The sequence below is a fragment of the Schistocerca piceifrons genome, chromosome 3 (genome assembly GCF_021461385.2).
Source record: "Schistocerca piceifrons isolate TAMUIC-IGC-003096 chromosome 3, iqSchPice1.1, whole genome shotgun sequence".
NCBI classification, from domain to species: domain Eukaryota; kingdom Metazoa; phylum Arthropoda; class Insecta; order Orthoptera; family Acrididae; genus Schistocerca; species Schistocerca piceifrons.
The window spans coordinates 801749085-801821173 of NC_060140.1; positions in this window are offsets into that span (position 1 = coordinate 801749085).

Here is a 72089-nt window from a genome sequence, read left to right on the forward strand (position 1 = left end):
AAAAATGCCTGCCCAAACGTCCACAGAAAATCTGTGTTGATGACGTGATTGCACAATTGCGTGCGGATTCTCTTCAGCCTACACATGTTGATTGTGAAAATTTACAATTTGATCACGTTGGAGTACATACTGACGAAACTAAAATGAGCTCTAACATGGAAATTAAGCGTTTCCGGACACATGTCCACATAACATCTCTTCTCTATTTGTGTGTGAGGAATGTTTCCTGAAAGTTTGGCCGTACCTTTTTGTAACACCATATATATATATATATATATATATATATATATATATATATATATATATATATATATATATATGTGTGTGTGTGTGTGTGAGTGGGTGTACACAATACACAAACGCAACACGAAGAAATTATCCAAATGGGACGGAAATCAGTAGGTGTATGAAAATGAAAGTGTAAAGACAAACTAATGATTAGGAGTTCAGAAAAATTGGATTGTTTATTCAAGGGAAAGAGGTTTACAAATCGAGCAAGTTAGTATCGCATTGGTCCACCTCTGGCCCATATGCAAACAGTTATTCGACTTGACATTGATTCACAAAGTAGTTGGATGTCCTCCTGTGGGATATCATACCAAAATCCCTCCAATTGGCACGTTAAATCATCAAAATCTTGAGATTGGTGCTCCAAACTAGGTCGGAGAGAGGTCCAGCGTCCTAGCTTGCCTAGGTATGGTTTGGCAAGCATGCAGATATGCAGTAGAAATTTCGTTGAAGTGTAGACCAAGAACCGAGCGAGGTGACATAGTGATTAGCACACTGGACTCGCATTCGGAAGGACGACGGCTCAAACCTCGCGTCCGGCCACATAGATTTAGGTTTTCCGTGATATCCGTTAAAAGCTTCAAGCAAATGCCAGGATGGCTCCCTGACACAGTATGAGCTTGAGCTCCGCCTCAAATGACCTGGATGTCGACAGAACGTTAAAACCAATGTTCTTTCCTTTCTTTCTTCCTTTCACGTAAGGCAAAGTCGACTTATCTTAAAGGGCAACAAAACCGCGTAGATTATCATGACATACCGCTACCCGTTAAGGGTGCCGTGTATGACAAACAAATGGCTCCACCTGTGAAAAGAAATCTCACCACAGACCGTCAATCCTGCTTGTTGGGTAGTTTGATTGACGACTTTCAGGTTGGTATCCTTTCGCTGTCCAGGGAGTTAGTTCGAAGCGGGCCTCGTCACTCAAGGCATTTCTACTCCATTCAATGAGACTCCCGGCCGAAGACGTGTCTGGAGACGCCCTGGACAGCTTGAGCACTATCCCGGTTGTCGCCTGCCATAGGAACGACAACAACGAGTGGCAATCTGGGGCGCCATTTCTTTTCATAGCTGCACATCTTTGGTTGTCATCCCGGCACCCTTACGGCAGAATGGTGCGTCGACGATATTCTACTCTCCGTTTTTGATTTTGATAAGAGCCTTGACGAAAACCCCATTTAATTTGTAGCGTCCTTTTGTAACATGGCATCCCAGACCATTAGGTACTCTCTAGGTTTCTCCACAGTCCACGATTCACTGCCATACAATGTTGTACTCCAGCAGTACATTGTCAGAGATTTCTTCCTTAATTTAAGGCCAATGTCTTATACTAGCAAAAACCTTTTAGCAAGAATGCCCTACTTATGTGTGCTTGTCAGCTTCTTATATTTGCGCTCCATCGTCTGCATGTGTTACTTTGCTACCCTCATAGCAGAAACCCGTCACTTCCTTTACCACATGGTCCCCAGTTTTGATGTTAGTTGCTAATATCATTGTTACTGCTCCTCATTACTGTTGTGTTTCTTTGGTTTCATCTCAGTTAATGGTATTTCCTCATTAGACATTTCATACCATTCAACTATTTTCTTAACACATCACATCCTATGGAAAGTTCTTGGTTTTCCGTACGTCTTGACTCCTTTCTCAAGTGCAACGTCAAAATATCCTCTCAGATACCTTTGCCTTTCCTAAAGCCAAACTGATTGTCATCTAACAGACCTTCAAATTTGATTTCTCTTATTCTGCCTATAATTCTTGTCTGCAATCAGGAGGCGGCGGCGGTGGCCGTGCGGTTCTAGGCGCTTCAGTCCAGAATCCCGCGACTGCTACGGTCGCAGGTTCGAATCCCGCCTCGGCCATGGATGTGTGTGATGTCCTTAGGCTGAGTTAGGTTTAAGTAGTTCTAAGTTCTAGGGGACTGATGACCTCAGATGTTAAGTTCCATAGTGCTCAGAGCCATTTGAACCATTGTTTTGCTATCAGGATGCATGAGCCGTTAAGCTAATTGGGCGACAATTTCTTTCTTATCTACCTCTATTACTTTGGTGATTGTTCGTATGCTATTCTTGTGAAAGTAAAGACGTATTCGAAAAGAAGGAATAGATTTCCAACATTCATTGCTGATAAACTACAAAAGACAGAAACACAATTGCAACGTTCCTGGAAAGAGAAAAGTTCAAATTTTTGTGCATTCAATGTGAGCAATGTGTTACGTGACAAATATCAGAACAGTGGCTCATATACTACCACACACTAAGCAGCTGGTCTTTCGTTATCGAATTCGCAACTTCAGAATGCGATGTCGCAGACTTTCAAGAGTGTTAGGCACAGGGGGGATAAAAACGCGGTCTTTTACATAACGCCACAGATAAAAGTCACAATGACTGTAGTCAGGAGACCTGGGAGTCCACCGGCGATGAAGTTCGTCATCTGATCCTCCTCTTCCAATCCAGCGTCCTGGAATGGTGTCATTCAAAATGGTTCAAATGGCTCTGAGCACTATGGGACTTAACATCTGTGGTCATCAGTCCCCTAGAACTTAGAACTACTTAAACCTAACTAACCTAAGGACATCACACACATCCATGCCCGAGGCAGGATTCGAACCTCCGACCGTAGCGGTCACGCGGTTCCAGACTGAAGCGCCTATAACCGCAAGGCCACACCGGCCGGCATGGTGTCATTCAGGTAACATCAGACATGTTTAGAGAATTGCTCTAAGTTTTGATATTTGTCGTGCAATACATTGTGCTCACATTGAACGCATAAGGATTTGAACTTTTCTCTTTTCATGAACGTTCGAATTGAGTTTCTGTCTTTTGTAGTTTGGAAGCAATAAATGTTTGAAATCTGTTCATTCTTTTTTAACAGCTCTGTATTATGGCATGTCTCCCGCCTCATAGATGCTACACGTTAACTTGTACAACAGATTTGTTGCCACTAACCACCATGATTTTAGAAATACTGGAGGAATGTAACTTTTATTGTTAACAGGAATCTGAAACTGATGACTGTATTTTTGCTACAATTTTTAAACATCATTTTCACCTAAAATTTCCTGTACCTATGGCGTTCGTACAACAGATGCTGTATGAAAGTGTGTGACTGAAACTGGTTGCGCATTAAAAAAAATCAAACACCAGTTTACAGTGTTACATGAAGTAATTCATACTACGTTTATTTCGTTTGAAGGGAACCAATGCCAGGCTTTTATCCGAATTCCGTAGTTCCTCAACGTTCATAATGAACGATACATTGCAATGCTTCCGTTAGTTGATGCAAGACATCGAAATCAACCAGCGAAGCCCACAGCCTATTATGCACATATTGCTACATCGCTTTGAATATACACTCCTGCAAATTGAAATAAGAACACCGTGAATTCATTGTCCCAGGAAGGGGAAACTTTATTGACAGATTCGTGGGGTCAGATACATCACATGATCACACTGACAGAACCACAGGCACATAGACACAGGCAACAGAGCATGCACAATGTCGGCACTAGTACAGTGTATATCCACCTTTCGCAGCAATGCAGGCTGCTATTCTCCCATGGAGACGATCGTAGAGATGCTGGATGTAGTCCTGTGGAACGGCTTGCCATGCCATTTCCACCTGGCGCCTCAGTTGGACCAGCGTTCGTGCTGGACGTGCAGACCGCGTGAGACGACGCTTCATCCAGTCCCAAATATGCTCAATGGGGGACAGATCCGGAGATCTTGCTGGCCAGGGTAGTTGACTTACACCTTCTAGAGCACGTTGGGTGGCACGGGATACATGCGGACGTGCATTGTCCTGTTGGAACAGCAAGTTCCCTTGCCGGTCTAGGAATGGTAGAACGATGGGTTCGATGACGGTTTGGATGTACCGTGCACTATTCAGTGTCCCCTCGACGATCACCAGTGGTGTACGGCCAGTGTAGGAGATCGCTCCACACCATGATGCCGGGTGTTGGCCCTGTGTGCCTCGGTCGTATGCAGTCCTGATTGTGGCGCTCACCTGCACGGCGCCAAACACGCATACGACCATCATTGGCACCAAGGCAGAAGCGACTCTCATCGCTGAAGACGACACGTCTCCATTCGTCCCTCCATTCACGCCTGTCACGACACCACTGGAGGCGGGCTGCACGATGTTGGGGCGTGAGCGGAAGACGGCCTAAAAGTGCGGGACCGTAGCCCAGCTTCATGGAGACGGTTGCGAATGGTCCTCGCCTATACCCCAGGAGCAACAGTGTCCCTAATTTGCTGGGAAGTGGCGGTGCGGTCCCCTACGGCACTGCGTAGGATCCTACGGTCCTGGCGTGCATCCGTGCGTCGCTGCGGTCCGGTCCCAGGTCGACGGGCACGTGCACCTTCCGCCAACAACTGGCGACAACATCGATGTACTGTGGAGACCTCACGCCCCACGTGTTGAGCAATTCGGCGGTACGTCCACCCGGCCTCCCGCATGCCCACTATACGCCCTCGCTCAAAGTCCGTCAACTGCACATACGGTTGACGTCCACGCTGTCGCGGCATGCTACCGGTGTTAAAGACTGCGATGGAGCTCCGTATGCCACGGCAAACTGGCTGACACTGACGGCGGCGGTGCACAAATGCTGCGCAGCTAGCGCCATTCGACGGCCAACACCGCGGTTCCTGGTGTGTCCGCTGTGCCGTGCGTGTGATCATTGCTTGTACAGCCCTCTCGCAGTGTCCGGAGCAAGTATGGTGGGTCTGACACACCGGTGTCAATGTGTTCTTTTTTCCATTTCCAGGAGTGTAGCTCTCGAATTTTATTCTTCTCCCCAGTAATTTCGTCATCAGCCGACGGATTGAGTTGGCGCAGTGTCTAAGACTCTGGACACGTATCCCAAAAGAGGAGGCTTCGGATCACAGTCCAGCCATGCATATTAGCATTTTTCATTTGAAACATGGCCGCTCTTGTGAGGATTTTATTTCATATTACGCGCACCCGTGCGCTACGCGTGACTCTCTTGTTTCCTCAGAGAATCTCTCTATTTGGGAGATTCGTCTGCCAGCGAGGTGTGTCTTTACAAAGAACTTCCTGGTATATTTCGGTTTTAACGCAAAGATTTGACCTGCGAAGGCCCATCAGGAGACAGGCCGCTGAAATTTCAGTTACAGGACTACGTTGTCGAGAACAAAACCTGTTCTCGCTCCTGGTTGTTCCTCGAATGCATGTAGTACAGAGACTTGTCTCGTGTATTTTGAGATGGGTGCATTTAGTCTATTCTATCACAAGATTTCATTAGGTCGCAGGTTGCTTTCTACGTTCACGTTTCATTACCATTTCTAGAATTCACATATGCTGTAAATATATGCAAAAACGAACTCAGTTTTCGCGTCGAATTTTCATACGGATTGTTGGGAGAAGTTAATGTCCTTCGCGGTCCATTCTGTTTAGCCAAAGCACCTGCAACCCACTAACAGGTTTTATTTTAGAAGTCAGCACATACGAGTGACTGATAACATTTTCTCTCGCTCATTAAATCATGATATTAAACATTTTAATATTGTTTTGAAACTCCCTTGAGTGATAAGGTAAATTTGTGATGAACATGATGGGTGCGCTGTATTGCAATAGCCCGTGATGGTGAATTCATTATTTACATAGTTCACTTCGATCATTATATCGCTCATTATTATTTTTGGCGTTAGTGATTTCATACTTTTCATTGCCTATTATTCTGTCCGCCTGTCTGTCATTTGCTAATATAGTATAGGTTTGCAGCTGCTAACAAGGGAATGATCCAGTCCGACATGTAGAAACTCTGGTGTTATCCAGAGATCGTGGTGCTTCACCAAAGTAGGCAATGCAAATCGATAACAGAGACATTATAGAGGGCTCGCTGCAATCAGCAACAGCGTATGGGAGGCGCTTTTTACGATTATGCCTCACCATCTCAGCAACAGCAGCACCGTAACGCTGGGGTCAGTATAGTGCCGAGCATGCAAGAACTCTGCCCCAGTTCGAGAACTCAGCTACGACAGTGAACATCATCGTCAGAGTTCCTGATAAAATGTACTTTCGTACAAGTTGCGTTTTGTACTGCAAGAGAACAATTTGTTAGTCTGTGCATCAAGTTAAATCAATAACAACTGTAAATTATCAAGCAATCCTATGACAAAGAACCGTGTCAAAGGTGCTAAATTCATAAGTCAACTGGCGGCTAGAGAGTTGTACCTCCCTGCCAGAGCTGTAGCGGACTGCGCGTGTGCAACATGGCCGGAACATACGCTTGGTTGCCGTCGAATCAGTAATAGGTGTAGAAGTATGAAACCGGAATTTGGATGCAATAAGTACACGACTTTGTTATAAGCTGATAAAAAATATTTTATTACAAATAATCTCCATTGCTATAAATACATTTCTCCCATATCTCCGGCGAGCAATGAAAGCCATGCCAAAAAAACAGTGCTTCTTTCGAAACGAACCAGTTAGCGAGCCATTTTCGTACATTTTCATACGAACTGAAGAGTTGTTCAGCGAGAGCGTGTCCCAGTGATCCAAACAGATGATAATCGGACTGAGGCAAGTCTGGAGAATGAGCTGCATGCCCTAGTATTTCCCAATTGAACGCCTCGATCGTTTCTCTGACTCGTTTTGCTGTCTGTGATGGGGAGTTATCATGGAGCAGTACGACTGTGTTGCATTTTTCCATTCCCCGTAATGCTCGATTTAAATTGATCATTTGCTGTTAGTAGCGATCAGCATTAACGGTTTCACCAGGTTTTAGCAGCTCATAATAGATGACACCCTTCTGAACCCAACAAACACAGAGCACTGTCTTCTTTCCAAAGCGATTTAGTCTTGCAGTGGATGTCGATGGTTTGCCTGAATTCATCCATGATCTACAATGCTTAGGATTATGAAAATACATACATTTTTCATCAACTGTTGCTATTTAATTTAGAAACGAATTTCTTTTTTATCTGGCGAGCAGCATTTTACAAGCGATCTTCCGATTTGCTTGCTGTCTTTCATTCAGTTCATGCGGAACCCAATTTCCCACTTTCTGCACCTTTCCCACAGTTTTCGACCGAAAAGGAACGACTTTCTGCGTCACATTCAATTGTTCCGCGAGTTCCTGTCGAGTTTGAGTATCACTTTCATCCAATAAAACCTGCAGTTCGTTGTCTTCCAACTTCGCTCATCGTTTCTCACGTCAAAACCACCACTTTCAAATCTTTTGAACCACTCGAAACCCTGTGTTCTCCCAAGAGAATGTTCGCCGAAAGCTTCGACAAGCATTCGATGCGATTCTGTAACAGTTTTCTTCAAACAACAACAGAAAACAAATGCTGTAGTTCATACGCACAGAACTTGACATGTTTATGGGTTTGAAACAGATACCGAAGTATAGAACTTGGGTTACTGTGTGTTGAAATTGGTCGTTAGTCGTTAGAGGAAGGAGATGACGCTGCAGACGCGGTCTCTCGGGCCCTACACTAACGGTTAGCACCATCTATGGGGAAATTCCGGTTTCATACTTCTATGCCTGGTAAACAGGTACCACGGCTCGGTGGGATCGTAACTTGTAAACCGAATTTCGGTTTTCGTTGATAATTTCTCTGAAACAATAGTCCGCAGTTACTGTTCCCTCAAATTTCCAATTCATTTAACATCCATAATAATTACCAGTTGTGTGAGTGTTAACTGTGGAAATAAAGCTGAATTATTATTTACTGTTTCTACCGCTTATGTTCAGCAGTGCGGCAAACCTTGTTTTGCTTAATAAAATTTGACCGTGAAATGTATAAATGGAAGTCCTAAATACATGCCAAAATTAAACTCATGTAAAATGTGAAAGAGATCCTGTCCGCAAAATTTACTATACAGACTGGCCACAAAGTTCCATTACCCTCCTCCCCTCCAATTATTAACGAACATAAACTCAAATTTGAATAAATAACATGAGCAACAGTTCGTTAGGCGAGTTTTCTTGAGATATTAACCATGTAGAGCTGCTCATGACAGGCAGTGAACGGTTACTGATGGTGTCCTACGAAACTGAGTCTTCAGAAATCGCAACCGAAATGAAGATTACTGATTGCAAGTCTCCTTCGACGTGGTTAAGCAGATTCAGGAAATCATACAGTATATGAAGTTGCAAAGCAGCGAAGTTTGCCTCACGTAGAAGTGTAGAGTAGCTCCCATTAATTCATAGCTGATGTGAAGTCGAGGAATGCTGTTGTCCCCACATCTGCTGTGTCTAATGCCGATCAGTAAGGTTTCGTGAAAGAACTGCTAGAAAAATGCACTTTATCATTTCGAGGTGTAAAAAAGATCGAGTCTGATGTGTAATCGATTAATGCTATGAGACATTCATATACAACAATGACAGTGGTAAGTGTGGGTGGAATACTGTTTCCGCAGCTTTACATCTGTCTTCAGGGACCTCGAGTCATATCAGGACGAAAGTCAAAAAAAAGTACTGTTTAGTGCCAACAATCTAATAATCAAACTATCAGACTCTGGAAAAATAGGAAAGAACAATGATTAAATTATCATTTGAAACGCTTTCTAACTAAATGAAGAAACTAGTTCACTGGCATTGTTGGATTGTTGGCGTGGTCATAACGATACCTTTGTCTTTCAGGAGGACAACGAAAAGGCTGTTGATATAATTCAGTTTCCATCATAATCAACGTGAGTCTCCATAAAGAAGTTTTCCGCTGTGGAAAGTATTTTTAAGGAAACTGTGGGACAATGTAATTTCCGACGGCTCAGTGTCATTTCAATTTTTTTAAGAGAATAGTTTTCTTAAATTTCAGTTATTTGTACTTTATCAGTTCGCATCGGAACATTTTACGAAAACTTTTAAGGATTCTCAGTATGCAGCACAATAAGCAGAGCAATGGGAAGCACCGTTTCGTAATCCACCGCAATTGCAATTGTTGTAAAAGAATTAATTGTTCTTTCGTCAGGTGCGCCTGGAGTATGGACTCTAAGAAATAAACAGTGAACTATTTGATCGTTGCTGAAATATACAGGGTGCATCGAAAAGAATCATCTGGTTTGGCACGTCTATATTTCTGAAACCAATAAACATGTAAAATGAATTTTGTTTTTTTGATGAGCGGGAAACTCAGAAAGTATTTTTTCATACCTTTTCATAGGTGTTCAATATGCCCCGCTTGAGATGCACGGCCGGCCGGAGTGGTCGAGCGGTTCTAGGCGCTGCAGTCTGGAACCGCGAGACCCTACGGTCGCAGGTTCGAATCCTGCCTCGGGCATGGATGTGTGTGTTGTCCTTAGGTTAGTTAGGTTTAAGTAGTTCTAAGTTATAGGGGACTGATGACCTCAGATGGTAAGTCCGATAGTGCTCAGAGCCATTTGAACCATTTGAGATGCACGAGATATGTCAGAACGGTATTCATATTATTCCCACACTGCAGCGAGCATGTTTGGAGTTACAGCTTCCACAAGTGCTGTTATGCAATACCTCAGTTCATTCATTGTTGTTGACAGCGGAGGCACATCAACAGACTCTTGTATAAACCCCCACAAGAAATAATCACATACAGTCAAGTCTGGTGACCCTGGAGGTCGATGTAAGGCTGAATCATTTAGTCCAGCGCGGACGATCCGTCGTTCAGTAAACCTTTGATTTAAAAATTCCCGCACTTCCAGGTGCCATTGTGACGGTACCCCATCCTGTTGGTAAATGAAGTCGTTTGAATCAGTCTCCAACTGTGGAGACAGAAAGTTCTCAAAGTATGTGCTTCCTGTGACAGTGTTCTTGGCAAAGAAAAATGGGTCGTACACCTTTTACCATCAAACTGCACAAAACACATTAAATTTTGGAGAGTCCCTCGCATGTTGTACAACTTCATGTGGTTGTTCCATACCACATATTCTCACATTATGACGTTCACCTTTCCATTTAAATGGAATGTGGCCTCGTTACTGAAAACTAAGTGTGGAAGAAAACTGTCATTCTCCATCTTGCCAAGAACTAAGTTAAAAAACTTCACACGTTGCTGTTTGACGCCGTGCGGGGTAGCCGTGGGGTCTAGGGCACCGTGACACGGCTTCCGCGTCTACCCCCGTCGGAGGTTCGAGCCGTCCCTCGGGCATGGATGTGTGTGGTGTCCTTGTCGTAAGTCAGTTTCAGTTAGATTAAGTAGTGTGTAAGCCTAGGGGCGATGGCCTTAGCAGTTTGGTCCCATAGGAACTTACCACAAATTTACAATTTGTTGCTTGTCACTTTCACGAAGAGCTTGCACTAGCAGAATTTTGTGTGGTTTCACGTGTAAACGTCGACGCAACACACGCCAGACGGACATCGGGGGGCATTTTGAGCTGTCGGGCTGCACGTCGAACGGATTTCTGCGGCCTCCTTGTGAATCTGTGGCGATTGCTTTCGACGTCTGTGTCAGACACTCGGGGACTGCCCGGCGATTTACCTTTACAGAAACAGCCTCTTTCTCGGAACTGATCTGTGCTGTAGGAGGATCCACACCATACCTAATACGAAAGTCACGTTGACCAGTTATTACTGACTCGTACTGCGCGAAATGTAGAGTACAAAACGCTCTCTGTTTTACTATAACTCAAGTGGAGGCGCACTGCTGCTACCTAGCGAGAACCATGTAAAACTCAAGAATTCGCTCTTTCCGACAGTACGTTGTTCACGCAGATGTCTCAAATAACATAACAGTTATGATTTTTTTTTTAATTTGGATGATTCTTTTTGATACGCCCTGTAAATTATTCAAAAATTCTCATAAGAACTCTGCTACAGGAATTGGTATAAAATGGTGCGTATGTACAAAATATTTCACTTCAGTCAATGAAATTCTGGATTGATGGAAATCGTCTGTAATGTGTGTTTTGTTATTTTAAATTTGTTTATGAAAGTAAAATGTTATCGAAGGAATGGTACATTACTTACCTATAAGAAAAGAAAGTGTGTAATCATAAAATTGTGAACTATGAGGACGTCGCAGAAATGTGTAAAATAATACTGTAAATTTTATGATGTTGGGCTCAGTGGATGATAACAGATTTATGATGTCTTTAACGGAACGCTGGTTTCTCTTAATGTTTGCTCCTGGTACTTACCAACAATTGCCACTGTGATTAGGAACCAGAATACTCGCCTCGATATAGCCTAAGATAATATATCAGTAATAATAATTAACAGTAAAATATCAAAGAACTAGAGCGGTAATTATTAGGGAAAATATCTCGCAGAATGAAAGGAAGCGGAAATCCGTTCACATAGTAAGGAAAACCGTGGACATTGTAGCAGAAACGAGATGGAACTTACAGCAGCATGTGATATAATTTGAATTATCTGGTGACATTCACATAGAACAAACAGACTGTTTGTAAAAGTCGATAATTGCCTCCTACACACTGGAAATCTTTGGCTCACAGTCTAAATTTCCGTGATATTCTAGTTAAGTTAATGCTGCAAACGAAGTGGTTCTGACGCCTTAATTTTGCTTGTAATTGTCTGATTTATTTAATACCAGAGACACTAAATACATTCAAACTTGGATATCTGTGAGTGAACACAGCTCTCTGGTTTACACGGCTAATTTCGGAACAGCAGCATAGGCTACATTGTTCATAGTGACATAATAGGATAAAAGGCTTTCCAATGCACAGCTTCATTACTCTGCGTTGGCTGCACTAAATCACATCCATTACATCACGTGTCAGACTCATCACGCTGCTTATGGATGAAACAGGGTGCCAAACTGCCTTATAACAGATAAGCTTAGGCTACATTTCTATTAATAATGAATTCATTAATATAGCCGCACTAAATAGTTAAATACTTCAAATGCACTGATCATAGCAAGATACTACCATCAAACTTAACACCCAGTATACTACTGAATGACAGGTATCAGCAAACATTTTTTGTAAGTTTACAATGTCGTCTTATTGTGTACATTATTCAACCAATACTGAAGCTATTGCAGATCTAAAAAAAATGGCAGACTTCTTCATGAATTCGTTGTGGTTTTTCTTCCCTTCGCTTTCCATTTTTCTCCTATTGTTTCTATTGCTGAGACTTTTATAATTTCGTTGTATTTGTTATTGTTTCTGAATTTTGTTTTGTCCTTAATTCTTCCTGTGAGATTTTCCTTCTCTTCATGTCGTCTTGTGCTTCTTTCATCCACTTGATCTTTAGCCTACTGTAGTTAACGATGTTGAGAATTTTCTAAGAGTGTTTACATCCATCCTAAATATGTCCGTAGAATTGTAAGCGTCTTTCCTAGATTTATCTGTGATGATGTCTGTGATTTTGTACAGTTCCTATTAGATCATCCGAGCCAATTTTCTTCCCAGAGAAGAGCACCCAGGATCTTTCTAAGAATTTTCCGTTCTTGTTTCTCTATGTTATGAATTTTTGTCACGCCTCTAATTACTGGTAAAACAGCGGTGTTTTACTGTCGTAGCTTTGCATCACGAGCTACTGCTATTTTGTAGTAGTGATTCAGCATCAGTTTTTAAGCCTTTTGTAGTTATAATACTCTTTCTTTGTTGGAGACTGCTTTCCGTCCTGTGGATTGGATGGCTTCTCTTTAGTACTTGAATTAAGAGGGATGTGTGATTTTTGCTGTGTTTTCAGAGAGTGTTTTCCTGTTAATTTGGTGTCCGCATCGTCTGGTTTTAAAAGGGATTTCAAGCAGTTTATCTGGTGCTAGTTTAGCTTTATAGACAAATCATTGGAAGAGACCAAGCTTTTCGAAGTGAGTCTTTTTCCTTTATACTTTTCGATCTGGATACCTTTCAAGTGTTTTTCCCATTCCTAGATTATTTTTCCTGTGCGATGTCGAACAACAGTGACGATAAGCCATCTCCTTGTCGGAATCGTGTGTGGGTTTCGAATGAGATTGGGAATTTGCCACGACTTTCATTCTCGTGTGGTTTCTCGATAACTTTACCTTTATTGTGATCCTGCTCTCTCTATCAACTTCTAATACTTCCAGGCTAGTAAACATAGTTTGTCTGGCAACAGAGTCGTAGGCTTATTTGAAATCCGCTAATGTCACTGTAGTGTTCTGGCATCATCTGATGATGACCTGCCACGCTGCTGCTGCGGTCACAGGTTCGAATCCTGCCTGGGGCATGGATGTGTGTGATGTCCTTAGGTTAGTTAGGTTTAAGCAGTTCTTAGTCCAGGGGACTGATGACCTCAGATGTTGTCACATAGTGCTTAGAGCCATTTGAACCATTTATTTGATGATGACCTGTTCAATACGAGCCCTCCCTTCGCTGATTCGCACCTGATACACGTCGATCTTGAATCCTCTTTCGGCTAGAGTCGATTCAGCAGATCTTTAGAGAGAATACGGTGTCCCTTCTAAGAGATGTTAGGCACATGTTGTGTACAAAGAAATTCTTTGATTTCCGTAATTTCTTTAAATGCAGCACTAGGCTGTTCCACTATCCAGGTGTATTGATATTTCATACTTCAGATATCTGTGTCTGTGCTGATGAACACGTCAATTCTTTACCATTGCGCCCTTTTGACAGCTTCACCTTCAGTTTTTCTCGCTGGTAATAAGCTTCAGGATTTTTCAGAATTCATGCGCCTTCGTGATCAATGCGGAATAAGTCGCTGGCAAAAGCTAGTATCAAGATAAAACTAGATGTTGGGGAGAATGTATTTCACAGAGAGCTGTGCTGTGAACACTTACAGCGAAGTTGCCTGTGGATATAGGATAAAAGTTAGTCTACATTCAAGAGACATACTTAGAACACTTCGCGGCCATTTTGCATTCTATTGATTTGAAGCATGAGGATATTGTTCTGGCGTAACCTCAAGCGCCGAACCGAAGATGAAGAACGCAAGAGAAGAGAAGGCGGTTAAACGACGTCGGCCAGTGGTGCGCTGATTAGGACGGCACCACAACAGGAGTGGCCTGTACAAGAGGAGGATATAAGCGCCGCTCCTGCCAGCCTCGCCCACTCAGAATCGCTCAGTATTTCGACAGCATATGGACAGGCCTAGCAGAGAACGCTACGAAAGCAGTTGCTAGTGATCCACAAACTGTGTGTCAAACATGCATGAATATTGCGTACAGCAAAGGACTCGGGTTTCTGTTGCATGTCACCCATCGCTTGCGACACCATTGTAAATTCCAAGTTAAGTATTGTCAGTCTTCTTATTTGTAATAAAAATTATTAATGTTATTTACTTGAATTGTTGTATAGCTTTTCGAGAACGCAGCATCCTTTAGGCACCCTATACGAGACGAATGAGCAGGATCCCACAGATATAAATGGTGAATAATGACAACACCAACGGTGCTGCATTTCAGTCCACTCCGCGGTCCACACACCACCACAATCACGGTAAATCAAACGACTGTCACACTAACTTTGTAACGCAGCCGGCAGTGGAGACAGGCCATCACCTTGCCTTACAACTATTTTTATGTTGAATGCCTTCGATGTTTCACCCTGAGACTTTACTTTTGATTTGGTGTCTGTGAGCGTTCCATGAATAAGGTTTGGTAATTTAGGTTTGATGCCAACTTCTCTGATCACTTTATCTAGTGTTTCCCTATACTGAGTCAAATGCCTTTTTATGCCTTATTATTATTATTATTATTATTATTATTGTGAGAAACTAACTTTTTGCATTAACGATAGATAGTATGGTTCCTCGTCATCAAGCTTTATGCTTTCCAGCGACGACTACACGACCCCCAGCTAAGAAAAGACTAACGAATATAATACGTTCTTCCCATTTTTATGATAATATAATTTATTTTCTTATCGGTAACGTGAAGTATACTTTCTTCGACAACATTTTACTTTCATGAACAAATTTAAAAATAACAAAACCCATACAGGGAAAGGAAGACGATACGTTACACTTTGCCGCAACAGTACATGTCTTGAAGCACGATCTGTTACAGATCAAACGTAATTGTTGGAACAACCAAAATAAGGAAAATTGATTGTACGTATCAGTATCGCAGCCTGAAAGTTCCAGAGAAAGCGAAGTTGCTTTCATATCATAGACGACTTTCGTGTGTTCGGATCTCAGTTCTCTTGTTTTTTATTTGATTTTAATTTTCTCACTCTTTGCCTGAACAACGAAAGCTGTAACGCAGTTTATTTATACAGTTTTCTTTTAAATGAATGAAACTTTGATATGAACAACGGAGAAAAGCGATCAGCGTAAGTTGACGATAAGTGAAGTTTGTGTATTTTTCAGTATTTTTCGCCGGCCGGAGTGGCCGTGCGGTTCTGGGCGCTACAGTCTGGAACCGAGCGACCGCTACGGTCGCAGGTTCGAACCCTGCCTCGGGCATGGGTGTGTGTGATGTCCTTAGGTTAGTTAGGTTTAATTAGTTCTAAGTTCTAGGCGACTGATAACCTCAGTAGTTAAGTCGCATAGTGCTCAGAGACATTTTCAGTATTTTTCCTTTGTTTTCCCTCGAACAACACATTGTTTGTTATGTGTGGTGTGTGTGTGAGCTGCGGTTGCATTAGTGTTTGCGTTCGTGCGTGTGTGTGTGTCTGTGTGTGTGTTTGTGTGTGTGTGTGTGTCGTCTTTTTTGACGAAGGCCTTACTGGCCGGAAAGTTTATTTGTGACAGTCTTTTTGTTATACCTATCTGTGATTCAGTATCTCCGCTATATGATGAGTAGCAACTTTCTTTTTCATAATATAGTTACATCCCATCCTGGATATTCCATTGTTTCGCATTGTTTTTTATGAAATATGAAAACGAAAAAAGACCGGAATTATTGCTGAGTTATTACTGAAATCTCTTTCTCCGCCTCTCTTTGGGTAGTTACAAGATTTTTTTGTACATCCTGTGAGAAGTTATAGCGACAGAACAGATGGAAGCATGAGAATTACTTGAGGTCAATTGAAGACTGGTAATAGATTAAGACACCACAGATATTTACAAAAACTTTCTCAAGTGAACGTGTTTATGTGTGTACATAAATTCTTTTCTGAAGATTCCATAAGCCCACAGTTGACTGGGATATGGATGCAGGCGTTACATCAACTAACTGCCACTCCAGTTATGGAGGGCTATTCTCCACAATTACATTTGTAGCGAATTGCAATCACTTATTCTTAGGATCCTTAGGAAATGCTACCTTTCGTGTTTGACATTTATAAGAAAATATCCTTACTTTCGAGTTTTCTAGCGATTTCGCCAAATTACACACCATGACCATTCAGCAGGATTCTTTCGAAAAGGACGTAATGACCCAAATCCTTTTACAAGATTTACTTCGAAGTGGGCCCGAACTCGTAGGCCGAAATTCGTTTATAAAACTGAGACGAAGGGTCTGTCTTTCGTTGTTATGTGCATCAGAGGTAGTATACGAAAAGTACACCCTCTTCTTCAGCTTCAACATCAAATGAATTAATTTTAAGTGTTTTTTCATTCAGATTGTGACGTCTAATTTATGAAATGACTCTTGCAGCAGAATATTATCTGCGGAAGCAATGTATGCCTGCTTGCCTGACTGGTCTTTGAATAGAGCTGATACAACGTGAAAAAGTACCATTTGAGAGTTTTCATGCAGAAATGATAGAAAAAAAATGTTGTAGTTTGCTTAATCATTTTGGTATAGCAGAACGTCAATGTCTCGTTCCCGGCATCAATTAAAGAGACCTTGAAAGGCAATAATTGTAATTATATAAAGTAGACAGGATAATATTCGTTGCTAAGAGTTCACGTCTTTCTCGTAAAATGTATCTTATTTATTGTTGTAACTGTACGACGACTTTCACCGATTCTCCGAAAACTGAGAAGAGATTCCATATTAAAAGAGCAATAAAGGCTGACCAAAACCGCAAGTTGGAACGTTTCTAGCAGTACGCACAGCGCCATATGCCGTTAGGCAGTGTCGTTTAACGAAACGGCTCCCGTTAAAGGAGTGGGCGGCGTTTTGCGCGTAATGGCCTCCTTCACGCTTCCACGTTGCGAAACGCCCGCCAGGGAACGCACTAATGGAGCCCAAAAAAAGGCGGTCTCCATGACCTTTATAGTACGTGGCGTCCCCTTACTCCACAATAAATCCTTTTCACGCACCGTCATTAACAGGTGCTTAAAAAGAACTGACATAAAGTCGTTTTTAAATTTCTCAGTTACAGAACCGAGGAAACACTGAAAAACAGAAACTAAACTAATAACTAGTGCCTTTAAATATTTAAAAAAGTATTCATTGACTAAGGGAGAATGAAATCTTCAGCATTTGATACCAGAAGGAACGCTGGCGTAATGACTCGAAGCTATGTATGCAACCGACCATGGAGACAAGGTGAAGCAAAAGTTAATAGCTGCCAACATGAAAGGCAAACAGTTTTTCGCGCCAAAGGGTCAGATTCTTTAATGCTCAACTTACACCGCTCGTTACATCAGTAAGGATGTCTAATAACACATCTTTTACGCACTGTGCACATACAGTATAATGGCAAGAATATATGGTTTATTTTGGTGATCTGGGGAAATTCAGTGTGAGAAATTTAGTCCACAGAGCGGTCAGCTGTGCCACAAATAATACCGAGGGAGATGGCGCAGTGGTTAGCACACTGGACTCGCATTCGGGAGGACGACGGTTCAATCCCGCCTCTGGCCATCCTGATTTAGGTTTTCCGTGATTTCCCTAAATCGCTTCAGGCAAATGCCGGGATGGTTCCGTTGAAAGGGCACGGCCGATTTCCTTCCCCATCCTTCCCTCACCCGAGCCTACGCTCCGTCTCTAATGACCCCGTTGTTGACTGGACATTAAACACTAATCTCCTCCTCCTCCACAAATAATACCAATGCCACGAAATTAGCAACTAGTAAATACATATTTTGACAGTACCTTTTAAATAATGAGCACCCACTAGATGCAATAAACGACAATTTAACAAATTTGCGTAATACTTCGAAATGTTCATTATTGGATACATTAGAAGAAATAGAGATTTATAGACCTCAAAAGACCCCCAAGAATCAAGAAACCTTTGTTAAATAAGAAAATCGACATTCAGGAAAACAAACGTATTTGACTTATTCTCTGATTTATTACAATTTTAAGAAACTGCTCCTCTGTAAAATTAGACAACCTTTGAAAAGTAATCAGTATGGTGTAACGAAAGCAGCATAATGCAAACTAAAATATTAATGACAAGCGTGCACACACAATAGAGTGGTTTTAAGATAAGACATTTTTTAGCCAACTAAAGATCTACATCTACATCTACATGGATACTCTGCAAATAACACTTACGTGCCCGACATTGGGTTCATCGAACTCCCTTCACAATAATTCTCTATCACTGCACTCTCGAACAGCACACGGAAAAACGAGTACCTGTATTTTTCCGTGCGAGCTCAGATTTCCGATGTTTTATACAGATGATCGTCTCTCCCTATGTACGTCGGCGTCAACAGAATATTTACGCATTCGGAGAGGACAGTTGGTGATTGAAATTTCGTGAGAAGTTTCCACCGCAACGAAAGACGCCTTTGTTTTAATGGGGTCTATGTCAAATCTTGTATCATGTACGCAACACTCTCTCCCCTACTTCTCCATAATACAAAATGTGCTGCCCTTCTTTGAACTTCCTCGATATAATCCATTAATTCAGCCTGGTAAGGATCCCACACCGCGCAGCAGTACACCAAAAGTGGACGGTTAAGCGTAGAATAGGCAGTCACTTTAGTACATTTGTTTCATGTTGTAAGTGTTTACCAATAAAACGCAATCTTTGGTTCGCCTTCCCCACAACATATTCTATGTATTCTTTGCAGTTAAAGTTGTTCGTAATTGTAATTCCTAGGTATTTAGTTGAATTTACGGCCTTTAGATTTGATTGATTTACTGTGTAACGAAGTTTTTCGGATTCCTTTTAGCACTCATTATTTATGGTCAATTGCCAATTTTCGCTCCATGCAGATATCTTTTCTAAATCGTTCTGCAATTTCTTTTAATCTTCTGATGACTTAAGTAGATGATAAATGACATCTGCAAACTACCTAAGGCGGATGCTCACATTGTCTTTTAAACCGTTCATATAGGTAAGGAACAGCAGAAGGCCTATAAAACCACCTCGGGGAACTCCAGAAATCAGTTCTGTTTTACTCGATGACTTTCCGCCAGTTATTGCGAACTATGACCTCTCTGACAGAAAATCAGGAATCCAGTCACACAACCGAAGCGATATTCTATAAGCACGCAATTTGACTACAGGCAACTTGTGAGGTACAGTGCCAAAAGCCCTCTGGAAATTTGGAGATACGGATCAATTTGAAATTTGTTTTCGATAGTCTGCAACGCTTCGAGTTAATAAAGAGCTAGTTGCGCTTCAAAAGAGCGATGTATTCAAAATCCGTGTTGACCGTGTGCCAATAGACCGTTCTCTTGGAGGTAGTTCATAATGTTCGAATGCAATATACAGGGTGATTCACGAAGATATGCAAATATTTTAATATGTTATTCTACAAGTAAAACTAAAGAAAAAAGTTCAAATAAACATAGGTGCGCAAATGTTTAGTTACGGAGTTACGGCTAATAAAAGATTTTGTCTGAAATTTAGCAACTTCACTAACACATAGCCATCGCAAAATTGTACGAAGTTAAAGTAAAGCACGTTTCCATTTACTTTGTTGCGATTGATCTGGCGAATCTAATAAAACATGCCCCAGACGTTTATCTGTAGTAGTTGTCCAGAACATCCAGAGAAGCAACGAAGTAATTTCGTAAAATTTTTTAGCGCAGTTTGTTTTTTATATTCCAGACAGTTGCACGAAGTTTTCAACAGAATTTGTAGAGAATTTAATTTTGGAAAAATGATTGTAATAACGTTAACTGAAACTGTATGAATGTGTAAGATAATCTGCTTTTATTAATACAATAGCACATGTGAATTCATAATAAAACGGAAAAAACAAAGGTGGGTGTTAAGATAGTTGTACAGTATACATACAATTTCACTGAACAATAGAAAAAACTAACTCGTTTTAAGGTTAGGAAACGATTGAAACAACTCACAAACGGTTGCCAACAATGACATAAACGGCTCTACATTCTTAATGGAAAGTAAACAAATTTTCTTGTATAATAATCTTTGCTTCTCTGGGTGTGGTAGAAAATTACTCCAGATACATGTCTGGGTCATATGTTATTAGATTAGTAAATGGAAATCGCTCTTTACTTTAACCTCCTGCCTTTATTAGGTGATTTAAGTTGCTTCACTACTCCGAGGATATCTACTTCTAAGTTAATCACGTTGGCAGCTGTTCTTGACTCGAATTCTGGAATATTTACTTCGTCTGCTTTCAGGAAGGAATTTCGGAAGGCTGTGATTAATATCGCTGCTTTAGCAGCACAATAATCGATAATATTTTCATTGCTGTCGTGAAAAGCAGGCATTGGATTGTGTCTTGCCGCTAACGAACTTTACATACGACCAGGATCTCTGCCGGCCGGAATGGCCGTGCGGTTCTAGGGGCTACAGTCTGGATCGAGCGACCGCTACGGTCGCAGGTTCGAATCCTGCCTCGGGCATTGATGTGTGTGATGTCCTTAGGTTAGTTAGGTTTAATTAGTTCTAAGTTGTAGGCGACTGATGACCTCAGAAGTTAAGTCGCATAGTGCTCAGAGCCATTTGAACCCAGAATCTCTTTGGATTTTCTGTCAGGTTTCGAGATCTGGTTTCGTTGTGGAAACAATTTCAAGCATCTAGTACTGAAGTTCACGCTAAATTTAGAGCTTCTGTAAAAGACCGCCAATCCTGGCCAATTAGCCAAATGTAGCGTAACACCTGAAATAGCAAGTTTTTTGACCCACTGTGCGTACAAGAAACAGTATATCGGACCAATATTATATTTTAGTGAAACACTTTTTAAATATACTACCCGCCAAAAGAAGGTCATGCTTCCAGAAGACATGGTCTCATGTCAAAGTAACTGCGTACACACACAAACCATCGGCTTGTATGGTGTAAACAATAAGAGTTGCAATTCTTTGTGAATGGTATAATGGCCACCAGAGTACAGTGTTGTTGTTCTTGTTTAGTGTTGTTACCAGCCTACTAGGGTATATGAGGGACGTCAACTGCGTTAAATGCTGAGCGGTCACTGAAGGACAACGAGATGCTACCTACGCGTGCGAGACAACGTTATCAAGCACCTGACAGTTTGAGAGAGAGCTATTGTAACTCTCCACTTAACCGGTTGGTCGAATCGAGCAATATTCCAGTTTGTGGGGCATTCGGGTGTAACTATGGCCCGATGTTACAGGCTCGTCATCAAGGTTTTCAGTGGACCATGTACGACTACCAAAAGGGAGGATCATCGTATTGTGCGCCAGGCACATCTAGCCCTTCACACCTTCGCCTGCCATCCACGAACAAGAAATTGACTTCCGGTATCATTCTATGTCATCTCGTATCGGTGGATAAAGATTAGCAGCTGCTGGACTAGGCAATTATCATCCGATGTGTAGGCTACCGTTAACACCGAAACATAAACGGTTGCATCTGCATTGGTGCTGTGACTGAAAGCATGGGCTTCTGTTGAATAGTCTCATATGAAGTTGAGCAATCAATAGCAGTGGCTCTGCGTTACCCAGGACGACTACTGTCAGAAATATGTAGACGACCAGAGGAATGTTTGCATTCTTCCAATGTTTTTTGACAGCGCAGAGATATTACTCCTGGGGTCATGGTACGGGGAGCCGTCGGACATCACTTCGGGCACAGGCTGATAGTGACTGAGAGAACTCTAACGGCACAGAAGAACGTCACGGACACCCTTGACCAAATGTGTTATCAATCATGTGACAATTTCATGGCGCCATTTTTCAACAGGGCAACACTCGCTCACACACACGGCACGTGTCTCTATGTGCTGTTGCTGGGCGTTGCTGAGTTCATTTACCTTTTGCTGTTAGACGCAGCTACGACAGTTGACGTAAAAGTAGACTCAGAAAAGAGTCACTTTAACCGTTGCCAGAATGTTGTTCTCTCTTGTACAGTTCTTTACATTATGACATGCTACCGTAACCAGAGAACTTTTGTGACAACTGACTCTGGCCTCGAAAGCCTAGGCAGTTATCACAGGTACGATATATTATATTTTGTATAATTATTTATCATTACATGAATGTAAAACTGTTACATGAAAACTATCAACATTTGTTGTGCCGTTAAAATGTGAAAGAAGTGCGCCATGTTTAGCACAAACAATCGAGAGGGAGAGAAGTTATACGAATATTATAGCGGGCAGAGGTATCTTTGTTAAGCGCATTTTTGTCGAAGTGCTGCGCAGTAGAAGTGCTCTTGGTGAAATGTTTATCACCTAGAGATGAAGTGAACCTTCTCACTGAATAAACCAGAGAATTCAACTAAATTAACGGCTAGTGTTTTATTTGGGAGAAGATAGATCCATTATACCCACAACTGCGCAGCAGAGATTACGAACGTGGAGAAGATAACTGCACAGTTTCCACGCCGACGAGAATATCGAGGGCTAAGATAAGTATCATGAGCCTGCTCGGTTTGATCGCAAAGGATGGAGTTCGTAGTGCGTGTCTCAAGTCAGACGTGACGGCACAGGGTAAGTCCAGCTTAGATCTCGTGTCACCTTGCAACTCATGTTCTCTCCCTACATCTTCACTTACATATGAAGATAGGGGATCAAGAAAACTGCATAAACATCGTTCTCTGAATAAAAATTATCACAAGTATATAAAACTTCCTGGCAGATTAAAACTGTGTGCCCGACCGAGACTCGAACTCGGGACCTTTGCCTTTCGCGGGCAAGTGCTCTACCAACTGAGCTACCGAAGCACGACTCACGGCCGGTACTCACAGCTTCACCTCTGCCAGTACCTCGTCTCCTACCTTCCAAACTTTACAGAAGCTCTCTTGCGAACCTTGCAGAACTAGCACTCCTGAAAGAAAGGATATAGTACCAGCATGATAAATAATAAGTATGCATGTACCCAGAAATGCGTTCAGTTATTCTAAATACTCTGACAACCCCAAATCATGCAACTCGCGTAATATTATGAACAAACCAGCACCAGAGCCCAAAATACGTACATCAGCGGTGAATTTCAAATATTGCACAGGCTATGGTTCTCGGCCAATCAGAAAAAAAAATATTTCTCATAGGTTTACGTGCACACTGTATAATGGCTGTTGGCAAATCTGCTCACTACAAAAAAAGTCTTTATTTACTACGTGATAAATCTGAATTTCTGAAACGTGGTTAATGCACTGAATTAATGGAAACATGTTTGGGAACTGATTTACAAATAATCAGAAAAATTGTAAGTAGTATGTGGAACAAACACTACATTCACATGTTTGCACTGGTGCAGCGAAAACTTTGTCGTAGATTGACAGTTAGCGATATTACTACTGATAGAATAATATTATTTTAAAGAGAAAACACGTACTACATCACTTTTCCAGTTCAGTGTCTGACACAATTTCGAGGCGTTTTCAACACTCTTCCCTTTGACTGAAACTCACCTTGTCTCACGAGTCGGAGATAGTGTGGCAGAGATGGCGTCCAATGTTAATATGTGACGATTTTGTGAAAAAGAGGAAAGGATCCTTGGAATAGGACAGAAATTGGTACATGTGATTTACATGAGCAGACAAGAAAATGCTTACAGTTTCAGAAAAATTGAATGATTTATTCAAGAGAAAGGGCTTCACAAATTGAGTAGATCTGCAACACCTTGGTCCACCTCAGGCTCTTATGGGGCAGTTATTCGGCTTGATATTGATTGACAAAGTTTTTAGGTGTCCTCCTGAGGAATAATGTGACAATTTCTGCCCAACTTTTGCGTTAATTTGTGGTAAGATCTTATGGGACCGAACTGCTGAGGTCATCGGTCCCTAAGCTTACACACTAATTCTATATCTACGTGATTACTCTGCTATTCACAATAAAGTGCCTGGCATAGGGTTCAATGAACCACCTTCAAGCTGTCTCTCTACCGTTCCATTCTCAAAGGGCACGCAGGAAAAATTAGTACTTAAATTTTTCTTTGCGAGCCCTGTTTTCTCTTATTTTTTCGTTATGACCATTTCTCCCTATGTAGGTCGGTGCCAACAGAAAGTTTTCGCAATCGGAGAAGAAAACTGGTGATTGGAATTTGATGAGAAGATCCCGTCGCAACGAAAAACGCCTTTGTTTTAATGATTGCCACTCCAGTTCACGTATCATGTCTGTGACACTATCTCCTCTATTTCGCGCTGCCCTTCTTTGTACTTTTTCGATGTCATCCGTCAGTCCCACCCGACGTGGATCCCACACCGCACAGCAATACTCCAGAATAGGGCGGACAAGCGTGGTGTAAGCAGTCTCTTTAGTAGACCTGTTGCACCTTCTAAGTCTTCTGCCAATGACTCGCAGCTTTGGTTTCCTCTACCCACAATATTATCTATGTGGTCGTTCCAATTTAGGTTATTTGTAATTGTAATCCATAAGTATTTACCTGAATTTACAGCCTTCAGATTTGTGTGACTTATCGAAATTTAGCTGATTTCCTTTAGCACTCATGAATATAACTTCACACTCTTCTCTATTCAGGGTCAATTGCCTCTCTCCGCACCAAAGAGATATCTTATCTAAATCATTTTGCAAGTTGTTTTGATCATTCGATGACTTTACAAGACGGTAAATGACAGCATCATCTGCAAACACTCTAAGACGGGTACTCACATTGTCTCCTATGAGCCGGCCGGTGTGGCCGTGCGGTTAAAGGCGCTTCAGTCTGGAACCGCGTGACCGCTACGGTCGCAGGTTGGATCCTGCCTCGGGCATGGATGTGTGTGATGTCTTTAGGTTAGTTAGGTTTAAGTAGTTCTAAGTTCTAGGGGACTGATGACCACAGCAGTTAAGTCCCATAGTGCTCAGAGCCATTTGAACCATTTTTTTGTCTCCTATGTAGTTAATACAGATCAGGATCCATAGAGGGCCTATAACACTTCCTAGTGGAACGCCGGATATTAATTCTGTTTTACTCGATGACTTTCCGTCTATTACTACGAACTGTGACCTTTCCGACAGGAAATCACGAATCCAGTCGCACAACTGGGGCGATACTCCGTAGGCACGCAGTTTGGTTAGAAGACGCTTGTGAGGAACGGTGTCGAAAGCCTTCTGGGAATCTAAAAATATGGAATAAATCTGACGTCCTCTGTCGATAGCACTTATTACTTCATGAGTATAAAGAGCTAGTTGTGTTTCACAAGAACGATATTTTCTGAGTCCATGCTGACTATGTGTCAATAAATCGTTTTCTTTGAGGTACTTCTTAATGTTCGAATACAGTATATGTTCCAAAACCCTACTGCAAATCTAACTTAAACTAACTTACGCTTAGCACAACAAACACACGTATGCCCGAGGGAGGACTCGAACCTCCGACAGGGGCAGCCGCGTGGGCCGTGACAAGGCGCCTGAGACCGCGTGGCTACCACGTGTGGTAATTGGTGCTTTATGTCGTCAAAATCCCGAAATGGTTAGAGGGCCCTGCCCATAACGCTACAAATATTTTTCGTTGGGGAAAGATGCGATGACATTGCTGGCCAAGGTATGGTTTGGCCAGCCCAAAGACAAGCGTTAGAAACTCTTGTAGTGCGCGGGCGGGTATTGTCTTGCTGAAATATAAGCCCGGGATGGCTTGCCATGAAGGGCAGCGAAACGTCGTACCGTTGTGCTGTAAGGGTGCTGAGGATGTCAACCAAAGGAGTCCTCCTCTGAAATGAAATGGCACCCCAGGTCATCACTCCTGGTTATCGAGCTATTGGCGGTCGAAAATCATATTGGTATGCCATCGCTGTCCGGGACGTCTCCAGACACAAATCGGCCTGCAATCACGTTGGCTCGAGTAGCGTTGTCTTCGGTAATGAGCCCTGCTTCGAAATGAGCCACTATGACATACGAAGAAATGTCTGGAGACTCCTGACTGCGACGGAATACAGACCCGTCCGTCGCCAGCCATACGGCTCGACAAACGTGCGTAATGGTCTGGAGAGCCAAATCATTTCATAGTAAGACCCTTTCGTTGTTATCCGCTGCACCCTTACAGCACAGCACGTCCACGATCTTCTACACCCTGTTTTGTTGGTCTTCATGGCAAGCCATTCTGGAGTTACATTTCAGCAGAATAATGCCCGCCCGCACATGTCGAGAGTTTTTACTGCTTTTCTTCGTGCTTGCCAAACCCTACCTTGACCAGTAATATCACGAGATCTTTACCTAATTGAGGGCGTTTGGAGCATTATGGGCAGGACCCTCCAAATAGCTCGATATTTAGATTTAAAGAGCCGCAGCGCAGATTATGGCACGATATCCTCAGGACATTCAAGCACTCTGATAATCAATGTCAAGCCGAACAACTGCTTGCATAAGTGTCAAACAGAACCCAGCACCTCATTGGCTTGCTCGATTTGTGAAACTCTTTCTCTTGAATAAATCATCCAGTTTTTCCGAACGCATAATCATTTGCTTGTCTGAATATGTACACCACATCGATAGGTTTCCGTCCCATTCGGTTAATTCTTTCATAGTGCGTCGTTTTATTTTTTCTGCAGTAAGAAATAAGCGACATTTATGTATTTATGGAGACAATTCTCTATAAGGCGGCCCGATTCGTGTCACGCACCGCTTTCAGTCCAGTGACTGAAAAAAGACAGTTATGTTTATTGATATCAAACGACAGTCATCAAAATGTTCAAACTTGGTATCTTCCATACTCAATTTGACATTAATGATCCACCGATTTGCGTCCATAACACAAGCCAAAACTGTCAATTCGTCCATGAATAAAAGCGTAGCGCTCCGTTCGTACTTCACTCATTCATCATTCCTGCCGTTCTTGAGTTCACATCGGTATGGTGCACATATTAATTTAAATGTTTTGACCAACAAAATAGTCACCCCAGTTTTTCCGAACGCATAATCATTTGCTTGTCTGAATATGTACACCACATCGATAGGTTTCCGTCCCATTCGGTTAATTCTTTCATAGTGCGTCGTTTTATTTTTTTCTGCAGTAAGAAATAAGCGACATTTATGTATTTACGGAGACAATTCTCTATAAGGCGGCCCAATTCGTGTCACGCACCACTTTCAGTCCAGTGACTGAGAAAAGACAGTTATATTTATTTATATCAAACGACAGTCATCAAAATGTTCAAACTTGGTATCTTCCATACGCAATTTGACATTAATGATCCACCGATTTGCGTCCATAACACAAGCCAAAACTGTCAATTCGTCCATGAATAAATGCGTAGCGCTCCGTTCGTACTTCACTCATTCTTCATTCCTGCCGTTCTGGAGTTCACATCGGTATGGTGCACATATTAATTTAAATGTTTTGACCAACAAAATAGTCACCCCATCACGTGGACAATCCGTATTCTTTTATTCGTCATCTCCCTGCCACTCGACCGTACGGTTCTGAAAGTCGAAAACAGACTCCCTCTTCGGAAAAGATATCTACAAATACATTGAAACATTTATGTGCAGCTAGACGTGTTGTTTGATTGTAGTGACTTTTACTACTAAAGACACTGAAGAGCCATAAAAACTGGTACACCTACCTAATATCATGCAGGGCCCCCGCGAGAATGCAGAAGCGCCGCATCACGACGTGACATGGACTCGACTAATGACTGAAGTAGTGTTGGAGGCAACTGACACCACGAATCCTGCAGGGCTGTCCACGAATTCTTAGGAGGGGGTGGGGAACTCTTCTGAACAGCATGTTGCAGAGGCATCCCAGATATGCACAATAATGATCGTCTTTCGGAGTTTGGTAGCCAGCGGAAGTGTTTAAACTCAGAAGAGTGTTCCTTGAGCCACTTTGTAGCAATTCTCGACGTGTGGGGTGTCGCATACTCCTGCTGGAATTGCCCAAGTCCATCAGAATGCACAATGGACGTGAATGGATTCACGAGATAAGCCTGGATGCCTACGTACGTGTCACCTGTCGGAGTCGTATCTAGACGTATCAGGGGCGCCATATCACTGCAACTGTACACGCCCCACACCATTACAAAGCCTCCACGACTTTGAACAGTCCCCTGCTGACATGTAGGGTGAGTGGGTTGATGAGGTTATCTCCATACCTATTCACATCAATCCCATCGATACAATTCAAAACGAGATTAGTCCGACCAGGCAACTTGTTTCCAGTCGGCCAAAGACCAATATCGGTGTTGGCGGGCCCAGGCGAGTTGTAAAACTTTGTGTCGTGCAGTCATCAAGGGTACACGAGTGGACCTTCGGCTCCGAGAGCCCATATCGATGATGTTTCGTTGAATGGTTCGCACGTTGACACTTGTTCATGGCCCAGCATTGAAATCTGCAACAATTTGCAGAAGGGCTACACTTCTGTCACGCAAAACGATTCTCTTGAGTCGTCATTGGTACCGTTCTTCCACTATATTTTTCCGCTGCAGCGATATCGGAGATCTGATGTTTTACCAGGTTCCTGATATTCACGGAATACCCGTGAAATAATCGTATAATGGGATGGGAAAATCCCCACTTCATCACTATCTCAGAGATGCCGTGTCCCATCGCTTGTGCACTTACTATAAAACTCAGTTAAACCCTGATAACCTGCCACTGAAGCATCAACCGATGTAACAACTGCGCCATATAGTTGTTGCCTTATATACGCGTTGCCGACCTCAGCGCCGTATTCTGCTTGTTTGTTTCTCTGTGTTTGAATACGCATGTCTATTCAAGTTTCTTTGGCACTTCAGTGTATAATGAATAACACAACTCAGTAAAGAATATTTACACAGTCTCCCTACAGCTATATGATCACATCTACTGATTAGCGTAATCCTTGGTTAGCAGAAAGGTACTTTATTACCGTCGACACAACCGAATGTTTCCGTTACGTACATTACATTCTGGTTTCTTACGGCCCCATCCTCTGTTATGCCAGGCACGCCTGGACATCCGCCCTCCCTCCCCCCCACCCCAAATTCTATAACTCCCTCCAGATCCTCGAGTGCCATGCACTCGGCCTCACCTTCTGTGTACGCCTCCCGTCCCCCATGCAGATCCTCTACGACCTGATTCCTTTCCACATCTGCTCCTGTTTCTCGAACACATCCGCATACTCTACACCTCCCGCCTCCTTGATACCCCTCATCCTCTGTTCTACAACCCCCGCCCTCTGCAGCACCTTCACCATTGCCCCCCCCCCTTCCCTACCTTCCATCTCTACACTCTTCATCTTTCATCTCCTTTCCCAAGGTGGCTTCCGTCGACTCCCCCCATCCCAGATGATGCTCTCTCTCCCTCCATTTATCCCTCCTATCAACTCTGATCCTCAACTTCCCCTCCCTTCCTCGGTCCTTTTCCTGGGCTCCCTCTCCCCCCCCCCCTTCCATCCTGTTTTTCCCTGCCTACCCTCTCTCTGCCTCCCTTCTCACCCCTGAGTCCTTTTGCATTCCCCTCCTCTGCCTTTCCCCATTCCTTCTCGCGTCTGCTCTGCCCCCCCCCCCCCCAAATGAGTCCTCTCCCTCCATCGGTTCCCCTCCCCCACTTCGTTTCTTCCTCTCCTCCCCTTCCTTTTCCCCTCCTCTGTCCAGGCTGGCCGGTGTGGCCAAGCGGTTAAAGGCGCTACAGTCTGGAACCGCGTGACCGCTTCGGTCGCAGGTTCGAATCCTGCCTCGCGCATGGATGTGTGTGATGTCCTTAGGTTAGTTAAGTTTAAGTAGTTCAAAGTTCAAGGGGACTGATGACCTCAGATGTTAAGTCCCATAGTGCTCAGAGCCATTTGAACCATTTTTTTCCTCTGTCCAGGTCTCCCCCCCCCCCCCCATCTGCCCTTGGCTGTGGGTTGTATGCCAACTTTTTAGTGCAGTGTTTTCCAATGAGTATTAAGTGTTGTGCGTTTTTTCTGAAGTGTTGCGAACAGAAATCATACTGACGCTGGGTGTGATTTTTTATATCTCTTGCGAACAGGGACCAGACTGTCGCTGTGTTTTTTTTAATTGTCTTTCTACTATTTTACCTGTCTGCTTCCTGTGTGTTCTATTAGCACCGGCAAATCCTTCGTTTTATGTTTTAACTTTCCAGAATTTCCCACCGTTTTACAATTTAACTCACCGTTTTATCGCCTGCTTTTATTGTTTATTACCTTCTTCTTATTGTTTAAAAAGTCTGTAGGCTGAAGAGCAGCGTACTAAGCTGCTGCCACCCCGCCCCCTTCGTGGGGAATCGAACATCAATAAAGGGAAAAAAACTTTCGGTCTTTTTGGAACGCTTTTTAAATACAAGTACAGAAATAGTAGATTTTAGGAAACATTTTGTTACGTCTGTATATATAATACTAGGTTTTCTTTCTACACACACAACCTGAATGCGTTCATACCAAAACTCTTGAAATGTATTGAGAAATTCATTTAAAATTGTTACATAATACTCTTATGAAACTTTAACGGAAGTAGGGTGAATACTTTTTAATTATAAGTAACACATCACAACGTATGTGGACCCTAGAACACAGTGGGTCTAACAGACATTTTCTAAAATTTCCAGTTTTACTGAAAATATGGAAGATGAAATGGTAATCTTTTAAGTGGTAAAGTGATATAAGTGGATTTCTTCACAGGTGCTGCCACCTAGCGGAGTGCCCCTTCACCAAGTAACAGGTGTAGTTCATTTCTTAGATCGCAAGGGATCTATGTGTCACTTTGATCCCATTCGTTCTAACTTGTTTTGTTTCGCCGGTCACATGTTCAACTTGCTTCTGACTTCAAGCAGCCCATAGGTAGTTAGACCTAGTTTTTTCCAATCCGTTTTAAAGTTTCTCAATAAATGTAATCTGTCAGTTTCCACATGAGGAACAACTTTTCAGTACTGTAATATTTCAACCATGAATGAGAAATGGATAACTCAGTGCGTCGCCTGTCTAGAGAACACTGATGACAAACTTTCTGACTCAGTTAAAATAGCTATACAATCATACTGAAAACTATCGACAGGAAAAGAACCTTAGCATTTTAAACTAAGTAATTACTAATAAGCCTGTAAAATGACACTGAAATCATTGTAACATTAGGTTAAGTGAGGTCAACGTTTGTTTACTAAGCATAATATTGCATTGTGCTTTGTAGGTCTACCATACGTTTTGAGAAACCACTCTAATGATGACAGAGACTATGATCCTGGCGAATACATTATTACAAGCAGCGAAGAACTGTCAGGTAATCTGATTTATTTTGTCTATCCATTAAAGAGTAAAGCTCTCTGTTGCTTCTATTCGAAGATCTTCGAGATGATGGTACTCTTTGCTTCAGGGACCAACTTACTTTATTGGTTTTATACTAAAAGTAGTAAATTTACTATAGCTTCTGGTAAGTCCCCAGTTACTCGTTGTGGCACAATCAAATAAACTCTGTAAGTGACCTGAGCAGGATAAAGGAATGATGATTGTGTATTATGCTACTGTTACTAGAAAAAATTCTTGAAACTTTTTTTAGTATTATCCGTCTGAAACAAATTTTTGCTTCCAGAAAGTGGTGAAGAGTAAGGTGGAGCACTGGAAGACCTACCTGACAACGCCATTCCTCCATAGCGTCAGGGACGGAAAAAACGAGTAAGAAGAGTTACCGCTTGGAGACAAGTACAGAGAAAGAAGCTACGAAACTCAGGTCAGTCATTTATTAACAGAAAACATAAAATACAGAGGAAGAAAGAAACACAACCATACGACCACAACTGTCAGTATAAACGTACTGATAAAATCCTTCCACAACAAAGACAAAGAATTTTTCATAGTTGCAAACAGAATTTTTGAACGGAGCAATTATGTTAGTCAGTAAAAAGGAGCAAAGAAACAACTGCAAACAAAAAAGGTGTTTCATGATATTTAAGCCAGGTGAATACAGAGTATGCAAAACAAATAAAAGAATGAGAAACGCCATTGCAAAAAAAGGGGACAACTGGTGGAGTGCCTTTACAGGAACAAAGGGGTAGGAAGGAACCAACAAATAAAATATCTTACTATAGGATCGAAATGATAAGGAACATATTAGAAACGTCCATCGTTATCAAAGCCATTATAGTCGGGAAAAGTCGCCAAATGTGAGATATCTTAACTCTGACATAAATTTATCTAAAACGTGTGTTTTGTTCACAAGGTTTTGTAAAGAAGAAAAAAACATTAGCTTGAGAAAGAAACTTTTCTGTAAAAAGATTTCAACGCTGAATTAAAACTAAGTTTTCACAGTTCTCAAAGTGACTCCTGTGTAAACTGTGATATGCTGCAAATTGGGATAGAAAATGGTACCAATGAAGAAGAAAAAGTTGCAGCAGAAAAAGAATTACATCTGCGAAAGACGGAAGCTGCTAAAGATACAAAAAAGAAATGTAGCGAAACAGATGATAACAACTTGTATCAGTTTCGTCCTTCAAAAGCTGATGCCAACTCCAAAAGTTAGAAATTCAAGGCTTACTACATGCAGCAGTTATGGACACACAAAGTGGACATTCACGATCTTAAAACCCAGACGGGGCCTATATACATAGGGTGTGAGAGACAAGCTGGAAGAGGATGCCAAGATATAGCGTCCTGCCTCCCTAAGTATATCAATAGCCTAAGTCCCAATATAAAACACTTAATTGCAATTAGTGATAACTGTAGAGGGCAGAACAAAAGCCATTTGATCGCCAAATTTTCACTTTTTATCATGAGAAACATCCAAATTGAAAGAGTGACATACCATTTTTTGGTGTCAGGCCATTCTTACAATGAATGCAACCAAGATTTCGCGGTCATAGAAATTAAAAAGAAAAAATCCAACTATCAAACTAACCTGAAGAGGAAAAAATACGAAAATCTTAAGGAACTTTTCCAGTTTCTCCTGCTGAAACACCATCAATTCTATATTGGGCTGCCCCATAACATGACAATGGAAGCAACTACACCAGTTGTTGAAGAAGGAGAAGAAACAGAACATGACAACATTTATGATACAGATATTGATAATTAGGTTGCCTTATACATAAAAACTTTTCAATGTACCCTAAATATTAAGTTAAAGTGTGTTTTCATATTTTTTATAATAAAAAAGAATTTCATCTAGATACTACCGTCACTCTCCTTTCCATTTCTTTAGAAGTAAAGGGATCTAAGTGATGTCTTGTTAAAGGAAGTGCAAACATTGATCTTAAAAAATATTTAGAAAACCCAATATCAAGAAAATCAAAAACGTTTTCAAATGATATTGATTGTCTAACAGTTGAGTAATGGTTTGAAATACAAAAGCATTATTATCTTTTTATTCCACATAAAAATAATTTTTATAACTTCATCTTTGATTTTCTCAAGATTATTAAATGCACTAAGACCTCTTGTGTTGTAGGGTCCACATATGTAATACATAAAAGGGGAAAACCTTGAAAAGTTCTTGACAAACATGGTTCTAATCTTCGCACAATACTCTAATGAACCTTCTGCCAGACATAGGCTATGTATATTTAATATGTCTATTATATTAATGTATATGTAGTATATAAAGGATACAAAAAAGAAATGTAGCGAAACAGATGATAACAACTTGTATCAGTTTCGTCCTTCAAACGTTTTCAAATGATATTGATTGTCTAACAGTTGAGTAATGGTTTGAAATACAAAAGCATTATTATCTTTTTATTCCACATGAAAATAATTTTTATAACTTCATCTGCCAACAACCTCGAAAATTTATTGACCAGTTTCTTTGAAATTTTTACACGTTACTGCAATAAATATCCGGACAACATATACCTTACATTTGTAATACACATAATATATAAATGTATACAATACACAAAGTGAAACATCAGCAAAATTCTCAGAAAGTTCTTCGATTTACTTGCAATTTTTACACGTTACACTAAGTGTGTTCAGATGGATATTATATATACACAGAGTGGTCCATTGGTAGTGACTGGGCCAAATATCTCACGAAATAAGCATCAAACGAAAACACTACAAAGAAAGAAACTCGTCTAGCTTGAAGGGGAAAAACAGATGGCGCTATGGTTGGCCCGCTAGATGACGCTGCCATAGGTCAAACGGATAAGAACTGCGTTTTTTAAAAATAGGAACCGACATTTTTTGTTACGTATTCGTGTAGTACGTAAAGAAATATGAATGTTTTGGTTGGACCATTTTGTCCGCTTTGTTATAGTTGGCGCTGTAATAGTCACAAACGTATAAGTATGTGGCATCACGTAACATTCCGCCAGTGCGGACGGTATTTGCTTCGTGATACATTACCCTTGTTAAAATGGACCGTTTACGAATTGTCAAAAAGGTCGATATCGTGTTGATGTATAGCTATTGTGATCAAAATGCCTAACGGGTGTGTGCAATGTATGCTGCTCGTTATCCTGGACGACATCATCTACGTGTCCGGACCGTTCACCGGATAGTTACGTTATTTAAGGAAACTGGAAGTGTTCAGGCACATGTGAAACATCAACCACGACCTACAACAAATAATGATGCCCAAGTAGGTGTTTTAGCTGCTTTCGCGGCTAAGCCGTACATCAGTAGCAGACAAATTGCGCGAGAATCGAGATTCTCAAAAACGTCGGTGTTGAGAATGCTACATCAACATCGTTTGCACCCGTACCATCTTTCTTTGCATCAGGTATTGCATGATGACGACTTTGAACGTCGCGTACAGTTCTGCCACTGGGCACAAGAGAAATTACGGGACGATTACAGATTTTTTGCACGCGTTGTATTTAGCGACGAAGCGTCATTCAAAACAGTGGTAACGTAAACCGGCATAATATGCAATATTAGGCAACGGAAAATCCACGATGGCTGCGTCAGGTGAAAAATCAGTGACCTTGGTGGGTTAATGTATGGTGCAGCATTATGGGAGGAAGGATAATTGGCCCCCATTTTATCGATGGCAATGTAAATGGTGTAATGTATGCTGATTTCCTACGTAATGTTCTACCGATTTTACTACAAGATGTTTCACTGCATGACAGAATGGCGACGTGCTTCCAAAATGTTCGGCACATAGCTCGTGTGCGGTTGAAGCGGCATTGAATAGCATATTTCATGACAGGTGGATTGGTCGTCGAAGCACCATACCATGGCCCGCACGTTTACCGGATCTGACGTCTCCGTGGGGAAAGTTGAGGGATATTTGCTATCGTGATCCACCGACAACGCCTGACAACATGCGTCAGTGCTTTGTCAATGCATGTGCGAACATTACGGAAGGCGAACTACTCGCTGTTCAAAGGAATGTCGTTACACGTATTGCCAAATGCAATGATGTTGACGTACATCATTTTGAGCATTAATTGCATTAATGTGATATTTACAGGTAATCACGCTGTAACAGCATGCGTTCTCAGAAATGATAAGTTCACAAAAGTACATGTATCACGTTGGAACAACCGAAATAAAATGTTCAAACGTACTTACGTCTGTATTTTAATTAAAAAAACCTAACTCTTACCAACTGTTCGTCTAAAATTGTGAGCCATATGATTGTGACTATTACAGCGCCATCTATTACAAAGCGAAAAAAGTTTTCCAACTAAAACATTCATATTTCTATACGTACTACACAAATTTGTAATAAAAAATGGGGGTTCCCATTTTAAAAAACGCAGTTGATATCCGTTTGACCTATGGCAGCGCCTTCTAGTGGGCCGACCATAGCACCATCTGGTTTCCCCCTTTAAGCCAGACAAGTTTCGTTCTTTGTAGTTTTTCCTTTGACGCTTGTTTCGTGTGATATTTGGGCCGGTCGCGATCAATGGACCATCCTGTATACAGGGTGTTACAAAAAGTGAAACGTCCCCTTTGAACAATTATACAAGACTGTGCTTAAACTGACACACAATATTTTGTTAGCGCAACGCAATCTGACTTTCAAAATTCCCTACAAAAGAATGGCCCTGACTAACATTAAACTATACCTTTCACAAATCACTTACCTCACAAAAATCTTCGCTGCTCAAGCTACTGCAATACAGCGAGCGCCACTACTGCCAGCTAAATAAAAGATTCAAACTATGGAAGGCACTAACTACTGATAGGGATAGTTAGCAAATGAAAGATATTAATAGAGAACAAACAATGTATTTACCTTGATATCATCATATATAAATATAGCAGTTCATGACAAATTTCAAAACTCCGCCATCTCTCTCCCCACATCCACCACTGCTGGTGGCTCACCTCCAACTGCGCAACGCTACACGCTGTTCACAGCCAGCTGCCTAACACTACAGTGGCGAGTATTACAACAATGCAAAGCAGCCACAGACTGCACACAGCACAGCCAGTGATTTTCATACAGAGGTGGCGTTACCATAAAAAAACCTAAACAGCCTACTTACATAGAGAAAACATAAACAGCCTACTTACATAGAGAAAACATAAACAGCCTACTTACATAGCCCCCATGCTCCCCACAAAAAATTTTACAAATTGGTTTGGGCAGTGCCCAATACAGATTTGAAAAAATTTTTCATAATTACAATAACAAAGATATCAAATGCACACACTTATTGATACAACATTGGTCAAAAGCTAAAATTGTCTCACAGTCCATAAAGACAGTCCTAATCGTTCATTACGGTAAAATATAGTGTTTTTCTCAAAGTCTGAGCAGTAGAAGAAAATGCACACGGAAGTAGTGGATTTCCATGCAGTCTTGAAGAAGTAGTGTTGTCCTTCCAACGGAAAGACAGTGCTGACTCTTGACATACATACAGGTAATGGGCCACAACAGAGCAAACCCACAGCAGAGTCATTCGAAGTTTGGAAGAATATTGGTAGGTAGGTCATCACAGAGCAGACCCACTGTAGTCCTGGTAGAGATTACGGTATTGGTGGGCCACCAGAGGTGCAGACCCACTGCAGGCCTTGTAGAAATAATGGTACTGGTGAGTCAGCAAAGGTGTAGACCCACTGTAGTCCTTGTAGAAATGGCAAGCAGACATCTGTTGCGACTGTGCAGGTGCACAATCACCATCGAAGAGTCTTGCAGAGAATATAGCAAGTCCATAAACCACCACTTGTGCACTCACAAAGTGTTTGGAATTGTCCTTAGAACCAGCAATGCTGTTATCCAGTCCCTTGCTGAATTATTAACACACGTGCAAACACTAACAGTCCCTACTTCTCACATATTGTCCATATACTATGACCAACAGAAACGTGTGCAGTGAAATGTAACTTAATTTGAAGAACTGGTGTCTGTACAATTATAAATTTACAACATGAAAATACAATTACAAAGGTACAAAATACATCATTAAAGAACATAACAATACAGATAACATTTGTAGTAACACAGGCTTTACAAAAGAATAGAAATAAACATAACTTCACACATGAGCATTGAACAGAACAGAATTAATAATGTCTAACATCTTTACAAAGTAAATAACATATTATTAATGCCAATTATATTCGAGGATAACAGTATTCCTCATCATAGTGAATGTAGCTTAATATTAAAAGAAGAAGAAATTCTATGAAACTACACAGAGACAGGAAGAAAACAAATACACAAGGGTACACAAACACATAGTGGGATAACACCAATAGGAAAGGACAGGGTTCGTTTTCAGTGTAACATTTGGTACTGCAGTCCAACCCAAAACTTCATATATCTTTCCTTTTATTTCATCCTTTGTTTCCACCAAAAAAATTCTATCCAAGCATGCTTTCTGTATTTATATGTTCACACATTTCTTACCTCAACATTTATTTCCAAGAAAATCCTACCTAAACCTGTTTTCTCAATGCATTTCTTCCAATTCATCGCAACTCATTCTCTTAGAGGCTACCCCCTCTTAAGCTAACTTAAATCTACTGAGCTCAGATGCTAAACTAAGGGACGAGGCAATGCAGCAGCACAAAATAAGTAACACAAACAGCAATGACCAAAAAATTGGAAAATTGCAAAGCAAGCTACAGTAAATCTAAATTACCAAGCAATACAACATTACAACTAATATGAGCCAATGTGCAGGAACAAAAAAATAAATCTGGCTTAGCAGAGTAACACAAATTAAAGTTCAGTAGCACTATGCCTGGCAAACAGCAGCTTATATCTAAACATGACATAGCTCAAGCAGAAAAAATATTACAGTAAAGATAACAATGCAGATAAGGGAAATGTATAATCACATCTTAATGTCTAAGTAATTAAAGTGGTGCACCACAACAACTTATTGTAAAAAGAAATATTACCATGTACTTGAAAAGAAAATTATGTGTTACTGTTACTAGTTCCTTCTTATTGTTCTTTCCTTTCCAAGTGCTCCTTTTTTAAAGAATGTGGATCATAAAATAATTATTTAATAGATCTGTTGACAGAAAGTGTTCACGTTAGCAAATGCATTTTATTTTATAAAAGCAATGCTGCAACACAGCTGGAAACCAGATATCAAGTGAAATAAGCAACTACGAAAAGCAAAGCATAAAAATATCATTCAATAGTCATGTGGCATTTCGTAAGTCAGTAGCTCTCAACTCTCATAGAAAGATGTACGAATATTTCCCATCAATTCATAAGCATTGCAGTAATTAGCACAAAGTACGAGTAATCATATGTTTTCAGGTAATGAGCGTGTAATATTTGCGATGCTTTCTACAAAGGAACGTCAATAGCCAGGATAATGGCCTCCCTTTTTTTTCCTACCTGTGCCGCTGAAAGGCTAATGGCTTTTTTTTTTTTTTTTTTTTTTTTCGGGCGGCTGTCGCCCAGGTGGGTGCCCGCGATGCATTACGTGCAGGTGGTCACTTAACTTTCTTACGGAAAAAATTTACGACAGCAGTTTCCGCTACAGTGACAGTCTCACATAAAAATATTTCACAGGTCAAGAATTAGCGTTGCAAATCTGTAGAAACAAAATCCTATGAATATAACAGTGTCCAAAAAAATTTTCAGTGGCATTGTGATACATTCACACATGATTCACACATGTACACACATTTCATAATTCTAAAGTATGATTCTTGGTTTCCAACATCCTTTTCCATAAGTCAGAGTCCCTAATCACTATTCATTACTCCTTACCTTATTACACATATATATATATTCGTCGACACGTCAATCTTGCGACGGCACTTCAATATTTCATCATAATAAATACATAGCATAACCAAATTCCTCATATAGCATCAGCTTATTGATCATAAACATACCTCAACAGCATAATACACATCGTCGTCGTAAAAATAATATCATAACACCTCAGGCAAATCTCAAAATCGTCGTAGCTTCCTCCAATAATATCTAAGCCTAAAAAAATTCTCTGCTCATGTCAAAAGTGTCATCTGCCTCAAACGCACTTTAAAAATCATGATCTCATACCAAATACATCATTCAAAGCTCTCATAATATCACAATGGATCCGAAAAAATATGAACAGTTCACAAAGTACAGACAAAATACAGTTTCATAAGTGTGAAGTTACCCAACTGTGTATTGCGTAAACATGTGTCACTGATGTAGTAAAAAAAATGTTTATCTCTCAGTTAAATGATCAGATAGCTGTGTAATTTGTGTGTTAGAGAAATATGGTACCGATGTGTAAAGTTGTATAAGCAAATACCATATTAGCTAGGGTTCCTTGTGCTTGCCAAACACATGGTACACAAAGTAAACGTGTACCCCCCTGAGGATTAATGTAATTATACCCTCAGGTGTTACAGATTACAGCAATGGAATGAAATGTATCAAGGAAAACTTTCTTTGCAATTCAAAAATCTTTAAAAATAAATGTTTTAAGTACAACATTAATCACTGAAATGCGTGTCCTGCAGCGCTAAATGTGCATCTTGTTGTAAGATAATCTCTGTGGAAGTGTCGTAGTTATCGTCCTCCAAAAGCTAAGTTCTGCAGAAGCCAATGTACTTACCTCATGATAAACAAAAGTGAAATGCTTTGCGTATAGATATCTTAGTTATTACGCTTATTGTTGTGATGAAGAAATTACTGTGCTGTAACGTATTGTTGTGCTACAGAAAAGGCTGTCTCATTGTAGCTATATCACAAAAGTTACTATTAAAACATGTTTTACTTTCCAGAACAATACAGAAAAACTGTGCAGATATAAAACAGATACTCTGCAAAAGCAACAATGTAAATTGTCACACATTAGTAACGTCGTGATATAAATCGTGTAGCTGTCCCATAAACTAACCACTGTGTCATCTGGTATCTCACAGAAAGTACTTTAAATACAGAATGTATTTTCAGGTAACCAAAATGTTGCATTAAAATCTCATTAGCAGTACTGGTAAATGTTCTAAGTATGTAAGCCTGATAGTCGTTACGTAATCGTGCAACTAACAAGCAAGAATGTACACACACAATAACACTGTAACGTCTGTTCACTATAACAATGCATTCGTCATTTCTGTTTAAATAAGTTCTCTTGGTTCTTGATTGGATATTTAACTTCAAACATTGTTGCATGTTAACAGATTCTAAGTCTGACAAGCATACTAGAAATGTGAAGTGAAAAGTTTTATGGCAAAGACAAAGTTAAAAAGTAGATTATCTTTCAATAAACGGTTTTACATGTGAAATGTGGTGTAAACCTTTACTCTTCCTAGTAGGCAGAGTTTCAACTTCAACGCAATTATCATGCGGTATACGTCGTTAAAGAATACTGGAATTTTTCTTAATGTTAGCGTCTATGTTATTTTTCGCTGAGCCAGCCGGCGCACGTGGGTGCCTGCGGCGCGAGTCATTGTCTGTCTCTTTGTTGGTGCGCGTTGTTATTGGGATTAGGAGACCTAACTTCTACAAATTCGCCTTGCCGAGAGGGCCCAGCTCTGTTAGTATCCCGCCAGTTCTGATGAAATTCACGTCTGTCGTTTTGTCGGTAGTTTACATAGTTTCTTGTTTGTCGGTTAAGTGGTGGAGAATTTCTCCCTGAATCGTAACTGCGCGCTGGACCGTTGCGTCTCAAGTTATTCTGTCTTCCGTAATAATAATTGTTTTGGTTCCCATATTGTCTGTTTCTCTGATTGTCTCTGTGATAGTCATTACCGCGGAGAGGTGATCTTTCCCTGTAATTATTACTACTCTGCCAACGGTTGTCATACGGGTGGTGTCTGTTTTGGTCACGATTTGTGTTGTGAGAATAGCCTTGTCGCGTCCAGTTATTATCGAGGAATTGTGACGGATGTGACCTGTAATTGTTGTGTTCCTGTTTCCGCATTCCGCGATTGTCAGTGTCAATTTCCAATTCTTGTAACAGTCCCTGAAAAGCTTCAATGTCGTCTTTGCAACATCCTGCCAAAATAATGTGTCGTAAATGTTCAGGCAATTTGATTAAGCAAATGCGGATAAGTTCTGAGGGGCTGTATGGGTTTGACAGGTACTGATTCTTGTGCAACATGTCTTCAAAATATTTCATAAGACTGGAAAATTCAGATTGTTCGAAACGTTTCATCATTATGATGCTTTGTTTTACTCAGTCTTGTGTGGCCTGAGACCAATATGCTGAGAGGAAGGCATGGTAAAACTCTCCTTCACTGTGGCAATCGTGAATGACCGACCGCATTCTTACAGCTGGTTCATTCTCTAAGTAGCCACACATAAATTCTAATCTGTGTTCTAACGACCAGTTGGGAGGAAAAAAATGCGAGAATTGATGGAGCCATGCTTGTGGATGAATGTCGTTGCCAGAATTTTTAAATGTTTTGAATTTACATGTAGTCATGAACAGCTTATAGTCAAAATCATCATGTCGGTGAGTCACATATTGGTCATTGTTAGGTCGTGTCGGCCGTTCCATCTCAAAATTCGGTGCACATTGCCAATTTCTTTCATAACTTCCGAAATGCCCTGTGTTATTATTTTGTGGCTGTTCCGTATTTCTATGTCCCTCTTCCCGTATTGGGGCACGATGTCCTCTGAAATACGTAATTCTTGTACTACTTGTGCCAACTGATCTTGTACTTCCCGGATTTCTCTTTTGTACTGTGTATTGATTTGATTTTGATTTTGTTTGAATTTTCTTATTTGTTCATACTCTTCTGTGTCAGTGAAGGCTACGGGTCTTGTGTCATTCAGATCATCATCTACCTTTGTAGATAAGTTAGTGACCTGATCCGAAAGTTCGGCTACTTTCTCCGATAGTGTACTTATTTCCTCCATGTGTCTTTCTGAACCAATTTTCAGGGTATCTACTGTGTCCTTTAAGTTTTCCTGAGTTCTTGCAAGTTGCGTAACCGAATCGGTAGATGCAACTGAGTCAATTTCAGCCCACAAGGTCTCATGATTTTCATGAACAATGGTTTGCAGTTCTTTTATGGCTGCTTCGTGATTCTGTAATGCATTTTCATGCCGCGAAAAAATAGGTTGAAAATGCTCACAAATTTGTGTTTTTACGTCATTACAGACTTTTTGACATTTCGATTCAATGTTATGTAACTCAGTAGTTAAGTCTTCGCGTGTTTGTTCAAGTGTGGTGTCTAACTTTTGAAGATTTTGTTCCATTGCGTCTAACTGTTGCTGTGTTTGTCTCTGGCGTTGTTCCATTGTGTCTAACTTTTTAAGATTTTGTTCCACTGTGCCTAACTTTTTAAGATTTTGTTCCACTGTGTCTAACTGTTGCTGTGTTTGTCTCTGGTGTTGTTCCATTGTGTCTAACTTTTCAAGCTTTTATCCCATTTGTTGCATTAATTGTAATAACAATGCACTGGTGTCTGAAACATGTTCCTCAGTGCTTTTCGGCAGTGAAGTTGCACCCGCAACATTCACATTTTGACAAGCGGAAAATGTGTCTTGACTCATTTGAGAAAACGGTGAGAACCCAAAACCTGAGTCTGCAGTATTTGCAATATTGTGTTCTGTCATTCCCGATTCCTGAGGCGAGCTGTTGCCGACGAATCGATCGATAACGCTTCCCTGTTCACTACCTGTTTCACTGTCTACACCACTGTTTGCCGCCCGCTCCATTTCCCTATGCGCAATTACCAAATTACTACTTTGAACATTAGTTAATTCATTACTCTGCGGCGCTAACACACTGCTTTCGTCTTCACTGTCATTTCTCAGTTTACTTTGGAGCCTAGTATTACGTTTTTCACACGCCATTATTGTCACAGTATTTCACACGACAACACAGAAAAACACAATTTGAAGAGCAAAAATAAGAGAACACATTAACATAGCACTGAAAATAATATCTAGTTAATTGCAAGCGCAGCTGCGAAAGACTTGCTGCAAATCTACATGCATGCCACAACTGTTTTACTGTACAACAATGAAAAACTACAACTACAAAGGAAATTCTCTCTATGATTACGCGCTATCAATAAACAAAATCTACACTAATTACACAAACTACAAGAAAAAAAATCAGAAGATTCCAGTGAGGTATTCTCGGCTAAGGGTCGACATATGAAACGTCCCCTTTGAACAATTATACAAGACTGTGCTTAAACTGACACACAATATTTTGTTAGCGCAACGCAATCTGACTTTCAAAATTCCCTACAAAAGAATGGCCCTGACTAACATTAAACTATACCTTTCACAAATCACTTACCTCACAAAAATCTTCGCTGCTCAAGCTACTGCAATACAGCGAGCGCCACTACTGCCAGCTAAATAAAAGATTCAAACTATGGAAGGCACTAACTACTGATAGGGATAGTTAGCAAATGAAAGATATTAATAGAGAACAAACAATGTATTTACCTTGATATCATCATATATAAATATAGCAGTTCATGACAAATTTCAAAACTCCGCCATCTCTCTCCCCACATCCACCACTGCTGGCGGCTCACCTCCAACTGCACAACGCTACGCGCTGTTCACAGCCAGCTGCCTAACACTACAATGGCGAGTATTACAACAATGCAAAGCAGCCACAGACTGCACACAGCACAGCCAGTGATTTTCATACAGAGGTGGCGTTACCATAAAAAAACCTAAACAGCCTACTTACATAGAGAAAACATAAACAGCCTACTTACATAGAGAAAACATAAACAGCCTACTTACAAAAGGTACGGTCAAACTTTCAGGAAACATTCCTCACACCCAAATAAAGAAAAGATGCTGTGTGGACATGTGTCCGGAAAAGCTTAATTTCCATGTTAGAGCTCATTTTAGTTTCGTCAGAATGTACTGTACTTCCTCGATTCACCGCCAGTTGGCCCAACTGAAGGAAGGTAATGTTGACTTCGGTGCTTGTGTTGACATGCGAGTCATTGCTCTACAGTACTAGCATCAAGCACATCAGTACGTAGCATCAACAGGTTAGTGTTAATCACGAACGTGGTTTTGCAGTCAGTGCAATGTTTACAAATGCGGAGTTGCCAGATGCCCATTTGATGTATGGATTAGCACGGGGCAATAGCCGTGGCGCGGTACGTTTGTATCGATACAGATTTCCAGAACGAAGGTGTCCCGACAGGAAGACGTTCGAAGCAACTGATCGGCGTCTTAGGGAGCACGGAACATTCCAGCCTATGACTCGCGACTGGGGAAGACCTAGAACGACACCTGCAATGGACGAGGAAATTCTTCGTGCAGTTGACGATAACCCTAATGTCAGCGTCAGAGAAGTTGCTGCTGTACATGGTAACGTTGACCACGTCACTGTATGGAGAGTGCTACGGGAGAACCAGTTGTTTCCGTACCATGTACAGCGTGTGCAGGCACTATCAGCAGCTGATTGGCCTCGACGGGTACACTTCTGCGAATGGTTCATCCAACAATGTGTCAATCCTCATATCAGTGCAAATGTTCTCTTTACGGATGAGGCTTCATTCCAACGTGGTCAAATCGTAAATTTTCACAATCAACATGTGTGGGCTGACGAGAATCCGCACGCAATTGTGCAATCACGTCATCAACACAGATTTTCTGTGAACGTTTGGGCAGGCATTGTTGGTGATGTCTTGATTGGGCCCCATGTTCTTCCACCTACGCTCAATCGAGTACGTTATCATGATTTCATACGGGATACTCTACCTGTACTGCTAGAACATGTGCCTTTACAAGTACGACACAACATGTGGTTCATGCACGATGGAGCACCTACACATTTCAGTGGAAGTGTTCGTACGTTTCTCAACAACAGGTTCGGTGACCGATGGACTGGTAGAGGCGAACCAATTCCATGACCTCCACGCTCTCCTGACCTCAATCCCCTTGACTTTCATTTATGGAGGCATTTGGAAGCTCTTGTCTGCGCAACCCTGGTACCAAATTTAGAGACTCTTCGTGCTCGTATGTGGACGGCTGTGATACAATACGCCACTCTCCAGGGCTGCATCAGCGCATCAGGGATTCCATGCGACGGAGGGTGGATGCATGTATCCTCGCTAATGGTGGACATTTAGAACATTTCCTGTTACAAAGTGTTTGAAGTCACGCTGGTACGTTCTGTTGCTGTGTGTTTCCATCCCATGATTAATGTGATTTGAAGAGAAGTAATAAAATGAGCTCTAACATGGAAAGTAAGCGTTTCCGGACACATGTCCACATAACATATTTTCTTTCTTTGTGTGTGAGGAATGTTTCCTGAAAGTTTGGGCTTACCTTTTTGTAACACCCTATATATATATGGGAAAGGTTGTTAGCACTAATTTCGAGATGTTCTTGAATGATTTACCTTAAATTCTTCCACCACACTCTAATAAATTTTCAGACGGACATGACAATTTGTTTTTTACTAAATATGGTATATAAATATACTATATGAAGGGGAAATGTAGTCAGCAAAAATGCAACAAGTTATTGAACGATTTACTTCAAATTTTTACATGATATTCTAATAAAATTTTGGACAGACATGAGCTTTGGTCTCAAGACGGTTGTAATCACTGAAACTGGTTAACAACATTAGATATAAAATAAATTTGTGATCTCACCTGCCAACTAATGTCTGGATTTTCACTCTGCCTGTTATATAAATTCCTGTTTTGTATAAATCAAAACATCCTTGTGGCATTGTCAGTGGGTACTCTTTATTTAGTTCTGTAAGAAAGAGGCACGTAATAATCATTGTAACGAAATGAAGCCTAAAAATCGGTTTTGTCTGTTGTTAACGTTGTCTTAATTTCTTCTACATTGTTAGTGTAATGACCAGACGAAATTGCAATCGTTCAGCCACTACTGTGAGCTCTTCGACTGCTCTGCGATGTGGCTCGTTGGATGGACAACAGATGAAATATTTGTTCACACTATCACAGAAATGATAAAAGGATTTGCTTAACGTGATACAGTCTTTTGCCACAGGATTACTGGATAATTTATGACAGACATTGAATACTAAACCATCATTTGATGCACTAATTAACAAACCATTCTCTTGAAATACAACGTTCAACATTTACAAATGTACATGTCCATCTGATACTTGAATAGTCGACTACCTCTCATCATACCTTGAAAAAATGAATGTCCCACACACTCTCCTCCTCCCCCCCCCCTCCCCACTGTGGTATTCTGCCAGCCACAAGATCTACACAATATCCTCGCCAATCCGAGCTATACCCCAGATCCCAGCCCCTTGCCTCAGGCATCATAACTCTGTAGTAGACCTGCACAGAATACCTGTCCCACACATGCCTCACCATCACCTACTCCACTCACATCACAAGTATCGCCTGTCTCTTCACCTGTGAAAGCACTCATGTGATCTACAAGCTGTGCTGTGCTGTGTTATATGTGGGCATGACAACCTGTAAGTATCATGTCTGCATGAATGGCCATCAACAAACTGTGGCCGTTCCCCCCTTCAACAACAGCACGTTTTGCGCCATCTGGAACCTTCCTACCAACACCAGCTTTTCTGAAATGTGTAGATCAGAACTCTCCCTACAACATATCATACATTCCCATAGGACCCTGGCTTCAACCTTCGGTAATCACTGTCCCTAACCCACCCACTCCCTTCCCTGTTCCCACTCCAGCACTACACAGCCTTGGATTCCACCAACACACCCACAGTCTTAGTACTTCCCTCCTTTATCACTCTCTCACCCCATCTTCCACTTAACCTCCCCACTGCACCTAGACGACTTTCTCTCTCCCCACTACGTCTTTGTATGCTACCACAAGCAGAAGTTTACCGTCCTCCCTCCCAACCTGCTAACACTCTCACACTCTGCTCCAGCCTCCTCCTTACCCCCGCCACCCAGACTGCTTCTCCCATCATGTTTGGTTGCTCAAGTCTGGCGTTGGCGGATAGAGACAGTGGTCATGTGTACACTATGTGATCAAAAGTATTCGGACACATGACTGAAAATGACGTACAAGTTTGTGGCGCCCTCCATCGGTAATGCTGAAATTCAGTATGATGTTGCCCCACCCTTAGCCTTGATGGCAGCTTCTACTCTCGCAGGCATACATTCAATCAAATGCTGGAAGGTTTCTTGGAGAGTGGCAGCCCATTCTTCACGGAGTGCTGCACTGAGGAGAATTATCGATGTCGTCGGCGAGCCCTAGCACCAATTCGACGTTCCAAAACATCCGAAAGGTTTTCTATAGGATTCACGTCAGGACTGTGTGAAGGCCATTCCATTATAGGGATGTTATCGGCGTGCAACCACTCCGCCACAGGCCATGATTATGAACGGGTACTCGATCGTGCAGAAAGATAGAATCGCCATCCCCAAATTGCTCTTCAACAGTGGGAAGCAAGAAGATACTTAAAACATCAATGCAAGCCCATGCTGTGTTGGTGCCACGCAAAACAACAAAGGGTACAAGTACCCTCCATTTAAAAACACGACCACGCCGTAACACCACCGCCTCCGAATTTTACTGTTGGCACTACATATGCTGGAAGATGATGTTCATCGGGCATTCGCCATACCTACTGTCTGCCATCGGATCGCCACATTGTGTACCGCGATTCGTCACTCAACACAACGTTTTTCCACTGTTCAGACGTCCCATGTTCAAGCTCCTTCCACCAAGCGAGGTGTACGACATGGGCCTGTACCGTTTTGTGCTGTACGTGTCCCTTCACGTTTCCACTTATCACTTCGGAAACAGTGGATCTAGGGATGTTTAGGAGTGTAAATCTAACCTACAGACGTATGACACAAGTGAGACCCAATCATCCGACGACGTTCGAAGTCCGTGAGTTCCATTCTGCTCTCTCACGATGTCTAATCACTACTTAGGTCGCTGATATGGAGACCTGGCAGCACAATGCACCTAATATGAAAAATGAATGTTTTTGGTGGTGTCCGGATACTTTTTATCATATAGTGTATGTGAGTTTATTTGCAATAATGTGCGCGAGTTATCTGATATGGACGAAAGCCTTCTGGCTGAAATCTTACATGTTTAGCATTCTTTTTTTCTGCCTGACTGCGACTGAAAATCTTCACTATATGGCGAGTAGCATTATCACATGTTGTTGTTAAGAAATTTCTCTTCTTCAAAAGCGCTTTTCTTGCCATTACCGGTCTACATTTTATATCCTCTGTACTTCGACCATCATCAGTTATTTTGCTCCTTAAGTAGCAGAACTCATCTACTACTTTAAGTGTCTCATTTCCTAATCTAATTCCCTCAGCGTCACCTGGTTTAAGTCGACTACAGTCCATTGTTCTCGTGTTCCTGTTGTTGATGTTCATCTTATATTTTTCCTTTGAAGACTGTCCATTCTGTTCAACTGCTCACTTGCTGTCTCTGACAGAATTCCGATGCCATCGGCAAACCTCAAAGTTTTTATTTTTCTCCATGAATTTTAATTCATACTCCATTTTTTTCTTTTGTTTCCTTTACTTGTGGCTCAACATATAGATTGAATAACACCCCAAGGGTAGGCTACAAACCTGTCTCACTCCCTTCTCAGCCACTGCTTCCCTTTCATGCCTCTCGACACTTGTAACTAGCATCTGGTTACTGTATAAATTGTAAATAGCTTTTCGCTCCCTGTATTTTACCCCTGTCACCTTCAGAATTTGAAAGAGAGTATCCCAGTCAATATTGTCAAAAGCTTTCTCTAAGTCTGCAAATGCTGGAAACGTATGTTTGCCTTTCCTCGATCTATCTTCTAAGGTAAGTCGTGGGGTCAGTATTACCTCACGTGTTCCAACATTTCCATGGAATCCAAACTGACCTTCCCCAAGGTCGGCTTCTACCAGTTTGTCCATTCGTCTGTAAATAATTCCTGTCAGTATTTTGCAACCGTGGCTCTTTAAACTAATAATTCGGTAATTTTCACAGCTTTCGACACCTGCTTTCTTTGGGATTGGAATTATTATATTCTTCTTGAAGTCTGAGGGTATTTCGCTTGTCTCATATATCTTGCTTATCAGATTGTAGAGTTTTGTCAGTTCTGGCTCTCCCAAGGCTATCACTAGTTTTACTTGAATGTTGTCTACTTTGGGGGCCTTGTTTCGATTTAGGTCTTTGAGTGCTCTGTCAAATTCTTTATGCAGTATCATATCTCCCATTTCATCTTCAGCTACGTCCTCTTCCATTTCAATAATATGCCCTCGAGTGCATAGCCCTTGTACAGACCCACTATAAAATCCTACCACCTTCCTGCTTTCCCTTCTTTGCTTAGAACTAGCTTTCCATTTGAGCTCTTGATATTCATACAAGTGGTTCTCCTTTCTCCTAAGGTCTCTTTAATTTTCCTGTAGGCAGTATCTATCTTACCCCTAGTGATATATGCCTCTACACCCTTATATTTGCCCTCCAGCCATCTCTGCTTAGCCATTTTTTTCTTGCTCACTCAGATGTCTTTCACTCGAAAGAAATGAACAAATAAGAATGCAGCTGATAAGTAAGACCACTACTGACTGTTTATATTCAGTTGTTCCCGCATACTGGTCGCACACTTCAGCTTTGCCCTTGAGCGGAGAATGCTGGGAGCGGAAGCTTGCGATCAGCTAATAGCATATTGGCTGCTGAGACAAACCCCCCTTCTTTTCCCAGAGAAGCCAGTTTATAGCTTTTAAAAGGAACGGTCGTGTACTACGTTAATGCATCACAGAAGTGACAGGAAAATTGACCACAACCAGACACAGCTTCCTCGCTCTCTTCTACAAATGACATTAACGGGCTCTATGCACAACATTGCACACAGATCAACACTATATTGAAAATTGCTGCGTATTGTTACTGCGCACAATACTGTGCGACCATAAACTTTCGGAAGCAGCATGAAGTTAGCCGAATCCCACAGGGAGTTCATGTAAAAGAGTGTTATCAACATTGGTTTCACTCAAAAGAACGAATGAATAATTCAACTGATACGTAAAACTTCAACCGAACAAGTCGATCGTTTTCTATCAATTGACTCATTCGTCAGCTTTCATTCGATTGTTTCCATCACTAACTCCAGACATCACCTGCACCGTCCGTGTGCGTACTTGTGTTGTAGCAACCAAGCCCATTTTTTAAACAAGGTTTGTGACATCGCTGCAGGATTCTGCATAGCCGCGAGAAATACAAGTCTACCCTCTTGGACCCTGCAACGCTCTGAGCATGACGCACATGAACCCATCTCTATGGGTTGAGCAAAAGTGTCGAAACACCGTGAGACATGTAGATCTTTCCCATGCCTACAGGTTGCACTGTCGTATTTGATACTAACGGTACCTGCGCAATTTTCTCAATACATTGCAAGCAATAGTCGTGATCAGAACAATGTTCTGTTATTTGTGAGTACATAATTTCACAGCTAAGTGAACTCGAACGTGAACAAATTGTTGGTAGTTGAGTGGTGGGTTCTCCCGTAAACAAGGGATCTGATGTGTGTGGTGTTCATGAGACAACGTGCCGGATATTTATACAGCATACAGGGAACGTGAAGAAACATCATCCGCTAAGTCACAACGTGGATCGTGACAGACGGTCACTGAAGAGGATTGTGACTAAACGAAGAGGATGACAGCTGCAGAAGTCAAAGTAGAAGTAATCTCGAACACTGTCAGCACCAAAACAACATGATGAAAGCTACATAAAAAGGGAATTCCTGGGAGAGCTGTACTCCAAAAACCACTCATCACCTGTATAAATGGCAAGTAACAGGAGAACTTGGCACTAGAGCCATAAAACCTCGAGTGTGGAGCAATGGAATAAAGTAATAAGGTCGGATGATTCTTGTTCCACACTGTTTCCAACTTCTGACCGAGTTTGCGTCCCAAGAGTAAAATATTGCGGAAGTTCGGTGATTTGTGTAGCCATGTCGTGGTATTCCATGTGCTCCATGGTTACTCTGCAAGGTTGCGCTATTTCTAAGGATTATGTGACTGTTGTCCGCCCCGGGTAGCTGAGTGGCTCGATTCCCGGCTGGGTCGGAGATTTTCTCCGCTCAGGGACTGGGTGTCGTATTATCCTTATCATCATCATTTCATCCCCATTGACACGTAAGTCGCCGAAGTGGCGTCAACTCGAAAGACTTGCACCAGGCGAACGGTCTACCCGACGGGAGACCCTAGCCACACGGCATTTCCATTTCCAGGTGACCATTTTGGCTGATCACGCCCCTCCCAAGGGAGAATTCCCGCAACAGCGACGCCGTGTTTGAAGACGACGGGACCCTCTTTCACACAACTCGCATCGTGCGCGACTGGTTGTTTGAGCACGAGAATGAACTGTCGCGTCTCTGCTGGGCACCACAGTAACAAGACTTCTACATCTACATCTACATTTATACTCTGCAAGCCACCCAACGGTGTGTGGCGGAGGGCACTTTACGTGCCACTGTCATACCTCCCTTTCCTGTTCCAGTCGCGTATGGTTCGCGGGAAGAACGACTGCCGGAAAGCCTCCGTGCGCGCTCTAATCTCTCTAATTTTACATTCGTAATCTCCTCGGAAGGTATAAGTAGGGGGAAAGCAATATGTTCGATACCTCATCCAGAAACGCACCCTCTCGAAACCTGGACAGCAAGCTACACCGCGATGCAGAGCGCCTCTCTTGCAGAGTCTGCCGCTTGAGTTGGATAAACATCTCCGCAACGCTATCACGCTTACCAAATAACCCTGTGACGAGCCGCTCTTCTTTGGATCTTCTCTATCTCCTCTGGCAACCCGACCTGTTACGGATCCCACACTGATGAGCAGTACTCAAGTATAGGTCGAATGAGCGTTTTGTAAGCCACCTCCTTTATTGATGGACTACATTTCCTAAGCACTCTCCCAATGAATCTCAACCTGGCATCCGCCTTACCAACAATTAATTTTATATGATCATTCCACTTCAAATCGTTCCGCACGCATACTCCCAGATATTTCACAGAAGTAACTGCTACCAGTGTTTGTTCCGCTATCATATAATCATACAATAATGGATCCTTCTTTCTATGTATTCGCAATTCATTACATTTGTCTATGTTAAGGGTCAGTTGCCACTCCCTGCACCAAGTGCCTATCCGCTGCAGATCTTCCTGCATTTCGCTGCTATTTTCTAATGCTGCAACTTCTCTGTATACTACAGCATCATCAGTATTATTGAGCATTTGTGGTCTTCTTTCGAGCTGTGTGGTCGCTACCCACCTCCACCAACGTTACCTGAACTGGCTACTAACTTGCAGGTAGAGCGGTATAAGATTCCCTTGAAAAACAAAGAGAAACTGTATTTACCCACTCCGAGACGACTGGATGCTGGTTTGAATGCCAGTGGTTTTCCTGTACCGTATTAGGAATGGCAATGGTTTATTTTTGAGTGTTTCTATGTTTATGACCACGAGGTCTCGGTTAACGCGAGCAGCAAAATCGTGGGACACTAAACCGAAGTCTATAGCACAGATCCTGCCACTGTGTACGAGGCGTTTTTTAAGTAAGTACCCTTTTGAAATTAAAAAAGACGTGCTAAGATATCTGAATAATTTTATTTTTACATGAAAGCCTGTACTTTAATTTACTTTTCTACATAATTTCCGTCAATATTGAGGCACTTGCCATAACGTTGTACCAGTTTTTGAATACCCTCCTATAGAAGTCTGCCGCCTGACTTGTTAACCACTGTATCACCACTGTTTTCACTTCGTCATCGTCTTGAAGACGCCGACCGCCCAGGTGTTTCTTCAAGTGCAGGAACAGATGGTAGTCACTGGGCGCAAGATCGGGGCTGTACGGATGATGATCTAGAGTTTCCCATCGAAAAGATGTGATGAGATCTTTGGTCCTAGTCGCCACGTGTGGACGGACATTGTCTAGCAGCAAAACGATGCCCTTGCTCAACTTCCGTGGACTGTTGCTTTGATTCTGGTGTGATGTAGGCCACCCATGTTTCATCGCCCGTAACAATTTGGCTTAAGAAATCATCACCGTCGTTGTGGTACCGCTCAAGGAAAGTCAATGCACTGTCTAAATGTTTGGTTTTGTGCACATCCATCCACATTTTCGGTACCCAACGTGCGCACAATTTTCGGTAATTCAAGTGCTCGGTCACACTACGAGAAACATTAGGAAAGTCATCCCGCAAGGAGGGAATCGTAAAGCGTCTGTTTTCTCTCACCTTATTGTCCACTTCCTGCACCAAACTTTCACTAGCGACCGAAGGACGCCCTCTCCATTGTTCATCATGCACATTTGTGCGGCCATCCTTAAATTCCCTCACCCACTTTCAAAAAATGTTCAAATTTGTGTGGAATCTTATGGAAATTAACTGCTAAGGTCATCAATCCCTAAGCTTACACACTACTTAACCTAAATTATCCTAAGGACAGACACACACACCCATGCCCGAGGGAGGACTCGAACCTCCGCCGGGACCAGCCGCACAGTCCATGACTGCAGCGCCCTAGACCTCTCATCTAATCCCGCGCGGCTCTCTCACCCACTTTCTTACCATTCCATCACTCATAATGTTTTCTCCGTAAACTGCACAGATCTGACGATGAATATCGATCGCTTTTAGGTCTTTAGCACTAAGAAATCTTATAGCAGCCCGTAATTCAGAGTTGGCGGGACTCAGTACACAACGTAAACAAGGAAGAATCAGTGTGTAATTGGGTCTAGCGTAGATTAAGGTACAGGCTTTCATGTAAAAATAAAATTATTGAGATATCTTAGCACGTCTTTTTTAATTTCAAAGCGGTACTTACTTAAAAACACTCGCCTCGTAATTCTGGCACGAGTTGGTACACTTTGCTCTTTCTTACACTAGGTATAACTCGATCTTCTCACAAGCAAGCAACATTAAAATGTGATTCGTGACTGAGAAACTGTGTAACATTTCCTTATATGCTGAAATTACAGTAAAATGACAAAACTCACAAGATACCTCCTGATATTATATCGAACCTCCTTTTGCTGAGTATAGTTTTGCAGCAACTCGACGTGGCATGGACTCAACTAGTCGCAGAAGTTCCCTGCAGAAATATTGAGCCGTGCTGCCTTATAACCGCCCATAATTGCGAAAGTGCTGGATTTTGTGCACGACCCGACCTTTCAATTATCTCCGATAAATGTTCGAATGGATTGATGTCGGGCGATCTGTTTGGCCAAATCATTCTCTTCTTCAAACCAATCGCGAACGATTGTGGCACGGAGGCATGGCGCATTGCCATCCAGAAAAATTCCACCGCTGTTTGGGAAAATGAAGCTCTTGAATGGCTGCAAATGGTTTCCAGGTACCCGAACATAACCTTTTCAAGTCAATGACCGGTTCTGTTGGACCAGGGAACCCATTCAATTCCATTTAAATACAGCTCATACCATTACGTTGCCACCACCTGCTTGCACAGTCTCTTGTTGACTACTTGGGTCGACGGCTTCGAGGTGTGTGGGCCACAATTGGACCCTAGCATCAGCTCCTACCATATTAAATCGGGACTCATCTGATCAGGCCACAGTTTTCCAGTCGTCTAGGGTGAAAGGTGACTACACTGAGTCACAGCGCCAGAGATTGCGCCAAAGAGTTTTATTCCGCCGCCTCCACTGGCAGTGTTTGTTCGGAAGTTGCCGTGGGCGGTATCAGTTCCGAGGCTGTCGTGGGCAGTGCTTGTTGAGACGATGTCGATAGCAGTATTAGTTGAGAGCATGTCGTGTGCAGTTGTTCTGATGGGCTAGACAGTCGATGCTGTTCGATTGGTGATGTTGTAATGATCAGAGTGTATTTTTCGTCAATATGTATGAGGTAATAAATAAAAATTTTTTTATTTCACATTTCCTAACTAACAATGTCTGTTGGTCACAGGTTCAGTCAACAAAGCATCTGGCTTGTGTTCATGTACTAGAGTGTAATTGTGGTTTCTATGTGCAATTATAGTATTTCTGTTTTTTTTAATTACTTCAGTGTAAATGGTGTTTAAAATATCTTGTCTTATTGAGGAAGAACCGTGCCAGATGTGTACGTTGAATCACACTTCCACACACAGAACAGTCACACTTGTGCTTTGTTGTTTCGTAGCTTTTATAGTTGCTGGGGACTTAATTAATTAATTGTGTTAACGGAAATTTCCTTTCATTGTTTGTTGTTATTCTATGCAGTCAGATTGCGTACTAATACTAGTCAGGGACAACCGCTTACGAGACTGCGTAACCAGACAGACAGCTAGTAAAACTAAAAAATTATTTGCATTTTATTTAATTAAGCCCCATGCAAGGGTCCAACCGACGTGGTCACGAGCCAGGGAGAGCCGCTGCAGGCGATGCCGTGCTGTTAGCAAAGGCTCTCGCATCGGTCATCTGCTGCCATCGCCCATTAACACCGAATTTCTCCGCACTGTCCGAACGGAGACGTTCGTCGTACGTCCCACATTTATTTCTGAGGTCATTTCACGCAGTGTTGCCTCTCTGTTAGCTCTGACTGTTCTACGCAAACGCCGATGCTCTCGGTCGTTAAATGAAGGCCATCGGCCACTGTATTGCCAGTGGTGAATGATATTGCCAGAAATCTTGTATTATCGGCACACTTTTGACACTGTGGATCTCGAAATATTAAATTTCCTAACGATTCCCCAAACGGAATGACCCATGCGTGTAGCTCCAACTGTGATTCCACGTTCAAAGTCTATTAATTCCTGTTGTGCGGCCTTATTCGCGCCGCAAACCCTTTCACATGAATCACCTGACTGCCAACGACAGCTCCGCCATTGCACTGCCCTTTTATACCTTGCGTACTCCATACTATCACCACCTGTATATGTGCATTTCGCTATCCCACGACTTCTGTCACGTCCGTGTAGACGGTGTTACTGCTACGATGTGCATTCAAGTTCTAAGGCCTCCGATTTTTTTTCTCCGGACTGGAAAGAGATAGAAACATGCGCATTGTTTTAAAATGAGGCTGCGTTCATTGTCAATACATCCCAGAGATGGCAGCACCGTACGGCAAATGGAATTTTACCGCCAGCGGCGAGAATGAGAACTGTTTTAAATACTTAAAATGGCGACGTTTTCCTTACTTGAACATCGTGCAATCATTCGTTCTCTGAATTTGCGTGGTGTGAAACCAATTCAAATTCATCGACAGTTGAAGGAGACATGTGGTGATGGAGTTATGGATGTGTCGAAAGTGCGTTCGTGGGTACGACAGTTTAATGAAGGCAGAACATCGTGTGACAACAAGCCGAAACAACCTCGGGCTCGCACAAGCCGGTCTGACGACATGATCGAGAAAGTAGAGAGAATTGTTTTGGGGGATCGCCGAATGACTGTTGAACAGATCGCCTCCAGAGTTGGCATTTCTGTGGGTTCTGTGCACACAATCCTGCAGGACGACCTGAAAATGCGAAAAGTGTCATTCAGGTGGGTGCCACGAATGCTGACAGACGACCACATGACTGCCCGTGTGGCATGTTCCCAAGCAATGTTGACGCGCAACGACAGCATGAAAGGGACTTTCTTTTCGTCGGTTGTGACAATGGATGAGACGTGGATGGCATTTTTCAATCCAGAAACAAAGCGCCAGTCAGCTCAATGGAAGCACACAGATTCACCGCCACCAAAAAAATTTCGGGTAACCGCCAGTGCTGAAAAATTGATGGTGTCCATATTCTGGGACAGCGAGGGCGTAATCCTTACCAATTGCGTTCCAAAGGGCGCTACGGTAACAGGTGCATCCTACGAAAATGTTTTGAAGAACAAATTCCTTCCTGCACTGCAACAAAAACGTCCGGGAAGGGCTGCGCGTGTGCTGTTTCACCAAGGCAACGCACCCGCACATCGAGCTAACGTTACGCAAGTTTCTTCGTGATAACAACTTTGAAGTGATTCCTCATGCTCCCTACTCACCTGACCTGGCTCCTACTGACTTTTGGCTTTTTCCAACAATGAAAGACACTCTCCGTGGCCGCACATTCACCAGCCGTGCTGCTATTGCCTCAGCGATTTTCCAGTGGTCGAAACAGACTCCTAAAGAAGCCTTCGCCGCTGCCATGGAATCATGGCGTCAGCGCTGTGAAAAATGTGTACGTCTGCAGGGCGATTACGTCGAGAAGTAACGCCAGTTTCATCGATTTCGGGTGAGTAGTTAATCAGAAAAAAATCGGAGGCCTCAGAACTTGAATGCACCTCGTATTTATTTTGTGACGTTACCTTGAAATGCTAACCACTTGCATAGCTAGACACACTTCATGCCGATTCGAGTCAACTGAAACCTGCTTTTCTTCCGGCACAGCTATAATTTAAATGAATGCAAGATCTCCAAGATTGACAATCATTTACAAAAGCTTGAAATGTAGCACGGAAATCAATGCTAGATGATTATAATAGTTTCCACAACGAAACTTTATCTCGAAACCTGGGAGAAAATCCCAAAAAGATTGTGGGTGTATGTAAAGTTTGCTAGCGGCAAGATATAGTCAATTCCTTCTCTGCGGGATAGCAATGGAAATAATATTGAGGACAGCACAGCAAAAGCAGAGTTACTAAATACAGACTTTCGAAATTCCTTCACCATGGAAGAAGAAAAAAGAATTCGAACCGTGAACAGCTGCCAACTTGAGTAATTTAGGAGCAGATATTCTCGGAGTAGTGAAACAACTTAAATCATATGAAGACGGTATCTGTTCTTTCGGACATGTTTGAAAGAACAGATACCATCTTCATGCAGAACGCTAACCTGCCATTGACCTTCTTCTTCTGTGTTGGATGCACACGCATTGACCTAACCCTTACGGGACTCGGTAAGATTTTCTGCCGCAAGTAGTGAGTGTAATACGCAGGGGCACTACGAATGTAGTGTGTGGACAATACGTTGGGAATGTGGGTCTCACGGGGAGCGTGCAAGGGATAAATCCCTTCAGTCTCACTATCCTCTGCGCCCTCGGTGGCTCAGATGGATAGAGCGTTTGCCATGTAAGCAGGAAAACCCGGTTTCGAGTCCCGGTCAGGGCACACAATTTCAACTGTACCCGTCGATGTATGTCAACGCCTGTCGACAGCTTAGGGTCTTGATTTAATTATCATTTCAACTTAAATCACTTAGTAAAAACAAGTCTTCTGGTCCACACCGTATACCAATTACGTTCCTTTGAGAATATCCTGATGCAATAGCTCCATACTTAACTATCATATACAAGAGAAATATCCGTACTCAAAAACTAGAAAGCTGCACAGGTCACACCAATATACAAGAAATACAGTAGGAGTAAATTACAGGCCCATGTCATCAACTTCGACAAGCAATAGGATTTTGGAACACATATTATGTTCGAAAATTGTCAGTTAGCTTGAACAGACGGGTATATTGACATACAGTCGACACAGATTGCTCTTTATTCACGTGAAGTCTTGAGTGCTGTCGACAAGGGATTTCAAATTGATTTGGTTTTTCTAGATGTCCAGAATGCTTTCGACACCTTACCTCACAAATGGCTTGAAATCAGATAGTGTGCTTATGGAAAATCCTCTGTTATCTGACTGATTCGTGATTTCCTGTCAGAGGCGCCACAGTTCGAAGTAATTGACGGTAAGTCACCGAGTAAAACAGAAGTTATTTCTGTCTTTCCGTAAGCTACATGATGTCTGTAACTCTTCAGGCCTTCCCGGCGATCTAATGACATCTTGGGTTGTCGGGTGTTCTGCCGGATATCAGCGTCGTACTTGCGACTCAGGTCGCACCTGATGAAGGTTACGAGCTACGTGACCGAAATATCGTGCAAGTACGACGCTGATATCTGGCAGAACACCCGACAACTCAAGATGTACATGATGTCTGCTGTTCCTTATCTATATGAACGATTTAGAAGAAAATATGAGCAGGTCTCTTCGGTATTTTGCAGATAATGCCGTCGTTTATTATCTAGTAAAGTCATCAGGAGATCGAAACAAATTGCAAAAGATTTAGAAAAGATATCAGTACAGTGCGAAAATTGGCAGTCAGCCCTAAATAATGAAAAGTGTGAGGTCATTCACATGAATGCTAAAAGGAATCCGTTAAACTTCGGTTACACAAGAAATCAATCAATTCTAAAGGCCCTAGGTTCAACTAAATACCTATGAATTACAATTATAAAGAAATTAAAGTAGAAAGAACACACAGAAAATGTTGTGCGGAAGGCGAACCAAAGACTGTTTTATTGCCAGAACACTTTGAAAATGTAACAGATCTACAGAAGAGACTGGCTACACTACGCTTGTCCGTCCTCTTTTGGAGTACTGCTGCGTGGTATGGGCTCTTTACAAGACCGGATTGCCTGAGTACATCTAGAATGTTCAAAGAGCAGCAGCACGTTTTGTATCATCGCGAAATACGGGAGAGAATGTGACGTAAATGATACAGGATTTAGGATGGACAACATCAAAACAAAGGCGTTTCTCGTTGCGGAGGAACCATTTTACGAAATTTCAGTCACCAACTTTCTCTTCCGAATGTGAAAATATTTTGTTGACGCTGGCGTACATAGGCAGAAACGAACATCACAATACAATAAGGGAAATCAGAGGTTGTACGGAATGATACATGTGTTCGTTTTTTCCGCACGCTCTTCAATAGTGGAATAATAGAGAATTATTACGAAGGTGGTTCCATGCACCCTTTGCCAGGCACTGATTTGCACAGTATCCACGTCGGTGTACAAGCAGATAATCGGCAGAAGGTGATGAAGGAAAGAATGGTGTGAATCAAATATTGGAGTATTGATTACATGTCGTGTTTTTATTCTACATAAAAGAAAAAATTTGTAGTTACTGTTCGTCCATAGGACGTCATCATCATCATCATCTCAGTCATACGAATTCACTACTGGTTAAATGCCTCCTTTTTCCCTGCATTGACGTCTTTAGCGACACATATCTATACTGCTAATGTATGTATTTTTATACTGGTGGATTATTCTACGCAGTTTCACTTCCTTTAGACCCACGAACTTGTAAATACAACAACAGCAGGTCGTTAGGCCTGTTTGTTGTTGATACAACACCAGCCGGTGAACCTCCTCCGACTGGCGCTGCAAACATATTTCACCTTGTGGGCTGGTGTTGCCTGAACATTAATTTAGCGTGAAAATATCACCTTGTACGGTGCGGCGGCGCTTTCTGTGAGTCTAATGAAAGGCCGTTACTCTGTGTGTACTGCGCGCCTGTGCATACACACAGCGACTGGGGCGCGGGTTATCTAATTCACAGACCGCCTTTCACCCACTACTTTGGTAGTCGATGTTTATCCACGACATCATGAGGTGCTGGCAGTCGTTGTAAATTATTTCACACACTGTAACCCGTCAACTGTCTGGCAACGTGTCAAATTGTCAGTGGTAAAATGTACAATTACGCGTGGCTCGCTCACTGCCAAGGAATGACCATACGTGGACGTAGTAGTTTCTAAATTTTTTACAATTACAGGTACCTAAACTATAACCACGAGAGGCGTTAAAAAAGATTGCAACACATTTATTTCTCGCCCGGTTTCGATTGAAAAAATACGGAATTTCTTATGGGACATTGTGGGATATTTCCGTTTCAGCCTCTATAGTTTCATGAAGATCAGATGGTGGTGTCGATATACGTAGCCTTTAAAATGGCGACTGTAACGGAAGTGTGTTCCAAGCAGAGAGCTGGCATTGACTTCCTTATGGTAGAAAACCAGATCATCTCAGATGTTAATAGGCACTCGCAAAATGTCTATGGAGACCTGGTAATGAACGAAAGCAAAGTGAGCCGATGCGGGAAGCGTCTGCCATCACCGAGTCTGTCGTGCAAACATGTCCGATCTCCTGCGGGCCGGCTTGCCGCACACATCCTCAGGAATCTGAAGAAATGACATCAGCCTGTTCGTCGCCACAAAAATGCAAACGAACTTCTCCTTCTCCAAGGCAACGCAAGGCCTTACACAAGTCTGCACACCCGAGAGGAGGCCAAAAAACTTCCTTGGAGTGTTCTTCCTCATCCACCCTACAGCCCGCATCTCGCACTTTCCATCTGTTTGGCCCAATGAAGGACAGATTCTACAGGAAGCAGTACGTGATTGATGGGAGGGTATTGATGCAGCAAGAAGTTGGTTATGACGTCGACCAGTACAGTAGCAGCATGCGGGCATACAGGCCTTCCCAGCAAGTTGGCGAAAGGCCGTCACAGCGAACTGAAATTATGTTGAAAAATAGGATTGTGTTGTTTGGGGAAGGAGACCAGACAGCGAGGTCATCGGTTTCATCGAATTAGGGAAGTACGGGGAAGGAAGTCGGCCTTGCCCTTTCAAAGGAACCATCCTGGAATTTGCCTGGACCGATTTAGGGAAATCATGGAAAACCTAAATCACGATGGCCGGACGGGATTGAACCATCGTCCTCCCGAATGCGAGTCCAGTGTGTAGCCACTGAACCACCTCGCTAGGTGCGAAAAACAGGCTTTTGTACAAAAAAGAGTGGAGTATTATATAGTGAGTTGGAATCCTGAACAAAACCAACCTGCTTTCAGAAAAAAAAAATGTGTTGCATTGCTTATTGAATGCCCCTCGTAAATTATAGAAACGATGAATAGAGCTTGACGTGAGTTTAGTTGGCGTTAAACTTAGCAATCTTCAATAGGACGGGCCAGGACAGTCTATTGTTACTGGTAATCATGTGGAAAGTGACTAACTATGGACTGCAAGGTGGGTGATCAAACAATTCTGCAAACGCTGCAGGGGAGTCCTCATTCTCGCTTCAATGTGCTCCTGAGAATTGTCATGCAGAAGGAAATGCATGACAGGTTAATTATATGGGGTTGCATGAAATCAGGCGAAACTTCGCAGTGAGCACCTATAGTTGATGGGAGACACTGTTGTTCTAGGCATCGGTAAGTGCTCACTGTGTGCCCAGAAGTGTAGAGACGGCAGCGACACCGTCGATAGGCATATTAGAGAGTCTGCCCAATAGATTTCTGCACAGCTTCATCGGATTTTGACTGCCGCTTCCGTTTCGCGACCTGTCGAACCGTATTTCCCGAATAGATCTCGTATAATTTATCTGTTATATACAGTCCACAACAGTGGCTTACGCCAAGCCTAGCTAACACCCAAACTGACACAGCTTTCTCTCTCTTCTCAGGTTGCTGCCGTTTGTTGTCTATCTTCTACAGGCGTGATCCCACCAGCATACTGCTAGATACCCAACACTCTCGCAACACCAGTAAGGAATTCTTGTACAAAATTTGTACTACACGAGCTGTAACACGTGTGAGACCGGTTCTGATATAGCTTCCTATTACAGTTCCGCAAAAACGCTCTGTGAGTGTTTTAGGAATTTGGTGTTGAACCTATGGCCTGGAAGTTAGGAAGATACCACCTCATGCTTTCAGAGTTCAGAAGAGTGTAGCAGTATGGACAGTGATGTAATCAGGCAATATCCCAATGTCAGTTCCACTACACTCCCTGTAAAGTAAACGTTATCCCTAACAGAAATTAGTGTATGGGTTCAGGTGTAACTACATGTTAGCAAAAAATAAAAATCTTAGATTTTCATTATTAAGGTTTATTTTTTACTCAAAGTATGACTTCATGACATATTGTAATATGTACAGGGTGGTAAAACATTATATGGGGTGTTCACAACTGTTAAGCGAAATTCCTGACTATTCTAAGGTACTTTAATAGTAAGATGGTTGATGACCATGTCTGGGGATCGATAAAATACAAACAAATTAAATAGAATTGGGGCCAGAGATATCCTTTACTCTAAAATGCACAAAGAATCCACAAAACGTGAATGGGGGTCGGTAAAGAGTATTCAAAAAGAAGTACACAATTAATTTCTTCCGTAACTTAAGAATGTAAAGCACTCTATCGTGGCTGATCAATTCTTTCATTAATTCGTATATCTCGCGTTTCTGCTTCAATTAAATCTGAATATCTTTAACTACAGGTCATGGTTGAATGCACAAAAAGAAGAACAGGAGAGACAGAGACGACCGTAGTTCTGAGTGTCAATTGAATATCAATTTCTGGCATAGCACAAGCATTCGTGTTTACATTTCATTGGCGGCGGCAGTGGCGGGTGTCAGCGCGAGCTGTGAACCTGACAATCTATTCTAAATCTCTCTCGACTGTTAAACACCAATCTGATCTGGAGGAGGACGGTTCAGTCCCACGTCCGGCCATCCTGACTTAGGTTTTCCGTGATATCGCTAAATCTCTTCAGGCAAATGCCAGGATGGTTCCTTTGAAATGGCACGGCCGACTTCCTTCCCCGTCCTTCCCTAATCCAATGAGACCGACGACCTCGCTGTCTGGTTTCCTCCCCCCAAAAACCCAACTCCCCGCGTATGTCATGTCGTTGAACTTCTCTCACGCCACGTCATCAGTCTGATACATTTCTTACGTCTTCAGTGAAGGCAAGACTTCTAGTTGTTTCCTAGCTAAGTTAATTGGCGTGGTACATGCTATTTGGCTGGAATAGCAAATATGCCATTGCCCTCAAATTACTCTCAAGCCTTGACTGTCACTGCTCGGTGCGATTCTCTGTACCAGGAGACTTTTGAGTTTAACTCCTTACAAGCTGAGATGATCTGTGAACAAGTGTTCACTCTCGCAATCATCTCAGCACGGCGCGAGTCGCCTTGCTCAAACACTCGACGATTTTCTGCAACAGAAAGAGCGAATTCTTCTCTCTACATTTGCCTATATAAAAGCTGGTGGCCATGTGTTATCTTTCAGGCCAATCAGAGCGGTCACACTTGTTATAACTCCACCCACTAGAGTTTTTTTGTAGCCTATCACAGGCGTCGTTTCTTTCGTACGGCAGAGTTGAATTTTGCTATGTAATAATGAGATAAACAGCTTTTTCTTTCATGCAAGTTTTAGCACAGGTTTCTACAGTGAGTCACCAGTGTTTTGAGTTGGATTTCTCCGGACATTTATCTGCCATCTCCGGCATCTCATTGTGTCCACTAGATAGATGTCCTGCTGTTAAGTTGTTAACACAGGAAGGGTGTTCCATTGTAAAATTCTCCTTCCCTCAGAACTATGTCTCATAACTCAGACCTAGGAACTACTTGAGTGCTACTAGTGTGAGTGTTAGTGATTTTTATTTACGAAATGGTGGCTTGTTTATTTGGTCTGCATATCAATAAAATTCTAACGACTTCAGGTAACTGTGTCATGTGACATATCAATTTATCTGTCGTTGTTTCAGAAATTCCGTGTAAGGTGTGTTATTTGTTTTACACCTTAGATATCACCTCCCCTCCACTATAATTTTTGTACTGAAATTAGAGAATGTTTGAGGCGTTGTCTAAGACAGTCAAAAATTACACTTTATCTCAAGCATTGAATATTGGTCAGCCACTTGGTCTAGTCCTTATTCAATTTAATTCTATTGGTTTGTATACTTTAATTTTTAACATGGCTAACATTGTTGATGATTTAACTGTCTTCCTTAAGTGAAGACCATAATTTTTCTCATTAATATTGATATCTCCCCCCATGAACCATGGACCTTGCCGTTGGTGGGGAGGCTTGCGTGCCTCAGCGATACAGATAGCTGTACCGTAGGTGCAACCACAACGGAGGGGTATCTGTTGAGAGGCCAGACAAACGTGTGGTTCCTGAAGAGGGGCAGCAGCCTTTTCAGTAGTTGCAAGGGCAACAGTCTGGATGATTGACTGATCTGGCCTTGTAACAATAACCAAAACGGCCTTGCTGTGCTGGTACTGCGAACGGCTGAAAGCAAGGGGAAACTACAGCCGTAATTTTTCCCGAGGGCATGCAGCTTTACTGTATGATTACATGATGATGGCGTCCTCTTGGGTAAAATATTCCGGAGGTAAAATAGTCCCCCATTCGGATCTCCGGGCGGGGACTACTCAAGAGGATGTCGTTATCAGGAGAAAGAAAACTGGCGTTCTACGGATCGGAGCGTGGAATGTCAGATCCCTTAATCGGGCAGGTAGGTTAGAAAATTTAAAAAGGGAAATGGATAGGTTAAAGTTAGATATAGTGGGAATTAGTGAAGTTCGGTGGCAGGAGGAACAAGACTTCTGGTCAGGTGACTACAGGGTTATAAACACAAAATCAAATGGGGTAATGCAGGAGTAGGTTTAACAATGAATAGGAAAATAGGAATGCGGGTAAGCTACTACAAACAGCATAGTGAACGCATTATTGTGGCCAAGATAGATACGAAGCCCACGCCTACTACAGTAGTACAAGTTTATATGCCAACTAGCTCTGCAGATGACGAAGAAATTGAAGAAATGTATGATGAAATAAAAGAAATTATTCAGATTGTGAAGGGAGACGAAAATTTAATAGTCATGGGTGACTGGAATTCGAGTGTAGGAAATGGGAGAGAAGGAAACATAGTGGGTGAATATGGATTGGGGGACAGAAATGAAAGAGGAAGCCGCCTGGTCGAATTTTGCACAGAGCACAACATAATCATAACTAACACTTGGTTTAAGAATCATGAAAGAAGGTTGTATACATGGAAGAACCCTGGAGATACTAAAAGGTATCAGATAGATTATATAATGGTAAGACAGAGATTTAGGAACCAGGTTTTAAATTGTAAGACATTTCCAGGGGCAGATGTGGACTCTGACCACAATCTATTGGTTATGACCTGTAGGTTAAAACTGAAGAAACTGCAAAAAGGTGGGAATTTAAGGAGATGGGACCTGGATAAACTAAAAGAACCAGAGGTTGTACAGAGATTCAGGGAGAGCATAAGGGAGCAATTGACAGGAATGGGGGAGATAAATACAGTAGAAGAAGAATGGGTAGCTTTGAGGGATGAAGTAGTGAAGGCAGCAGACGATCAAGTAGGTAAAAAGACGAGGGCTAGTAGAAATCCTTGGGTAACAGAAGAAATACTGAATTTAATTGATGAAAGGAGAAAATATAAAAATGCAGTAAGTGAAACATGCAAAAAGGAATACAAACGTCTCAAAAATGAGATCGACAGGAAGTGCAAAATGGCTAAGCAGGGATGGCTAGAGGACAAATGTAAGGATGTAGAGGCCTATCTCACTAGGGGTAAGATAGATACCGCCTACAGGAAAATTAAAGAGACCTTTGGAGATAAGAGAACGACTTGTATGAATATCAAGAGCTCAGATGGAAACCCAGTTCTAAGCAAAGAAGGGAAAGCAGAAAGATGGAAGGAGTATATAGAGGCTCTATACAAGGGCGATGTACTTGAGGATAATATTATGGAAATGGAAGAGGATGTAGATGAAGATGAAATGGGAGATATGATACTGCGTGAAGAGTTTGACAGAGCACTGAAAGACCTGAGTCGAAACAAGGCCCCCGGATTAGACAATATTCCATTGGAACTACTGACGGCCGTGGGAGAGCCAGTCCTGACAAAACTCTACCATCTGGTGAGCAAGATGTATGAAACAGGCGAAATACCCTCAGACTTCAAGAAGAATATAATAATTCCAATCCCAAAGAAAGCAGGTGTTGACAGATGTGAAAATTACCGAACTATCAGCTTAATAAGTCACAGCTGCAAAATACTAACACGAATTCTTTACAGACGAATGGAAAAACTAGTAGAAGCCAACCTCGGGGAAGATCAGTTTGGATTCCGTAGAAACACTGGAACACGTGAGGCAATACTGACCTTACGACTTATATTAGAAGAAAGATTATGGAAAGGCAAACCTACGTTTCTAGCATTTGTAGACTTAGAGAAAGCTTTTGACAATGTTGACTGGAATACTCTCTTTCAAATTCTAAAGGTGGCAGGGGTAAAATACAGGGAGCGAAAGGCTATTTACAATTTGTACAGAAACCAGATGGCAGTTATAAGAGTCGAGGGACATGAAAGGGAAGCAGTGGTTGGGAAGGGAGTAAGACAGGGTTGTAGCCTCTCCCCGATGTTGTTCAATCTGTATATTGAGCAAGCAGTAAAGGAAACAAAAGAAAAATTCGGAGTAGGTATTAAAATTCATGGAGAAGAAATAAAAACTTTGAGGTTCGCCGATGACACTGTAATTCTGTCAGAGACAGCAAAGGACTTGGAAGAGCAGTTGAATGGAATGGACAGTGTCTTGAAAGGAGGATATAAGATGAACATCAACAAAAGCAAAACAAGGATAATGAAATGTAGTCTAATTAAGTCGGGTGATGTTGAGGGAATTAGATTAGGAAATGAGACACTTAAAGTAGTAAAGGAGTTTTGCTATTTGGGGAGCAAAATAACTGATGATGGTCGAAGTAGAGAGGATATAAAATGTAGGCTGGCTATGGCAAGGAAAGCGTTTCTGAAGAAGAGAAATTTGTTAACATCCAGTATTGATTTAAGTGTCAGGAAGTCATTTCTGAAAGTATTCGTATGGAGTGTAGCCATGTATGGAAGTGAAACATGGACGATAAATAGTTTGGACAAGAAGAGAATAGAAGCTTTTGAAATGTGGTGCTACAGAAGAATGCTGAAGATTAGATGGGTAGATCACATAACTAATGAGGAAGTATTGAATAGGATTGGGGAGAAGAGAAGTTTGTGGCACAACTTGACCAGAAGAAGGGATCGGTTGGTAGGACATGTTCTGAGGCATCAAGGGATCACCAATTTAGTATTGGAGGGCAGCGTGGAGGGTAAAAATCGTAGAGGGAGACCAAGAGATGAATACACTAAGCAGATTCAGAAGGATGTAGGTTGCAGTAGGTACTGGGAGATGAAAAAGCTTGCACAGGATAGAGTAGCATGGAGAGCTGCATCAAACCAGTCTCAGGACTGAAGACCACAACAACAACATTGATATCTATTTCTTTTTCTTATTTATTTAAATGTGTTGTTAAATTTGTATTTTAGATATTATATCGAAGAGGAGGAGCCTCTCACATCGATCTTTCAATGCTAATCTCAAAAAGTTAAATCACTTTATACATGATCCAAAAATACAATGTTTACATTCTGTTTTTCTTTTCAAATTTTATGATTCTAACACTAATACAAACATCAAAATAATTCTTTCGCAAATCCTACTCATCCAAAATTTTAAAATTTATATTAATGATTGAAGGAAAACTCGAAAACGTTATAGTCACAAACAATGTTCGTACACACAAATTATTCTTACCAGAGAATGTGGTTTTTTAAGAAATGTTGCATTTATAATTATGAATGAATAAAATTTTAAAATACTACACTCATACACATAGATTAACTTCACAAAAATGTTATCTTTAGACACACTATACAGGAGCAGTTTTCTTTTTAAGATATTATTCTAATTAACATGCCAAGTACATAAAACATTTCTTTAGAAATAGATCTCTCTTCCATTATTCATGAAACAAAAATTATGAAAAGACTGTTATACAGTTCTTATTCAGAAAAATGAAATGAAATGATCGTATGGCATTGTTGGCCGGGAGACCCCATGCGGGAAAGTTCGGCCGCCGTATTGCAGGTCCTCTTTAGTTGACGCAATTTCGGCGACTTGCGAGTCAATGATGATGAAAGACACACAACACCCAGTCATCACGAGGCAGAGAAACCCCTGACCCCGCCGGGAATCGAACCCGGGACCCCGTGCGCGAGAAGCGAGTACGCTGCCGCAAGACCACGAGCGGTGGACTCTTATTCAGAGACTTACTCACATTGGATAGAGAGACGAATCGATATTAGTACGCTGAAGTCTTATGTTAATTCTCGTGATTTTTGCAGCTTTTTCACTGTCTGACACTGATCTTTACCTAATTTTGTCCACTATTTTCACATGATATCTACGAATGTTCTTCCGTGAGGTTGGCGACGAATGTCTTTGCATGAAGCTGAAGGACTTTTATCAGATGCTTGTCGGCAAACCTTTGGGTGGGCAAAGTCGTTATTCATCGAATTTTGATACAGGATGTTGCCATGCTTTGGTGTGGCCCGCATAACAATATGGACCTTTTTAGTGCGGAGTCTCGTGGAGTATTGGCTTTAAAAACGTATTTTTTTTCAAGATATGGCTATAGGTATTTATATTTTTGTAGTCCTTCGCAGACAACCAGTTTACAATAGGATGGGTATTTGGAAAGGTGTATCTTGAAATATTTTCGCCCATCTGCTCTCTTCAACATCAGTCTTTGAACCCTTCATCTTCTGTTTTTAAAGGCATATTTCTTTCTTCAGACTTGAACCTTGTCTCTTCCCTGGGTAGGATATAGGAAATTATTGACTACTAGTTGCTCTGAAGTTTTTCATTCGTTAGTGTTTCAATCGTTGATTAGGACGTTTAGTTCAGCATTGATTGACTGATTTTCCTTCAGTTCTGTAGTTCAATATAATAGTTCAGTGTGGTGGCGATAGTGCGATTCTACACGTTATTTCATGCCAAATTGTGCCTCAGCCAAGACAGGGTTTCGGTGAGGCATTTTGTTTTTTTTTTTCCATCTGCCGGCTGCTGTCTCGTTTTTTGTGGCCCATCGTTTCCTGCAATCCTTCTGACTTGAGTATCGGTCGAAATTGAATTTTCGCAATGCCAGAACCCAACATCGATCTTCTGCTGTTCATCCACCCCCTTGTACTTTCTTTATCACGGCAAGGTTGCTACCGCAGTTAGATACAAGGGTTGCCTTGGTTACAAACGCCATCCTTCTCATGCCCTTGCCGGCGCCTCTGCATCGTATAAAATGGTTGATCTCGTCCATTCACGTCCCATATACATTTTAAGTAGTCCTCTGCCTCCTCGTCGAGGGTAGTTGATGATTGTTTCTTGTAGGAGGTTTGAGTATAGAAATCTTTTCTTATAACCTACCTCATGCCTCATTCCTAATTTACGCCTGTTAAGAAATTCTTTACATGGTTTGGCGTCCTATCTCTGCATTAAAATTCTATTTTCTCTGTCAGGTTCAAATTTGTTCCTCATATCTTAGGCTCATGAGACTTCTTATGTTCGTTATGTGTGGATATTGTGGTGAAGCATGTTAGTAAGTCATGCTATTAGATCATCAACTTTGCAAACTCTACATATCATGTTAGTTGCTACATATCAAAATTTAAAGTACTTCTCGTCTTTCCTCCTCTGCTCTTCTTTTCTTCAGTCTCCTGCCTGCCTGAAACACTCTTGATGGCGTCTTTGATATTATTTACTGATGCCCGCAAATGATTATTCATCATACCTTTTGTCTACAAGTGATTATTCATTATACCTTTTGTCTGTAAGTGATTATTCATCATGGCTTACACGATGAAGTCCTAAACTCTTACCTATCACATTCTACGCTCGGTTCATTCCGTCTATGCCACTTTGTTTGAGTGGTGGAACAACGTTCCTTGGGTCTGAATGGCTCTTGCTCTTCCACATATGTTTGACACTGCACAACCCCGGCTAAAACAGAGGTGTAGTCCTCCCAAAAGTGACGTTACCTTCTCCCACGTGTATCACAGCTTGTCTCTGATTCAGAAAATCCGCACCTATTATCACGTCTACCGTTAATTTCGGTATGATAAAGAAATTGGCTTCGATTTTTTGACCTTGGCACGAAAGAGCTAATCTTGTTTGTTTATTGACATCTACAACACGATCTTTGATGGGACTCGTCACTTTAATCTTCTTCTTTTTCAAGATCGGTAATTTTTCATTAGCATTGCATTGGTTAAATAACTTCTCCGACATCGCGGTTAGCTCGCTTCCGCTGTCTATGACTATTAACTGGGAAATTTGCTACCATGGCCTTCAAACTGGTAGAATATCGACCGGTTTGCTCTGTTGTTCCTGTTCTCCTTGCATTAAAGCATCCTATATTGAATCATACGTGATTCGTTTCAGGATTTTTACCTGTGAATTCGAACCTTCTGTCGCTGTCGGATATGCCTCGACCACTATGTCTCTCTTCTACAACTTCTTCCCCACGTTTAACTTCGTCTTCCCTCAGCTCAGCTACATCTGGATCTTCTGTCTTCGTGTAAACTCCTAAATAATCGCATCTAAATGCCCTTATTATATATCTGTAACTCCCTTCATTGAACACATTGGGACCTGCGCCCAAGTGTAGTTTATTTTCAGCTTCCGTCGATTGCGCAATATCCTCCTTGAGTTCGATTTCCCTGGTCTTAACGTCAAATAACTCTGCAGTTCTAATTACTTCGTCCCCATTCCTATCTTCTGTTGTGCTTGCCTTTGGTAGTTCTTTCTCTTCGTCGGTATCCTCCCAATTAATTCCTTCCGAACAAGAAGCTGTTGTTTTACTGCCTTCGTTTGATCCCTGCGATCCTATTTCTGCTGTGACAAAATGTTTATTTCTCTCGACGATACGTTATCCTCCTGGCATCGGCTATCCTTAGTTTCAGTATTAAATAACTCTACAATGCTAGTTGGTTCAAATGGCTCTGAGCACTATCTGATTGAACATCTGAGGTCAGGATTCGAACCTGCGACCGTAGTGGTCGCGCGGTTCCAGACTGTAGCGCCTAGAACCGCTCGTCCACAAGGGCCGGCACAATGCTGATTACTTTACCTCTTATCTTGACTTCCGTTATGCTTGCTTCATTTTGTTCCGGTAGTCCGTCT